This window comes from Geotrypetes seraphini, chromosome 6 (assembly GCF_902459505.1).
Source record: "Geotrypetes seraphini chromosome 6, aGeoSer1.1, whole genome shotgun sequence".
NCBI classification, from domain to species: Eukaryota; Metazoa; Chordata; class Amphibia; order Gymnophiona; family Dermophiidae; genus Geotrypetes; species Geotrypetes seraphini.
In genome coordinates, this window is record NC_047089.1 from 47,395,661 (window position 1) to 47,467,749 (window position 72,089).

The window sequence follows — 72,089 nt, forward strand, 5'->3', positions numbered from 1 at the left end:
TGCTACTCCTCTTCCTCCTCCTTGCATCCCCTTCAATTTGTCCCTCTGTTCCCTTGCCACCACCATATCCAACATTTCTCCCTCTCATCCTTCTCTTCCCCAGAAAATGGACATAGGAGTGGCAAAGATCAGTTGTCAAGTTGGCTTGTGGCATAGTTCAAGGTTAATATCAGGTCCAACATGCCTGGGCATGGGTCTCCTGCCTGGGCTGTATAGATGGAATTGAGTCCTTTGATCAAATGTGGGGGCTTGATTAGCTCTTAAATCACTTCCAGTGGCCTTGGAAGCTATTGTGTGGCCTACAGCTTTGTTTTTCTGGTGTGTGTATGTGGGTGGGGGTGGGGGTGGGGGGGGGAGGAAAGATCACCATTCTGGTGGTCCCTTTTCCCCATGGGAGTACCTGAGCAAGGATGTGCTCAAAGGAGGTCCTTTGAACAGGCCTCAGTTTTCTATTATTCATTCACTGCTTGTGATGAAATATGCCTTGTGGCAGGGTTTGGAGGAACTTGGTGATGCTATGATGGTTTCTCAGTTGAGTTGGTCGATCTCTTACATGACTTGTCAACCGGAGCTCTGAGCACAACACACATTTCAGTTATTTATGATATCCCCCATTTTGGGGATCTCTATTTAAATATTAAAATTTGTGGGCACTACAGTTTATTTAGCTTATTGTAAGGTGGTACAAATAATTTTTTTCCTTATTTGTAATAGTATTGAAATTGCCCCTACACATTATTTTGTGTAGTATCGCAATTTCACCTTATGTACAGAGAAAACAATTAATTAAAGCCATTTTTTCTAGGTAAACAGGCGGTCTGAAAACTGCTGTCACATAACATCTTAATACCACTCTTACTACCTATCCCTATGGATGCTTGGAAAGTCCTTCTAAGTACTGAGCATATGACTCTACAGTAGGAACCATCTGTGTATCAGCTTGGTTACCATCTGCCTCTGGAAGTCATTCTCTGGTGATATCCATATCAAACCTCAGGGTCACACAGTTCCTAGGAATAAGCCAACAGCCCAAATACAAATTAAAAATGCTGGGATCGCTGATTGACAAAAATATGAAGCTAATAAACTGAACAGTTTATTAACACACATTTGGAAACAATGTACAAGAAAAAAAGAGGATTTAATTCTGCAAACAACCAACAGGTAAATTAAGAAGAATTCACCCAGACATCACTATCTAGGTTTCATTCAACTGTGTTTAACCAATGCCTAGAATGTTTCAGGATAGACTGCCCTTATTTTGATCCACAGAGCTGCGATAGGGTCTTGGCACAAGTCTGCTTCCTCTATACACCCAAGTCAAGACTAGAGAGTTCTAGAGAATACTGGATTAGTCTGCTGTAGAGGTGGTACTGTACAACCAGTTTTAGCTCAGTACACTAGTTTACTGACCAATCTCAATTCAAAATTTTGCAGCCTTACAACTCCCAGATCATACCAAGGGATATGCTCTCAGTTAGTATTGCAAGGGTAAAAACCACCTACAGATTTGCCTAAGGGAAAGGAGTTAGGCTGCCACCTGCCAGCCATTTCAATGATTACAAGAAAAAGGATGACTGACTGGGGAAACAAAATTCTCGATGCACATAAAATCCTGTTTGACCACAATATGTAGAGAAAAAAAATGTGCATGTTTCTACTCATGGAAGAAGGAGTAGATATGTGTACAACTAAAATCTTTTGGCTCATATTCAGATTTTTTTCTAAAATTTTCCAAGACTTCTCAGAATTCTTATCAGTTTGTTTCACGTATTCATTGTTTTAAAATTGAAATGGCATGTTTTTTTAAACAATTCAGGCACCATGAGGGTAAAATAAAAATGTTTTCATTTTCAGATGTCATGTACCACTGCAATATATAATCAAGGATGCACACAGAGCACAGTTTTGGATCGTCACTGCTGAGTCTTATGTTCAGCTCTCAGTGGGCATTCTTTTTTTTTTTAATATCTTTATAGAAACATAGAATATGACGGCAGAAAAGGGCCGCGGCCCAACAAGTCTGCCCACTCAAGAACCCTTCCCTGGATTATCTGTCGTTTGAACATAACTCTGTAGTACTCCCACCTGTTTGTCCCATCGACTCTTGAAGTCGAGCATGCTACTGGCCTCGACCACCTGGCGGGGAAGATCATTCCATCGATCAATCACCCGTTCGGTGAAGAAGTTTTTCCTGGTGTCACCATGAAATCTTCCTCCCTTAAGTTTTAGTGGATGCCCTCTTGTTGCCGTGGGACCCTTTAGAAAAAAGATTTCCTCCTCCACTTTGATGTGACCCATGATGTATTTAAATGTTTTTATCATGTCCCCCCTTTCTCTGCGCTCCTCGAGAGAATATAAGCGCAGTCTGGTCAGGCGTTCTTCATAAGGGATGTCTTTAAGTCCTGAGACCATCCTAGTGGCCATTCTCTGGATCGACTCCATTCTCTTCACATCCTTTTGATAATGTGGCCTCCAAAATTGGATCTGTATAACGGTAGTATGACTTCCGGCTTTCGGCTGATAAAGCTCCTTCTGATGCAACCCAGCATTTGTCTGGCCTTTGCTGAAGCTTTCTGCACCTGATTGGCAGCTTTCATATCTTCCCGGATGAGAACTCCCAAGTCCCTTTCTGCAGTAGTTCTTGTTAAGTTTTCACCGTTCAAGGTGTATTTCTGCATGGATTTCCGCTTCCAAGATGCATTACTTTACATTTTTTGGCATTACAGTTTAGTTGCCAAGTACTGGACCATTTTTCCAATACAAGCAGGTCTTGCTCCATAGTGTTGGGCCTGGTGTTTTGTGAAGATTACAATTTGAGAGGTGTGATACTGCCCCGCCAAATTAACATAAACATTAATAGATCAATATAAAATTTGCCAGAACAACTGGTACTTTGACAATATTAGAAATCATCCTCTGTAGTGAATGCCGAATAATATCCTACTCACTCAATTTGATTCCAATTTAAGGGGTTCTTTTCTTAAGGCACGCTAAATACTAAGGCATCCATTATATTCTATGGGCTCCTTAGCATTTAGCACGCGCTAAATCCGTAAGCGCACTTTAATAAAAGGACCCCCTAAAATTCCTGTAATTGACTTTTCCCCCCCTCTTACTCAGTCACCTAAACCACTCATTCTTATACACCTCTCAACTCATGCTTGCTCAGGGCCCCTTTTACAAAGCCTTGATAGCAAGTCCCGGCATGGCAAATGTGACGAAGCCCATAGGAATTAAATGGGTTGTGTCATATTTGCCAAACCAGGAATCACTGCCATGGCTTTGTAAAAGGAGCCTTCAGTCTTGCAGAATATCCCCAGGCGTTCTTCTAATCACAGAAGCTGCTCGGGGACTAATCCTGTTTGTTGATTAAACTGTAAGCTCTACTGAGCAGGGACTATCTCTTGAATATTTTGATGTACAGCACTAACTACGTCTAGCAGCGCTATAGAAATGATTAGTAGTAGCAGTAGTAGAAAGTAGCACTGAGAAAGAAGAATGAAACGGTTAAGGACCAGGCTGCCAAATAAGTTATCTGAGAACTAAGGGCTAGATTCACTAAGCCCACCAATTATGTTTGCGATCATGTACCGACCTGATTTTCCTCCGACTTGATTCACTAACCTTGTGGCCAATCAACCTCCGATCCGTGCATGCCAATGAGGGGAATGACATGCAAAAGTAGAAAGGCAGCGATTCACTATACAATTTCAGTACCACCGACTGGGCTGGCCGATCAACAAAGAAGCGACTGCTGACTCTCCTGAGTATTCTCTCCTATGGTCCCCTGAAAATAGTAAGCAACTAGCTGAGGTACATCTCCTGCTCTCTGCCTTCCTGAGTCTCCTGCTCTCTACCACCCTTCCCCGCAGTGCGAGCCCGTGGTTTTAACCTGCGGGTTTAAAGCAGGGCTGCACTGCGGGAAAAGGCGGGAAAGAACATGAGAGTTAAGGCCGCACGGGCTCATGAAAAGGAGAAGAAGCAATTATCAGCCACCGGGGATTAATCGTAAAGTCTGAATGCCAAGCTGTATATGTTAAGAACATAAGAATTGCCGCTGCTGGGTCAGACCAGTGGTCCATCATGTCCAGCAGTCCGCTCACGCGGCGGCCCTCTGGTCAAAGACCAGTGCTCCAACCAAGACTAGCCCTACCAGCACACGCTCGTGCTCACCAGGAACTTGTCTAACATAGTCTTGAATCCTTGGAGGGTATTTTCTCCTATGACAGACTCTGGAAGAGCATTCCAGTTTTCTACAACTCTTTGAGTGAAGAAGAACTTCCTTATATTTGTACGAAATCTATCCTCTTCTAACTTTAGAGAGTGCCCTCTCGTTCTCCCTACCTTGGAGAGGGTGAACAACCTGTCCTTATCTACTAAGTCTATCCCCTTCAGTACCTTGAATGTTTTGATCATGTCCCCTCTCAATCTCCTCTGTTCGAGGAAAAAGAGGCCCAGTTTCTCTAATCTTTCACTGTACGGCAGTTCCTCCAACCCCTTAACCATCTTAGTCGCTCTTCTCTGGACCCTTTCGAGTAGTACCGTGTCCTCCTTCATGTACGGCGACCAGTGCTGGATGCAGAACTCCAGGTGAGGGCGCACCATGGCCTAGCATTTTGCTCACAATTACATCTGGGCGCTGACTGAGATCCTTCAGATGGCAGATCAAACCCTCCTGAGTCTAGGGCCGTAGGAGACGAGAGAGACCTTGCAGAGGAGCCTCAGCGCTTGCCTTGTGATGGATCTCACTAGCCCCATCAGTAGCATCAGCACCAGTAGCAGTTCCCCTTGTGAGTGGGATTCTCTTTACTTTCCTGTGTCCCAAGTTTCAAGTTTATTAATTTTTAATATACCGACCATCAACGGGTATCTAGCCGGTTTACAATAAAATGTTAAAATAGGGATAAAAGGTTATGCTTATAAAAGTAAAGTTTTGTTAGAGAGAAGGGAAGTGTAAATTAAGGACATCGACGGGACAAACTTGAGAGTGATGATTAGAGGAAGGAGAGGGGTAAAGTTACATTATTAGAAAAGGAGAAAAAAAAAGGGGGGGTTGAAAGGAAATGGAGGGAAAGGAATAAAACATTAGGGATAGGATTGCTTCTTAAAAGCGGTTGGTTGAGTGAGAAAGAGGTAATTCAAGAGCAGTTGAAAGCATCTTGAAATAGGAAAGTTTTTAAGCTAATCTTAAATTTATCGATTAGGTTTTCATGGCGGAGTTGAGATGGTAAGGCATTCCATAGAGTTGGGGCTACTACTGAAAATTTTGATTTCCTGGTATAGAAAAAATCCTTTATAGAAGGAATGGAGAGTAAGTTCTGGTCTGCTGATCTAAGCATCCGTATAGGGCGCAATGGAATGAGGAGCTTATCGAGGAAGGAAGGTTGATGGGAGATTTTGATTTTAAAGGTCAACATGATGGTTTTGTAAGTAACGCTGTGTGTGATGGGAAGCCAGTGTGCTTCTTTCAGGAGAGGAGTGACATGATCATATTTCCCTAACTTGTATATAAGTTTTATTGCCGTGTTTTGGGTTAACTGTAAACATCGGAATTCTTTTTGGAGAATTCCATTGTAAAGGGAACTGCAATAGTCAAGATGGGAGATAACTAAAGAGTGAACCAAGGTTGTGATTGCATCCGTGTCAAGAATGGAAGTAAGGGAACGAATGAGGCGAAGCTTGTAAAACCAGGTTTTTACCACTGAGCTGATTTGGTCGTGAAATGTAAGGTCTTTATCTATAATTATTCCTGAGCCCCACAAGCTGCTCCCCAGCTCCACTCCCTGCTTCAGTCACAGCCCTTCCTTTCCAGAGTACATCTGAACAAAAGTAAAAAGTTTCCAGCTCGTTTCCAGCTCTTCCTTGCGCGGAGAGCATGCGCAGACCATCTACAGGCAAAGAAGATGGTCTGCGCATGCGTCAGGATCGCTATGCAGTGATCCGTGTGGTCGGTGTGGGGCATGCCTCCAATTACCACGATTTGCATGAGGCCACATTGTGAATGGCCCGCCCGGCCATGGATCGGATTGGATAGCCCACGGATCGGATACATGAGATTAGTGAATCTATCCCTAAAAGTCTGCTGGGGATATGGGAGGGGGAGGGTGTGCTCTATCAGAGAGTCTGTGCTGGAGTCCTGGCTGCTGGACATGAGAAGAGAGCTTGAGAGTGTGATGGGCAGATAGAGAGAAAGAGCCTGATTCTATACACCAGGGGTGCCCACACTTTTTGGGCTTGTGAGCTACTTTTAAAATGACCAAGTCAAAATGATCTACCAACAATAAAATTTTAAAAACACACAAAGCATGCTGTACGCTGAGAAAATGTTAATTATCATAACTATTCCGGGGGGTTTTCAAAGAGGTCAAGGCAGATGACTCTATGCACTGTCACCTCAGTAACAACCATACAAAAATAGACAAATATACCCCCTCCCTTTTTACTAAACCACAATAGCAGTTTTTAGCGCAAGGAGCTGCACTGAATGCCCAGCTCTGCTCTCGATGCTCATAGGCTCCCTGCGCTAAAAACTGCTATTGCGGTTTAGTAAAAGGGGGCCATAGTGCAAAATATAGACAGCAGATATAAATTCAGACACATTTTGATCACTAAATTTAAAATAAAATAATTTTTCCTACCTTGTTGTCTGGTGATTTCATGAGCCTCTGGTTGCACTTTATTCTTCTGACTGTGCATCCAATCTTTCTTACCTTCTTTCAGCCTGTATGCTTACTCTCCTCCAGACCTCATTCCCTCCCCCAACTTTTTCTTCCTCTCTCCCTTCCCTTTCTTTCTCCTTGCCGCCCTTTCTTTTTTTCTCTCTTCATGCCCCCTTTCTTTTTTTCTGTTTCCCTTCTTTCCTTCTGTCTCCCTGCCCTCCCCCAAACCACTGCCGCTAGGCAGGGTCAGGGCACAGGGCAGGCAGGTAGGCCTAGTGACAGGCAGGCCCCATACCCCTCTCATACCCTAAACCATCCCCCATACCCCCCAGTACCTTAAATCATCCCCCTACCTACCCCCAGTACCTTTTTTAATCATACCCCCTGTAATTAAATTAAAATCCCTCTTTCCCTCCCTAGATGGCTATCCTGGTATTTTAAACATCCCCTCACCCCCCCCCCCCCCCCGGTACCTTGATGCAATCCTGGCGGTCCAGCGCTGCATCAGCAGCCTTCCCTGCTGGACAGCCGCCCAAGTCCCCATCTGCCGCGGCAGTAATAGGCAGGTGTGAGCCCCGAGCGTGCCTGCCTGGTCTCGTGCCGCCCGAATGTTGTCAGCTCTGCAGGCTTCCCCATCTGCGCCGGAAGTGAAATCCAGACGCGAGCCCCGAGCGCGTCTGCCTAGTCCCGCGCCACCGCTCAAATGGTGCCGTCAACTCCCGCGAGACTCGCGAGAACCAACAGCACCATTTGGGCGGCGGCACAGGACCAGGCAGGCGCGAGCCTCGAGCGCGGACCGGGGTAAGGAAGGGCAGGAGGACTCGGACCTGGCCGGCTGTGCACCCCTCCAAGCCGTGCACCCGGAGCGGACCGCTCCCCCTTAGTACGCCACCGACCTTCACCCCGCCCTGCCAACACTCTGATTGGCTGGCGTTCTTCAAGAGGCGGGCCAGTCAGGAGGGGAAAAAAAGAGAAGGGATGAAGGGAACCCACTCTGCGATCGACTGGGGTCGCCTGAGCGAGCGACCTGTCGATCACGATCGACGTATTGGGCACCCCTGCTATACACGGTGCCTAAAAGATAGGGACTGAGGAACATGGCACATAGCGCCTGTCAATCTTCAGCTAGGCACAATTTATAGAATTGCACCTACTGGCACCTAAATTGGACTTGGACACCCCCTATTTATGCCAGGGTTTTCTTGGCCTAAATACTGGTGCCAAAGTCCAGTTTATGTACCTAGAAGCAAACCATGCCCAAGATCTGCCCACGATCCACCTTTAACTACGCCCACTTTCTGGTAGGTGCCTACCACCCAATGAATTTTAATTTTTGTCAATTATGAGCTCATTATTGCTCATTAACAGTGTCAATTAAGTTAATTAAAAAACTAAGTTAGGCACCTAGATTAACTAGACATGCCAATTTGTTTATAAGTGCTTATTTGATTATTATTATTTGTATGTAAATTGTATTGCACTTTTTGTTGGCATTAAAAACTAGATAAAGTTAAAAAAAAAAACTACATGCCAATCTGGGTGCCTTACTTCAGATGCCATTTATAGAATCTGGGCCAATGTATATATTAGAGAACGGCATGGTGGCAGTTACCCGCGGCTAGCCTTGGGTAACCCGCCGAAACGGTGGGGAGGGAAAAGGGCACAGGGACAAAGCAATCCATCGCCCCATGGAGTGGTGAATGGTCTTGTCCCTGCAGTTAAGGGAGGGAAGGCGCGTGGTCACTGATCACGCGCGGCTCCCTACCTACAGCCAAATCTGTCTCCCTCCCTCCTTCCCCCTTACCCTCGTGGCGCTTTAGTAAAGAAACTTACTGAATCCGGCGAAGCCTGCCTGCCTGCAGTTGCGTGTGTGTGAGTGGAAGGCTCTCCTCTGATGCAACTTCTGGTTGCAGATTATCCTCAGGTGTTCTTCTAATCACAGAAGCTGCATGGGGACTTGAACTGTTTGTTGATTAGACTGTAAGCTCTACTGAGCAGGGACTATCTCTTGAATGTTTTAATGTACAGCACTAACTATGTCTAGCAGCGCTATAGAAATGATTAGTAGTAGCAGTAAAAAAATGTCCTAAACATTGGATGACCCGGTGGCCAAGATGTCTAAGTAGGCAATTTTCAGAAAAACAAAACCTATTTGGACATGGTACTGAGTTGCTGGTTTTGAAAATGATCATTTATTTGCCTCTGACTTTGAACATCTTACGGGAAACATCCAAAGTTGAATTTAGCCATCCTATTCAAAATGGCCCTCCATGTGTCTCATATCTTTTAGAAGAGTTTAATATATATATGAAGGTGCTTATTAATATTATAATAAATTATGTCTTCTATAAGTGGTCTGTGTAATTGAATATACCATGGTGTCACTCTGTCAAATTTGTCCAGAGAACAAATCAAATGAATGGAAGTGTTCTGTATAGTTTGTAATCTCTGCAATAAATGCATTGAAGAACAACCCCAAAATATTATATTGCAATAGTCTAATTTTGATAGCAGTAAAGGCTGAACAACCAATCTGAACTTTTCCTGATATAAATATGTTCAAAACGTCTCAAATTATGTAAAATCCCAAAACAATTCTTAACAAGGAAATTCACTTGGGATTCCATTGTTAAATGGAATCAAATGTAGTACCCAAAAATTTGAATGAAGATTCAACTTATATGTTAAATTATCTATGATTAAAGGATTCTCCAAGTCTTTCTTGTCCATAACTCCCTCAAAAAGGAACATGGTTTTATTCCTGTTTTGTTTTTGATGACTATTAATCATCCAACTAGTAATCAAGGAAATACACATACTTCTATTTAGGTTTCATCTCGGTAATATAGGCGGATATAGGAATGAGAGCAGTGATGTACAAGAAGAGACTGGAAGACCTATCTATATGTACCCTAGAGGAGAAGAGGGACAGGAGAGATATGAAACAGATGTTTAAATACATAAGAGATATTAATATAGAAAACAAATCTTTTCCAGAGAAGATAAAATGGTAAAACTAGAGGACATGAATTGAGGTTGTGGGGTGGTAGGAGTAATGTTAGGAAAATCTTTTCATGGAGAGGATGGTTGGTGCCTGGAATACCCTTCCAGGGGAGGTGGTGGAGACAAAAATGGTGGCAGAATTAAACCCCCCTTTTACTAAACCGCAATAGCAGTTTTTAGCGCAGGGAGCCACGCTGAATGCCCCACGCTACTCCCGACGATCATAGAGTTCTTATGAGCATCAGGAGCAGTGTAGGGCATTCAGCGCGGCTTCCTGAACTAAAAAACGCTATTGAGGTTTAGTAAAAAGGGGGGGGTGGGGAAGAGGTATGGGATAAGCACAGAGATGTACTACAAGGGAGTACTGAAAAGTTCTCAGCTCAACCAACCAACTTCCTACTTAATGAACATTGTTTTGCCACTGTAGCTGAAAAGAGAATTACCTTATATTCTTATAGTTTAGCTCTGGAACGGATAGCGTAGCTGGTTTTAAGAAAGGTTTGGACAAGTTCCTGGAGGAAAAGTCCATAGTCTGTTATTGAGAAAGACATGGGGGAAGCCACTGTTTGCCCTGTATTGGTAGCATGGAATATTGCTACACCTTGTGTTTTGGCCAGGTACTAGTGACTTGGATTGGCCACCATGAAACGGGCTTCTGGGCTTGATGGACCATTGGTCTGACCCAGTAAGGCTATTCTTATGTTCTTATTTCATTAAGTGCCAATTTGCAGAACATTGATTGAACCATATCCACGTCATTCTCTTCTTGGCTGGGCTGAGAACTTTTCAGCACCCCAAACAGTGTACTCTCTACAAATAGAGTGCACTCTTATGGAAGAATGCACACTATTTATGACACAGAATAAAATACAAATGTGGGGGTTTCCCCCCTGTCATTTCAGGCAAAAATGGCATGAAATAAAATGGATGACATTTTCCATGTTGTTTCAAATGAATGCACATCTCTACTTGTAGGCTGTTGAAATTGTCATTCAGAATTTTGGTTATTAATGGGAAGTTGTTTCTGAGTTTTTGCTTTTCCTTTGCACCTTAAACACACTTTATTGCATCAAATAACAATTAACATTCCTGTGAGGTGAAGGTAGCTATATGATGTGTTTACTGAGGCAGCCAGCTGTCGCCACTGGGTAAGCAATTTTTATCATAAGCGTTAAATTTAACATATATCAGTATTTATCAGCTGGGACTTTGTCAGTTTTATAAACGAAAACTGAGCAACAATAAATCACTGTGTGGCTAGGTGACATGGTCCATTTGTTGGCCTGTTTGCCCGCTCTCATGTAGTCATGCAGTTACAGTAGCTATACAACAATTTCTTCTCAGATTTTACCAAACTTAGCTGCAAATGTTTCTGGGGCCCTCAAGTTTGACTCACAGCTGCCCGTTTCATTTACTGAAAAAGAACAATTTTCAAGATTTAGGTCAGCTCCAGTCATGACCACATCAGTGCAGGATGGTACACCCTCAAAACCGCGAAGGACAACGGTGCTCTGACAATCCCGCGCTGACATTTGAGTGCAGGGCAAATGCGCACCACCACTTCCGCTGCTTTGAGGCCTTCCATTTTACACTCTGAGAGGGTGTGTGGGGGAGAATCCCCCGACTACACTAAGAACTCCTCGCACTCCCATTGGGGGGGGGGTAGGGGGAGGAACCCCCAGTACACTGAAAACTCCTGTTCTCTTTCCCGTTTTCGCTCTTCAGGAGTTTTCAGTGTAGTAGGGGTGTGTGTGTGTTTTCTCCCCTCCATACCCCCCCTCCCCCGACAGGAGCACAAGGACTTCAAAGTGTAGTGTGGGGTTCTCCCCCCACTCCCCTCCTTAGAGCACAAAAGGGAAGGCCTCAAAGCAGCGGAAGTGGCGGCGCCCATTTGTCCTGTGCTCAAATGTCGGCACGGGATTGTCAGCGCGCCGTTGTCCTCCGCGGTTTTGATGTGTCAACGTGCAGGACACAGACTGAACATTATCACCCATGGCTTTCATAACCAAAATATAGGAGAAGTGCATGAAAACAGAGCAGAAGACAAATGTAACTTGTGGATATATGGAAAAATAAGAAATCAAAACTAGAACTAAAATCTATCCAGTTTAAGTGCCCTGGATTGGTTCAGTGAATAACTTGGATCTATCGAACAACAACAAACTTTGCCTGAACCCATGCAAAACAGAGATTCTTTGGGTTCCTAACACATGTGGACAAATACCTGACTTGACAATATCTTTTGGGACGTATGAACTCCCCCTACAATCACAGGTCAGGAATCTTGGGATACTGTTAGACCAGGGGTGGGCAACTCCGGTCTTCAAGGGCCGTAATCCAGTTGAGTTTTCAGGATTTCCCTAATGAATATGCACGAGATCTATTTGCATGCACTGCTTTCAAGCATATTCATTGGAGAAATCCTGAAAACCCGACTGGATTCCGGAGTTGCCCACCCCTGTGCTAGTCTCATTGCTCACTCTGATCCCTCAAATTCAAACTACTTTAAAAAATTGTCTCTCTCATCTTCAGCAGCTACAAAATCTCTCTTCATATATTGAAAAGACAAGTCCAACCACAGCGGTCCATGCCATGATAACATCACGCCTACCGCATCTACTGCAATGCCCTGTATACTGGTCCAAACAGTCCAAAAAGAGTTTGCATCAGCTGCAACTAATTCAGAATGCTGCAGCGCGACTGATAGAAGGCTGCAAGAGGCATGACCACATAATGTCTTTCTTGCACAAACTGCACTGGCCATCAGTACCTTACAGAGCTAAATTTAAATCTCTATGTTTGATTTTCAAGATCCTCAGACAAAATGGGCCAGAATACATAAAGAACAAGCTAAACCTTTATATACCATTGAGACCTCTGAGGACTTCTCGTGGAGCATCACTATCTGTACCAGGGGTAGGGAACTCCGGTCCTCGAGAGACGTATTTCAGTCGGGTTTTCAGGATTTCCCCATTGAATATGCATGAGATCTATTTGCATGCACTGCTTTCAATGCACATTCATTGTGGAAATCCTGAAAACCCGACTGGAATACGGCTCTCGAGGACCGGAGTTCCCTACCCCTGATCTGTATCCTCATCAAAGAAATTGTACGATGTGATACTCACCAGCACGCTTTCTCAGGAGTAGCCCCCATGCTCTGGAATTTACTTCCAGAGGGGCTACGTCTAACTCCAGACTACCTCTACTTCAGGAAGCAGGTAAACGCCTGGCTCTTCACTCAAGCCTTTAATGCAGGGGTGTCCAATGTCGGTCCTCGAGGGCCGCAGTCCAGTTGGATTTTCTGGATTTCCCCAATGAATATACATGAGGTCTATTTGCATGCACTGCTTTCATTGTATGCTAATAGATCTCATGCATATTCATTGGGGAAATCCTGAAAACCCGACTGGAATACTGCTCTAGAGGACCGGAGTTCCCTACCCCTGATCTGTACCCTCATCAAAGAAATTGTACGATGTGATACTCACCAGCACGCTTTCTCAGGAGTAGCCCCCATGCTCTGGAATTTACTTCCAGAGGGGCTACGTCTAACTCCAGACTACCTCTACTTCAGGAAGCAGGTGGATGCCTGGCTCTTCACCCAAGCCTTTAATGCATAGGGTGATTGACTATACACTCATTCTGCACCAGGACTAGCTTGCCACACCCACTAAATCAGTTCCTTATACCTTGTTTAACTGTATAAACAACTTGCCTCAAGTTTAGCCTCCCATCTGTTTATCTCAGTGCAAGCTGTAGAACCATTTTATCCCCATCTAATATCTACATTTGACGCCCTCGTCTATAGGATAAGCTGTATTATAGAACAACATTAGTGTCATATCTATGTTATTTGAATGTTCTGATTTGTGCTTATTAGATGCTTCATAAGTAGTATGTCTCCCTTTTAGTATGTATTATATCTCTCTTATTTGAATTTCAGTGCTCTTAATAAGTATATGTTTGAAACTGTTTTATGGTAGTGCTATTATTTTCAGTTTATTGATTTTGACTTTACCTCATTCATTGTATTTGTTTACATTTGTTAATTTTACTACTGTTATGCAGTTAACATTAATTGTAAATTTTATGTTGAATTATATCTGCTATATATCACTTTGGGTGAATCTCTTCATAAAGGCAGTTAATAAATCTAAATAAATAAATACATATAGGGCTCCTTTTATCAAGCTGCGCTAACGGGGTTAATGCGTGCGACTTTTCATCACGCGTTGGCCTAAAAACTACTTCCTGCTCAAGAGGAGTCAGTAGTGGCTAGCACGGCCGGCGGTTTAATGCACGTTATTACGCGTGTTAAACTGCTAGCGCGGCTTGATAAAAGGAGCCCTTAATCCAATTTGGGTCCTGTTCTGGGTCACTTCTGGTTATCCAAAGCCATTCTTTTTGGCTGGAATGCATTTTGTATACCACCGTATAATTTTGAGAAAGGCAGTATAACCCTATTACATAAATAAATAAATATATACATACATAAAATTTAGATGCTGGTTTATTCATCCTTGCCAATAACATAGCCAGACCTGGCATTTTGGGTGAGCCTAGAGTCAACATGGGTCGGTACTATGTATTTTATTCTCTCTCCCTCCCTCAATCTGACACTTCTCTCTCCCAAATCCTTCCTCCAGCAGGTCCCTCCTCCAGCAGGTCCAGCATCTCTCTCCCCCTTCTTCTTCCCCCAATGGAACAAGCATTACTTGAGCAGTAGATAACAGACCTAGGGGGGGAGGGGGAGAGAAAAGGAGAGATGCCGAAATTTAATGCAGTATTTTACCAAGGGTGGCACCTAAGAAAAAAAAAGCATCACCTTAATGGCCACCAGAATTGGGTGGGCCTTAGTTGGGTGCAGCCAATTTAATTAGGCAGAAGCAGATAGACATGTAAATGCCAGAATTCTACCTAATTATCATTCTGCAAATACCTGCTTAAGTTATCTAGCATGTATTTGCAAGGGAGTGCATACAGTGGTAGAGCCAGTAGCATAGTAAGGGGGGAAGGGGCGGACCGCCTCGGGTGCCATCTTTGCAGGCGGCACCTTTCCTCATCTCCATCCTGCATACCTCTTTAAATGTTCTCTTGTGCGAGTAGCGTCTTCCTCAGCTCCCTTTTGATGTCACTTTGTAGTCATGGGACCCAGACATGACCTCAGAAGAGAGCCAAGGCCGGCAAGCAGCAGGTGGAAGATGCTCATTCCAGCAAATATTTCAAGAGGTAGGTTGGGGCAGGTGAGCACTCAAACGGTGGAGAAGAATGGGGAGCACACAGAGTGGTGATGTCGTGCGCCACTGCTCCAGGCTAGGGTTATCAGATTTTCCATTTGTAAAATCCAGACCCCCTAGACCTGCCCCCAGGCCTGCCCAGTCCCACCCATCCCCACCCCGTCCATCATGCCCCGGTTCTGCCCCCAAATCCACCCTAGCCCCACCCCCTGCTGCCTGCTCTCGTTGGGCAGGAGGGCATCCACGCATGTGCGAATGCCCTCCTGCCCGACGCAATGTGGAGGAAAGCTTTTCAAAACCCAGACAAAGTGCTGGGTTTTGAAAAGCCGTCCGGACCCCTGGGCATGTCCTCAAAAGGAGGACATGTCCGGGGAAATCCAGCCATCTGGTAACCCTACCCCGGCACAATCTCCCTCGCTACGCCACTGGGTAGAACATGGGTGGGGCTTACATGTATATAACTAAATTATAAAATACTATAATTTACTCAAGTCTTTGGTATTTAGGAGGGACATTATCATCTTGGCCCACTGTTATTTTACCACAAGTTGTGCTTTTTTACCGCATCCTCTGGCAATGAGTTCCAGAGCTTAACTACTGGTATTCATTGTGTGAAAAAATTATTTCCTGCAGACAAACGTGCAAGATGCAGGCTAGGTTTTTTGTATCAATTAATGATTGCGGTTAATGTTATCACCTTTACACAAACCTAGGGACCCGACACGGTCCGTGTTTCGGTTAACACACCTTCATCAGAGGTCCTAGGTTGGCATGGTATCTAATTAAACCACAAACAGAAAAAGAACAATAGCCTGTATGGATTGAAGGTAAACACTGATCCAAAATCTCTGTGTGTACTGGCTACGAAGTGAAAAAAACGCCGTGAGGAAGTAATGATTGAAATACCTAGAGTCATAAGCCACACAATTGCAGGATCACCAGTAAAGGTGATAACATTAACCGCAAACATTAATTGATATAATAAACATAGCCTGCATCTTGTACATTTGTCTGCAGTTCTTATTTGTTTTTCCTTGTGTTGCTTTTACTTTACTGCAGATTGTGTTGGATTTTTCTTAGGCTCTTCACAAAATTGTAATGTTCTCTCCCCCCCTGGACTCAACATCCAACCCCTCTATGCTACTCCTTCCTTTATTAAACTCTTGTAAACCGTGCCGAGCTCTATAATTATGGAGAGGATGCGGTATATAAACTTAAGGTTTAGTTTAGTTCTTTTGTTTTCTTCTCAAAAGTATTATCATGTGATTTCATGACGTGTACTCTAGTCTTTGCACGTTTTGAAAAAGTAAACAATTAATTAATTTATCCATTCTACTCCACTCAGGATTTTGTAAGGAAAGACTTTCATACAAAATTATACTTGCCTATGCATGTGTACTCTGTGTGGAAACACGTGTATTCTAAAATGTACAGACCTCCACGCCTTCCCGCCCAAACACGGTCCCCAGAACACCTAAGTGCAGCCCGTGTAAAGGAAACATGCTCTTATGAGCAGACATGTTTGTGCATGTACAGGTATAAGTGGCAAAAAGGTTTCCAAAGTGACCAGATAACCACTGCACACACAATGTAAAGACCCCCCCACACTCCTCCAGTAATCAATGACCCCCCTCACACTGCCACAAATAGCAGAATAAAAAAGTACGTACCTGTCTCCAGAACATCAGCACCTGCTATAGGAAAGCCTAGTAGAGCTGCATACAGGTGTCTTAAGTAGCCTGGATGGGCTAGTGAACCATAGAGAGGAGGACTCAGGCCCATAAGCCACTCTAACCACTACATTCATGGTGGAAAATCTGAGCCCCCCCCCCCCCCAAACCGCTGAAAACCCTACTGTACTGCCATATACGTGCTACCTGCAGCCACAAGGGCTATTGGGGTTGTAGACAGGTGAGTATAGTGGGTTTTGGGGAGGGGCTCACCATAACCTATAAGGAAGTTCTGGTGAGATGTTTATGTGACACCATTTTTGTGAAATTCACAGCAGTGCCTTGTAAGGTGCCCCACTACTCTGTTGCCATGTTTGGACGGCCAGTCCATTACAAGATTGGCCACTCCCACGTCTAAATGGTCTTGTCTGGGTGTTTGGGACTTGGATTCAATTTTTGTCGAAAATGTGGTATAAAGATGGACGTCCAGATAGAGGTTTTTTGAAAAACAAATATTCTAGACGTATTTTTTGAGAATGGGCATTTTCCCATTGCCTACTTTGGGTGTCTAGTGCCATGTGACCAAATTCGACTTAGACGTTTCTTTTGATTATGCCCCTCCACTGATCTCCAAATCACAATCCTGAAGAATAAAACAATGTCTGTTTGTAGGATATTCATAATTCTCCTCCAGATATCAGACCAAAATGTTTGGACAGAAATATATCATATAGGACAGTGTCTCACAAACATTTTTTAGCCGCAGCACACTAAACAAGATGAACAAGATGAAATCGATGGGATTAGGAGAGACTCTAACTGCATGGGTTAAAGATTGGCTTAATGGCAGACTTCAGAGGGTGGTAGTTAACGGTACCCGCTCTAAAATGTCGGAGGTGACTAGCGGAGTGCCACAGGGTTCGGTCCTGGGCCCACTCCTCTTCAACATATTCATTGGAGATCTGACTCAAGGGCTTCAAGGCAAAGTAACCTTATTCGCTGATGACGCCAAACTATGCAATATAGTAGACGGCCATAATCTACAAGATGCTATGGAGCAAGACCTGCGTACTTTAGAAAGTTGGTCCTTGATGTGGCAGCTGGGCTTTAACGCCAAGAAATGTAAGGTCATGCATCTCGGTAACGGAAATCCTTGCAGAACTTACACCCTGAATGGAGAAACTTTAACCAGGACTACGGCAGAACGAGACTTAGGAGTAATCATCAGTGCTGACATGAAAGCAGCCACTCAAGTGGAGAAGGCTTCATCTAAAGCACGGCAGATGATAGGTTGTATCAAGAGAAGCTTCGTCAACAGGAAACCTGAAGTCATGATGCCATTGTACAGAGCCATGGTGAGACCTCATCTGGAGTACTGTGTGCAATTCTGGAGGCCACATTACCGTAAGGATGTGCTCAGAATGGAGTCGGTTCAGCGGATGGCCACCAGGATGATCTCGGGGCTAAAGGGTCTCCCGTACGAGGAAAGACTGAGCAAATTGCAGCTCTACACTCTTGAAGAGCGTAGGGAGAGGGGAGACATGATTGAGACATTTAAGTACATCACGGGACGGGTCGAGGTGGAAGAGGATATCTTTCTTCTCAGGGGACTCTCGACCACAAGAGGACATCCGCTCAAACTCAGGGGAGGGAAGTTTCGTGGAGACGCAAGGAAGTACTTCTTCACGGAGAGAGTGATCGAGCATTGGAACAAGCTTCCAGTGCAGGTGGTCGAGGCACGCAGCATCCCAGACTTCAAGAACAAATGGGATACCCATGTGGGATCCCTACGGGGTCATGCCAAGGGATAGAGTCACTAGGACTTAAATGAGCGGGTCAGTAGAGTGACAGTATAATTACAATTATACTTAAGGGGTCAGAAGACTTAAGAGGGTGGGTAAATAGTGTGGGCAGACTTGATGGGCTATATGGCCCTTATCTGCCGTCATCTTTCTATGTTTCTATGTTTCTAAACTTGGGGCCAAATCTAGAGGTTCTCCAAGCATGTGCAGATATTGACTGCTGACATCAAACGCATGTGTGTAATGTCATCATGTTGATGTCCGCGAATGCTCAGAGGCCATCCAGATGGGGCCCTGATCTCAGGGGCTTTCCAAAATCCAGACAAACTGCCAGGTTTTGGAAATCTCTCTAGCTCAGTGCATGCACATAGATCTCATGCATATTCATTGGGGAAATCCTGAAAACCTGACTGGATTGCGGCCCTCAAGGAGGGACTTTGAGACCCATGCTCTATCTGGTAACCCTAAAATTCCAGTATGCTAGGGGGCAGAGAGGAGGAGAGGTGCTGGAGCTGGTGCTGGCAGTGACAGATGCATGCAAGACCTATCTCATGCAACACACCTGGAATCTCGCCGTGGCACGCTATTATGCCACAGCACACAGTTTGCTATACACTGATATAGGATAATGTACATGTCTCCTGCTTGTGTGACCAACACAAAGTGGTACAACTATTATTACACTTACCCACTTTCCTTGGGGTTATTGAAGCCCTGTGAGATAAGAAGAATAAGGCCAAGAGTCCAGAATTTAAAGGGAAGGGGGGTTAGACTTGATATACCACCTTCTGTGGTTACAGTCAGTGGCATAGCGAGGGTAAGAAGCGCCCGGGGCATTTTTTGGCTAAACAAAATAATCCAAACTAACACAAAATAAAGATAATTTACTTTACATAGTAACATATTAGATGACGGCAGATAAAGACCTGCACATTTCATTCAGTCTGCCCATAGTCACATCCATTATTAATATGTGATTAAACAGTCCAACAATGTTACTAACTAATAACATTTTATTCACTAGATTCAACTTTAAGATATCTTCCCCTCCCCCAATGAGATGCACAGCACCTGCACTCATATCACATGACATATCATAAGATAAAGGGAATGGAAGGTTAAGGATCTTCAAATTTAAGTTTCAAATTTCAAGTTTAATAAAAAATTTGATATTGCTTATCTTGGTTTACTAAGGGCTCCTTTTACCAAGCTGCGCTAGCGTTTTTAGCACATGCTAACCCCGTTCTACATAAAAAATACTAACACCAGCTCTATGGAGGTGTTAGCGTATAGCATGCGCGGCAATATAGCGCATGCTAAAACAGCTTAGTAAAAGGAGCCCTAAGTGAATTACAATAAAATAATGGGTACAGCTTGGAAAAGAGACGGCTGAGGGGAGATATGATTGAAGTTTACAAAATCCTGAGTGGTACAGAATGGGTACAAGTGGATCGATTTTTCACTTCGTCAAAAATTACCGAGACTAGGGGACACAACCAATAGGAGGAAATTCTTCTTTCACTCAGAGAATAGTTAAGCTCTGGAACGCTTTGCCAGAGGTTGTGGTAAGAATGGATAGCGTAGCTGGTTTTAAGAAAGGTTTGGACAAGTTCCTGGAGGAAAAGTCCATAGTCTGTTATTGAGAAAGACATTGGGGAAGCCACTGCTTACCCTGTATTGGTAGCATGGAATGTTGCTACTCCTTGGGTTTTTGCCAGGTACTAGTGACCTGGATTGGCCTCCGTGAGAACGGTCTACTGGGCTTGATGGACCATTGGTCTGACCCAGTAAGGCTATTCTTATGTTCTCTCCAAAAACTATGAGTCTCAGCTCCCAATGAAACAGATTGTCCAACCATTCATCTGAGTTCTCATAAATAATAATAATAAAAGAAAACCCCTAAAATGATATACCACATATACTGGACCCTACATCTGCTAATCTGAAGAGCACCATCAGGATTCCATCCATGACTGTCACATTCAAACTCTGCTCCTGTGAAATTTTCTCTTGCCTTGTTATACATGCTAATCACATTTTACAGGCATTAGTTTCAAAACTGTCAGAATGTCAGCCAAAAAACATCCAAAAATTATCTTTATTATGTTCTTCCCTTACCACATAGGATTTCTTGAGCAGCATCACAGCCTGAATTCAAAAAAGATAGTTGAAATAATTTCTCTGAGTACAGAAAAGGTAAAATGGGATGGAAAGGAAAAACTGAAAGGAAAAAGGAAGACAGCTGAGAAAGAGGGGGGGGGATCATAAAGAAGAACTTTGCGGAGGAAGAAAAAGAAAGGAGTCCTTTTACTCAGCTGTGCTAACAATTAGCCTTAGCACACCTTACACAAGTCTTCCCTGCACGTTAAGGGCTAGATTCACTAAGCAAACCAATCGTGTACCGCTCGGTTTGTGACCTCTTTGCAACCCAATTTCCCTCCAACCTGATTCACTAACCTGTGTTCTGACCATCCTCCGATCCGCGCATGCAAATGAGGGGAAACAGCATTCAAATGATGGCAGGCAGCGATTCACCAACCAAAACCCTGCAACACCGACTGGGCTGACCGATCACAAACAAGCAACTGCTGAGGACCAGTCACTCAGGTCCTTTCCGACTACCCTGCCTTCTGCCACCTTGCTCTCTGCCCTGTTTTTCTGCTCTCTGCCCCAGACTCCTGCTTTCAGCCCCGAACTCCTGCAGCCCGACTCTCCCACCTGCCCCGATCTCCCGCTGCCACGACTCTCCTGCCTGCCCTGAACTCCTGCAGCCTTGACTCTCCCATCTGCCCCGATCTCCTGCCTGCCCTGAACTCCTGCAGTTCTGACTCTCCCACCCTTCCCCGCAGTGCAAGCCCATGGTTTTAACCTGCGGGCTTAAAGCGGGTTAAAACCATGTGCTCCAAAAAAGTAAAAAAACAGTAAAAAAAAAAAAATTCTCTTCTGGGCTTGGAGGCCTAGCTCATGTGCAGACCATCTACAGATGGTCTGCGCATGCGTTGGGATCGCTATAGAGCGATCCAGGCAGGCAGTTGGAGGTGTGATTCCGATCGCCCTCATTTGCATGAGGGCAATTCGTGAATCAGCCCCCCTGGACACGGATCAGATTGGATCCAATCCATGCCCTTAGTGAATCTAGCCCTAAGTTCTTTTACAGCTTGTGGGCTCTTACCACCATCTATTTTGTAGGCAATAAGGAGTCACGCACGAATCACGGGCTAATCAGCACATGATAAAGCAGATGTGGTGCCTGATAAGCACAGAAATGCCCCCTCTTCGCCCCCAGACATGCCCTCTCTCTGTGAAAAAATGAAAAATTATTTTTCAGTGAGAAGCATAGATTGCAAATTCACTATGGGGTGTCTCAGCACCTCAAAAAGTCCATATACAGGAATCTGGAGAGAAACGATCAAAATCTAAATCCAATACCTCTCTCAGAATGAATTCAAAAAATTTTTCATAAGACACTGTTTCATTAAACATTTCATTTGCATCAAAACTGTCATTGTTACTTATATACTTCAAATTATGAGGGGAGAGCCTTAGATCCCCGTGCGTTACTAGTTGGTAGAACCGCACTGGAAAGGGAATAGTTCCTCACTGGCTCTGGATCCCCCTCCTACCCACTGAATGCTGTTCAAACCTAAAGCTTAAAAGAACAACAAATCAAACTACTTAGTTGCAGGTAGGGTAATTGGATGTGTTTTAAAGTGTTATTGCATCTCCGCCAGTCCTTGCCAGTCCTTGCCAACGTCAAGCTAGCTGTCGTTTCGCCCTCAAGCTGCGTCAGGGCTTCGGACCAATATCTGCAGAAATCAAAATAGAAAAGTGGCAGAGGACATATCCAAGTACTTAATTCCAAAGAGAAGGGGCAAGAATAATGAGAAGTTAAGAGGCACGGCAGAGAAAACATGAGAATGGAAGGGGGGGGGGGGTGTTGAGGATTGATGGGAGGGAAAGTAAGGAAGGACAGAAATGACTGATAAAGTAGCGTGGTTGCTATTATGCCTGCAGCAACAAGTTTTAGGGCTCTTTTTACGAAGGCGCGCTAGCGGTGTAATGCGTGTAATCGCATGCGCTAAACTGCCGGCCGCGCTAGCCGCTAACGCCTCCTCTTGAGCAGGCGGTAGATTTCCGGCTAGCGCAGGGGTTAGCGCGTGATTAAAAGTCGCGCGCGATAAAGCGACTTCGGAAAAGGAGCCCTTAGTTAGCACTTAGCCGCATTTTTTTCAAAAGCTCACCTACTCCCCGAAGAAAGTGTTGAAACGGATATCTCGTCGGAGAGGTGTTGCTGCTAAGCAAGCTAAGACCATGATCTATAAATTGGAGTGTATTTAGTAATTTTATTAACAAGGTGAATAAGGCATATATTAAGAAATTAAATTCACGAATCGAAAAAAATTAAGCACAAAGAAGAAAGGATAAATGAAATAAGGCAATAATAGCTAGACACTAATAACAACAGAAAAACTAACGGGACTAATGAGGAGTCCAGCCAGCTTGAGTCTGATGACCCAGCTGGCCTTCGGAAGACCCTGAGGTTAAACACTAGCAATTTTTCATGTCTCAACCCATTTATTTGCACTTTGGTGATATTCATATTGTGTGTTGCTATATCTTATAACTCCTCAAGTCCTTACTCCACCAGATCCACCCAAAAACATAAACTATCCTTCCCCTCTCTATACGGTATTCTCTATGCGGGTAAACTGGGAAAATCCCTCCTCTTCAAAATCACAGGGCTTTGGAACAATCTTACTGTCCCACTACGGAACCTGAGCTCCCCCCAATTATTCCGTAAGCACCTGAAAACTTGGCTTTTCACAAAAATGTAATGCTCTTTCCCCCTGTACGCAACCCCAACCCCTTATTCTCCTCTTCCTATATTTAAGTTCTTGTAAACCGAGCCGAGCTCTACATCTGTGGAGAAGATACGCTATATAAACTTAAGCTTTAGTTTAGTTTAAAGGTAATACATAGAAAGGAAAGGAAAGGAAAATAAGGCAACACTTACTTAGGGGCAGGGCAGGATTGACCAATAGGCCAAGTAGGCACGTGTCTAGGGCCCAAAATGGTCAGTGGGGCCCAATGAAGGAGGGCATCAACATTGTTTTTTCCAAACGGCGATGGGCCCCTCCAGCATCGATCGGCAACACGGGCCCCACCCCAATCAGCAATGCGGCCCCCCCCCATCGACGGAAAGTAAAACAAGCAAGCAACGCAGGTAAGAAAGGCAACGGGAACTGTAATTGTGCAAGCGGTGCTGCTTGCCCAAAGCTTCCCTCTGACGCAGCTTCCTGTTTCCGCCTGGGCGCATGGTGAGGTGGAGCGGGGCAGGGGGCCCAGTGTACTTGGGTGCCTAGGGGCCCTCGATGAATTAATCCTGCCCTGCTTAGGGGTATGGTTACTAAAGGGTGATGCGCCATTAACATGCACTAACAGGGTTACTGCATGAGCACATATAAGCGTCCTGTGGTAATATACCTGATAACACACATTAGGGTATTTTTCTGGAAGAAGGTGTGATATGGGCATGGCATGAGTGTGGAAACATAATCCTGATAGTGGGTCCTCGTTCAAGCATGTTCTTGGGAAACCAGCTCGGTCAATGCTGGATCACTAGGCACCTCCTACAAAGGAGTTATGAATTGCTCCCGTGTTAGGTTGCTGAGGACTTTAAAAACAAAAACAAAAAAAAAAACCTACAAAATGGGGAGGCTAGGGGAATGGGGACTTCTGTTTGGTAGTAGTGAGCTATCTTAAGGTGCATTGTCTGCTTAAACGGAGGCATCGGTGTCCTTTTGGTCCGGGGTGGCCCTTGGCAATGGGCTAGTCTTGGACTGGAGGCACAGAGTGGTTCTACATGTTTTGTATTATGTGTTCTGCTGTTTGCATTTATTGTGATTTTCAAGTTTGTATTTTAAGAACATAAGAACTGCCATCTCCGGATCAGACCTTCGGTCCATCAAGTCCGGCGATCCGCACACGCGGAGGGCCTGCCAGGTGTACACCTGGCGTAATTTATAGTCCACCATATCTTTATATGCCTCTCTTAAGGAGATATGCATCTAGTTTGCTCTTGAAGCCTAGGACGGTCGATTCCGCAATAATCTCCTCTGGGAGGGCATTCCAGGCGTCAACCATTCTCTGAGTGAAGCAGAACCTCCTGACATTAGTCCTGAACCTGTCCCCCCTTAGCTTCATTACATGTCCTCTAGTCCGTGTCAAATTGGACAATGTAAATAATCTTCTCTGCTCTATTTTGTCGATTCCTTTCAGTATTTTGAAGGTCTCAATCATATCCCCATATGATTGTGTTGTTCCTGTTCTCTTGATGGCTCCTTAATAAAAATGATATTTTTTAAAAAAAAGTTACAGTTGTTCTGCACTAATAAACAACCTACATAAAGCATCTCCTCAAAAAGAATAGCATTAGATTTGTGCTAAAATCCATGTTAACTGCAATTCCTAATGTCCTTTGCTAATTATACTCCTGAGTTAGTTCAACAAAAATGGGAGCCAGAGACCTTGTGTGGAAGGGCGGAATGTAACAAGGGGCTGGGGAGCTCCGTGTTGCGAATTGGTGGGGCGGTCGGGGGGGGGGGGCGGAAGAATCAGTGTTGTGGCTGATTGGCCTGTAAAAGGCAAAAAGCCGTTTTTAAATTTTATTGGTTGGGCTGGGGCGTGCACGAGGAGGCGAGGGGATAAAAGGGGGAGGGCTTGGAGGACTTAACTGTTCGGGTCTTCCAAGGCGGTTTTCCCTCCCACCCTCCCTTTGTTTTTTCTTGTTTTAGGGATAAGCTCGGGGGCGGATCTCCCGAGCTACTCGGTCATTGGGGCTCATCGGGTGATGAGCGGTGGGCCGGCGGGGTGCCGTGCCTGGTGGGTCAGGTGACCCGGATAAAGGGGCATGAGGGACATGCCACCCCTCTGACCCTTGTTGAAGTGGCAGGGTCGAGGGCACAGAATGTTTATATTTTTGGTAGCTCGGGGGAGCTCTTGGATTTATATTGATTAAAGTTGTGATAAAATGTTAACATGTTGATTTATGTCAATAAACTGAGCTGCGGCTAATTACCCAATAAATAGAGTTGTTGTATTTTTATTGAATAGTTAGGATGAGTATTTTGGGGACATGGAGCATGGGGTCACAGGGAACAAAGGAGCTCATCCAGATCCTGTTGTTAATGGTTTCACCTTTTTTTCTTTGATTTAGTTTTATTTCTATTTATTAGAAAAGAAAATGAGAGACCAGCCTCCTCTGCACATTCAGGGGTCAGTGCTTTAGATAACAAACTTCTGACTTTATCCCCTCCTTGGCAGGGGGTGAAGAACTTAGGTACACGACAGGAGAGGGGACTTGGGTGCGAGTGTTTGTGATGATCTTAAGGTGGCCAAACAGTTTGAAAAGGTGACGGCAAAAGCTAGAAAGATGCAGGGTGCATAGGAAGAGATATGGCCAGTAGGAAAAAGGAGGTATTGATGACCCTGTATAAGACTCTGGTGAGACCTCATTTAGAATATTGTGTATAAGTCTGCAGGCCGCACCTTCAAAAAGATATAAAAAGGATGGAGTCGGTCCAGAGGAAGACTGCTAAAATGGTGTGTGGTCTTCATTATAAGGTGTATGGGGACAGACTTACAGATCTCAAAATGTATGCTTTGGAGGAAAGGCGGGAGAGAGGAGATATGATAGAGACGTTTAAATACCTACGTGGCGTAAATGCGCACGAGTTGAGTCTCTTTCATTTGAAAGGAAGCTCTGGAATGAGGGGGCATAGGATGAAGTTAAGGGGTGATAGGCTCAGGAGTAATCTAAGGAAATACTTTATTACAGAAAGTGTGGTAGATGCGCGGAACAGTCTCCCGGAAGAAGTGGTGGAGACAGAGACTGTGTCTGAATTCAAGAAGGCGTGGGATAGGCATGTGGGATCTCTCAGAGAGAGAAAAAGATAATGGTTACTGCGGATGGACATATTAGATGGGCCATTTGGCTTTTATCTGCCATCATGTTTCTGTGTTACTCACATGTTAACAATACATGTTTTTAAAATTGTATTTATTTCTTTTGAATCTTTCCAGCAGTAGCTGAAGGCAAGTTACCTTCAGGTAGGGTTAGCATTTCCCTGTCCCTGAGGGACATACCATCTCTAGGAAGGCCTGCAAAAGCATATGAGCATGGCTAATGATAACATGGCGGTGGCCACGCTTTACGCTCAGGACAGCACTCCACCCTTCAGTGCTGGGGTTGGTTAGGTAGGGGGAGGGGCAGTGCCTTGTGCACATTAGCTGTTAAGTCGGTCTGATGTCTCAAGGAACTATTGGTGTCCTGAGCATATAGACGGCAGCAATGATACCGACCAATGGTTTAAAATCCTATGCTTTCTAGGACTCACCCTCTTTTCTGCCAACAGCCCTAAAAGGTTTCCCTCTTTCTATCCCTCTCTCTCTCTCTGCTTAAGTGGCACAATCTGTTGTTTATGGTTCTTGTTATGCTTGTTATGCTCAGTGGTAGTCAGTCTCTGTTAATATTAGCCCTGCTCACTCCAGTTGTTGTTCATTGCAATTTGGCACAGCTGCAGAAGCATCTGAGCCCAAATGAATATATGCTTAGTAACAGCATCCAGGAAAATGTTTTGGGCCACCGGAAGATAAGACTGAGGCAATGGTTCTGTATATCGTGCTTAGCTGGGGCATGGTGGGTCTGGGAATGTTGCTGCTCCTTGGGTTTGGGCCAGGTACTAGTGACCTGGATTGGCCAGCCACTGTGAGAATGGGCTACTGGGCTTGATGGACCATTGGTCTGACCCAGTAAGGCTATTCTTATGCTCTTAAATGTGCCAAATATAGGACAATCAAGCTATTGTAACGTCACTGATGAGGGTGGCTCGGAGGAACTGTGAAATGAGGCATTATGACATCACAATCTCAGCTCTGGAATGTTGCTCTCATTGGGGTTCCGGAATCTTGCTATTCTTTGAGATGCTGGAATGTTGCTACTCCTTGGGTTTTGGCCAGGAACTAGGGACCTGGATTGGCCACCGTGAGAACGGGCTACTGGGTTTGATAGACCATTGGTCTGATCCAGTAAGGCTATTCTTATGTTCTTACGTGAGCCAAGTATGGGACAATTAAGTCATTGTAACATTACTGATGAGATTGTCTCTGAGGCACTGTGAAATGAGGCATTATGACATCACAATCTCAGCTCTGGAATGTTGCTCTCATTGGGGTTCCGGAATCTTGCTATTCTTTGAGATGCTGGAATGTTGCTACTCCTTGGGTTTTGGTCAGGTACTAGGGACCTGGATTGGCCACCGTGAGAACGGGCTACTGGGCTTGATGGACCATTGGTCTGACCCAGTAAGGCTATTCTTATGCTCTTAAATGTGCCAAGTATAGGACAATCAAGCTATTGTAACACCACTGATGAGGCTGGCTCTGAGGCACTGTGAAATGAGGCATTATGACATCACAATCTCAGCTCTGGAATGTTGCTCTCATTGGGGTTCCGGAATCTTGCTATTCTTTGAGATGCTGGAATGTTGCTACTCCTTGGGTTTTGGCCAGGAACTAGGGCCCTGGATTGGCCACCGTGAGAACGGGTTACTGGGCTTGATGGACCATTGGTCTGACCCAGTAAGGCTATTCTTATGCTCTTAAATGTGCCAAATATAGGACAATCAAGCTATTGTAACGTCACTGATGAGGGTGGCTCGGAGGAACTTTGAAATGAGGCATTATGACATCACAATCTCAGCTCTGGAATGTTGCTCTCATTGGGGTTCCGGAATCTTGCTATTCTTTGAGATGCTGGAATGTTGCTACTCCTTGGGTTTTGGCCAGGAACTAGGGCCCTGGATTGGCCACCGTGAGAACGGGTTACTGGGCTTGATGGACCATTGGTCTGACCCAGTAAGGCTATTCTTATGTTCTTATGTTAAGACATGTGGCTGGGTAAGAAAGAAGCAGTACTTGGCCTAGCTGCATGAAAGCGCAAGGTATAAGGTGCACATGAACTACAGAAGAACTTCCTAGCTAGTCACAAGGCAGGGAGAGACTCCAGGTGGACTACTGGCTTGCACAGTCTCGAGTGCTTCCTTTTACAAAACCGTAGTATTGTTTTTAGTTCCAGCTGCGGAAGTAACAGCAGTGGTGTAGTAAAGGGAGCGGTCTGTCCCGGATGCCGTCTTGGTGAGGGTGTCCTCCTCTCTGCCCCTGCACACCTCCCCCCTTCTATGTGTTCTGCTTTATCGATAAGTGCAGTCTACCCTCTCTATGTCTATATTTTTTAAAAAGTGTGAATGCTATTTAGGAATGTTCTATATTTATCTGTTTTCGACCTCATTACTTCCAATGGAAGAGCCCAAGTCAAGAAAGCCAGGGATAATAATAATAATAATAATAACTTTATTTTTCTATACCGCCACAATCTTGCGACTTTTAGGCGTTTTACAATCAAGATGGCTGGACATTCAGCGGAATACAATAAGTAGATATTCAGAGGAAATACAATACAATAATCATGAGAGCACACACTGCCCTTAGCTGTGGAGAAGTGAAAGGAAAGCATAACAGCAGTAACTCAGAGGCGGGAAGGGGTAATACGTGGACCTGACGGACCTCGCAGATCTAAAACCGCACATCCTTAAAAGTCTGAGGTCTGTACCACTTGTAATTTCTGGCTCTGACAGACCTCTATGACAATTTAGCTCTGACGGATCCATCTCAGCCTAGGGAGGGAAAAGTATTAGGATCCGTCAGCGCTAAAATGTCACCAAGGTCTGTCAGAGACAGAGACTAGCGCTGGAGCGGCTCTAAAATGAATCCTCATATTGACAATATTTCTTGACTTGGGCTCTTCCATTGGAAGTAGTGGGGTCGAAACCAGAAACTACAAGTGGCGCGGACCTCAGATTTTTAAGGACGTGTGGTTTTAGATCCGCGATATCCGTCAGGTCCGTGTTTTACCCCTTCCCCCTCAGAGGCTAATGCATAACCACCTGTGGATAGCTGAGCATGTGGCTTCTACCCTGAGCTTCAAAACTGTGCCTTGCAGGATATGCACATTTAAACTGTGCAGAATTTACACATTAATCAGGAGAAGGCAGCCAAGCACATGAGCACAAAGGTTTTGTGGCCAGCACAGCCCAAACAAAAATGGAAATGTGGCCACTTCTACTCATGAATATTAGCTTCACAGAAATTTATTTGCACATAACACGTATGTGCAGAAGTACAGGCTCACACTTTCATTTTGGTTTGGACACCCAAGCAGGATCCGTTACCTCCCTTCGGTCATTTAAATTGCAGGCACTTCTTCCTGGTTGCAAAAGAAAAACAAAGCTGGCACTTAAATGGCAACAAGTGACATAAATCCTCTGCACTGATCCGTCTTTGCTTCCCTGGCAAAAAATTTCTAGCATTGCATATTCTTTTTTCTCAAAAGCCACCATTTCTCTTCATCGCAAGGGGGGAAATTTCATTTGGTTCATTACTGTAGTTTTGTTTAATGGAGTGTGCCGTCGTGTCTCCCGTGCCACTTAAGGGCAAATTCTATAAGAAGCGCCCAAAGTTAGGTGCCTACTTAGGCACTGTTCAGCGCGATTCAAGTAAAATTGGGTGCTGTTTAGTGAATCTCGCTGAGCGGCACCTATTTGGGCACCTATTTTGGAGGTGCCCAATAAATAGGCCAGCTCTAGGTACAACTTAAATGTAGGCGCCCATGCGAGCGCTTAAGCACGCTTAAGAGCAGTGATTCTGCAACAAGGCACTAGAGAGTTGCGCGGGGACAGAAATCCCACCCATCCCTGCCCGTCCCCGCCAGGATCCTCTCTGTCCCCACCCGTCCCTGTCAGGATCCTCTCCGTTCCCACCCGTCCCCGCCAGGATCCTCTCCGTTCCCACCCATTCCCACCCATCCTTGCCAGGATCCTCTCTGTTCCCACCCGTCCCCGCCAGGATCCTCTCTGTTCCCACCCGTCCCCGCCAGGATCCTCTCCGTCCCCACCCGTCCCCGCCAGGATCCTCTCCGTTCCCACCCGTCCCCGCCAGGATCCTCTCCGTTCCCACCCGTCCCCGCCAGGATCCTCTCCATCTCCACCCATCCCCGCAGGATCCTCTCCGTCCCCACCCGTCCCTGACAGGATCCTCTCCGTTCCCACCTGTGCCCGCCAGGATCCTCTCCGTTCCCACCCGTCCCCGCCAGGATCCTCTCTGTTCCCACCCGTCCCCACCAGGATCCTCTCCGTCCCCACCCGTCCCCGCCAGGATCCTCTCCGTTCCCACCCGTCCCCGCCAGGATCCTCTCCGTTCCCACCCGTCCCCGCCAGGATCCTCTCCGTTCCCACCCGTCCCCGCCAGGATCCTCTCCATCTCCACCCATCCCCGACAGGATCCTCTCCGTCCCCACCCATCCCCGACAGGATCCTCTCCGTTCCCACCCGTCCCCGCCAGGATCCTCTCCGTTCCCACCCGTCCCTGCCAGGATCCTCTCCGTCCCCACCCATCCCCAACAGGATCCTCTCTGTTCCCACCCGTCCCCGCCAGGATCCTCTCCATCCCCACCCGTCCCCACCAGGATCCTCTCCGTTCCCACCCGTCCCCGCCAGGATCCTCTCCGTCCCCACCTGTCCCCGCCAGGATCCTCTCCGTTCCCACCCGTCCCCGCCAGGATCCTCTCCGTCCCCACCCATCCCCGCCAGGATCCTCTCCGTCCCCACCCATGCCCGCCAGGATCCTCTCCGTCCCCACCCCTCCCCGCCAGGATCCTCTCCGTTCCCACCCGTGCCCGCCAGGATCCTCTCCGTCCCCACCCATCCCCGCCAGGATCCTCTCCGTTCCCACCCGTCCCCGCCAGGATCCTCTCCGTCCCCACCCGTCCCCGACAGGATCCTCTCCGTTCCCACCCGTCCCCGCCAGGATCCTCTCCGTCCCCACCCGTCCCCGCCAGGATCCTCTTCGTTCCCACCCGTCCCTGCCAGGATCCTCTCCGTCCCCACCCGTCCCCACCAGGATCCTCTTCGTTCCCACCCGTCCCCGCCAGGATCCTCTCCATCCCCACCCGTCCCCGACAGGATCCTCTCCGTTCCCACCCGTCCCCGCCAGGATCCTCTCCGTCCCCACCCGTCCCCGACAGGATCCTCTCCGTTCCCACCCGTCCCCGACAGGATCCTCTCCGTTCCCACCCGTCCCTGTCAGGATCCTCTCCGTCCCCACCCATCCCCGCAAGGAATTACCTCCATCCCTGCCCATCCCCATAAAAAACAGCAATTACTTCTGACAGAATCATCAATTCCACAGTGTCTTTTGTGTTTGCGCTGCTGTTTTCCTTGTGGAATCTCCCTTTTTTGTTTTCTTTTCAGGTAATTAACTTATAAACCCCCTCTTTTACTAAGGCTGACGTGTCCATTATATTATATGGACGAACCCTGCTTCCAAAGCCTTCCATCCATGTGGGAGTCCTGTTGGCTAGAGGGGGGTCCCCGTGGGAGTCCTGTGGGTTAGGGGGGGTTCCCACGGGACCCCCGCGGGACCCGCGGGATTCCCGCGATCCCCGTTCCCATGCAGACCTCTACAAGGCACCTAACAGGTTGCCACGCCCACGCCTAACATGCATAGTGCCTATTTTTTTGAAAGCCGCCTAAATTTTTAGAGGCACCTTGTTACAGAATCGTGCTTTCTTGATAGGCGCCTATGTTTCAATTAGCGCTGATTAAAAAGCCTAATTGAGCTTGTTATTCAATTTAGATAGGCGCCTATCTAATAATAATAATAATAATAATAACTTTATTCTTATATACCGCCAACAATCTTGTGACTTCTAGGTGTGTGCTTCCGAAATAGGTGCCTAACTTTAGGCGCTGGTTACATAATTCGGGCCTTAATACCCTCGGTTGAGCCTCTTGCTGAACTGGTGGCCAGTCTAGAAAATGACAAGGGGACACTTTTGTACGGGAACTCAATTTCCCCGTCCTGTCCCATTCTTGCAATCTCTGCCTTAACCACATAAGCCTCTGTTAAAGTGTTCGAGGCTTGTGCAAATAAGTACAGAGCTTGCAGGGACGGACGGAGATATTGAGATCCCGCGGGGACGGGACAAATTTGTCCCCGTGGATGCAGGTAAAACTTGTGGTTAGGCCCCAGGTAGCTTTCTGTACAATCTTTAATGCAATCCAATTCAACGAAGTTGTATTTATAAGAGAATGCAAATTTGTGGCCTGTGTGGCAGAATAGTGCACCAATCAAGTGGACCGCAGAACCGGATTTTGTCACAAAAACATTTGTGCCTGCCTACACTACACCACAGTGTGTTTGAGGTAATTTTGGTCTCAGAGGTTTTAGGAAAAAAAAAAAGTCTTCCGCTTATTTTTGTTTTGTTTTTATTTTCCAAAGTTTGAGCTTTGCCCTACAAAACTCTGTGCGCAGCGATCTTTGATCTGCAGGACTGAAGCTGTTACTAGTGATATAAATTACTTTGGCATCTGCAGAGCTTACTTTTATTAAATTTCTGCGTCTGAGATAAATCGATCCTACCATTATGAAGGTCAAACCTGTAAAAGAGCCTAATCTGAGCTGCTATCAGAGAGGCTGGTTGCCAGCATTTTTCCAGATGAAAATAAAAAAAAAAAAAGCGGTATTTATTTTTGTAAGTAAATCTTGCGCAAAGCTGGCGTAAATAAAGGACACCTATCTTTCTGCTTTAATTTGAAAAGTCCATTGCTAGATTGTGAGAAATGTTCGGCTATTTCTTTCATCTCCAAACTACATTGTTTTCTTGTACTGAAAAGCTGAAAACTTGGCTTTACATGAAAGATATTCAGAGATACACATTTTCAGAAGTACCGAAGCCTGCGGGCAGGCGGGTGTGTGGGAAGTACGTTATTTAAAACGAAGTAACAGGAAAGGGTTTATTTTCTCTTACAATAGCTATTTTATCGACGAGTTTTAGAATTTATGAATTTGCATAAAGTGTTTTGCATGCATTGGAATTAATGACAAGAAATTAATCAGTTAAAAACCTTAATAAAATAATATCTCTATTAACCAAGTGCAATTATGATATTAACAAATGATGATTATTTTCTTACAATATAGCTCTCTCCTTATTTCAAGTAACTATTAACCATGTTTAAACAAAACACTGCAGTCCAATTTTGCTGGGGTCGTAATCAGCTTAGCAGTTTCCTGAATTTAAGAAAATATGTTTCTTTCCTCAACCTTTACTCCAGGGGTGTCAAAGTCCCTCCTCGAGGACCGCAATCCAGTCGGGTTTTCAGGATTTCCTCAATGAATATGCATTGAAAGCAGTGCATGCAAATAGATCTCACATTCATTGGGGAAATCCTGAAAACCCGACTGGAATACGGCTCTCGAGGACTGGAGTTCCCTACCCCTGTTCTACCCAGAGATAATCAGGTATTATTCAAGATGCTGATCACCAGTGTCACGACTGTGCCTATGAAAGCAAAGATAATTAAACATCTGTATGTGCTCAAATCTTTTTTTTTTTTTTTTTTTCATAAACCTTCATTTAGCCGCGTCTACAACCACTAAAAAATAACTGTTTTCTTAATAAAGAGTCTCAACAAAAGTGGACTATTTTCAAGAACCTTATTTTGTTCCAGATTTTTATTTTCCGACAGGCACAAATTCAGTCAATGTACAAGGATTGAGCTCATAGTTAAGCAAAGGAAAATTTTCGGAGGAAAAAAAAATATTACTAGGATGCTGGAGGAAAATTATATCGTGCATGCATTTATATTTTAATCCAAAATAACGTTTCACTTGTCCCAGAAGTAAATAAAGGGTTTTGAAACTAAAAACTGACTTCACGTCTTTAAAGCTAATAATGAAAGCTGGAAAAAGCAAATATACTACTGGGATGTAGCTGCAAAGAACATAAAAGTTTTTTTTGTGATTTGTTTTTTTTGTGTTTTTTTTTTTTGCTAAACTCAGTCCCTTCTATGGATGTTGTTATGCAGTTAACACTCCCCTTATCGCCTGTGCATTTAGGCTGAATTAACTGCGATTTACAGAAAATTCACTTACCTTTAAAGGAAACTTTATTTTATGTGGAAATGCTTGTTAAGAAGGAACGATCGCATTAAATGGGACCTAATGGTGCTACCTGGAGATGAATGATTTGCTTTACTTTTTATTGCCAGCACTTTATTGGCCTCATCTCTTGATCTGGAAGCTCTTTTCCAGCAATAAACCATTTCTCTTCAACAGCACAATACCATTACCGTTAAAAGTTGTTTTTTGTTTTGTTTTTAAAATCTGTTTATTTTTTTAAAGAACAATATGTTTATTTTTGACCGTTTATCCGAACTTTTATACAATTTGGGAACGCGGAATAAAAATACAGGAAAGAAATACAGCAGAAATAGAAAGAAAATCGATTTCACTTTATTCCAAACCCGTGTTGCAGGGCCAAAGTTGTCAGCTTTTGTAACTTTATCTCAGCCTAAACTGGTTAAATGCATTTTTTTTTCTTGAGACCTGGGCCAAAACCTCAGATTTCGGGGGGAATTAATCAACATCTCCTACATTCAGGTATTCAAAATTTTAAGTCTGTGTCTAAACTTTTTATTTTAGTTCTTCTTGACATTATTATTATTATTATTTTTTATTCAAGTCTTATTATTTTTAGACATTCGCGTGGCCCTTCCTCTCAAAAGACCTGAAACAAAACCGAACTAACGCTGAAATCGTTTGTAAATGCTTTTCGTTGTTATTGAAAATAAACACATCAGGAGCTTTGCATACAGGAAAGTGTTGTTTTATTAACCGAAGTTTTATGCCTTAACGGGCCTCCCACATTCTGCGCCTATAGAACAAATCTTTAATTAAGCAAAGACTTTTTACTCCTTTTCGGTTATGAAATCGGTTTGGGTGCAAGCAACGATACAGCTCGCCTTTTTCGGGTAAGCTGACCAGTGAACTCTATCAGTAGTTACTGCTCATAAAATACTTTTGCACTATCCACACTATAATTAGTTTACGGCCCCTTTCTGTTTATTTATCCATAAGAGCTACTGTTAAATGAGTTGGGGAAGCAATTGCTTAATGGCTCTATCGAGTCAAATGCTCGGTTTCCTTTTTAAGAAAAAAAAAAAAAAAAAAAAAACCACCCCAGAAAAGCGAATGGATTCATTAGGTAAGCACATTTTAACGTTAATGGACTTGGGGGATTTTATGACCCTGCGATACCTTACATTTGAGATATGAAATGTAGCGCTGCAGAATACTTTCATCTCTGTCAAATTTACGGATAGTTGCGTTGTCCCACAACCAAGAAACTACTCCCAATGACTCCCCCCCCCCCACCACTTTTTTTTTTTAATTGAAAGTTTAATGATTAACAATATCAAGTGATACCGAGGAAAAAGGTTCACGTACAAAGTTATAAATTTATACAAACACAAAATAATCCTTTTTAAGCCCATAATATTGGGGAGACATGCTACTTTACAACCACGTTACATACAGGAAAACAAAGAAATTGGTTTTGATTCGTATGAATCCTAACCTTTCCCTATTATGGGGAACTCTAAACATCCTACCATTTTCTCAGCAATGAATCTGAAAGGCAAAAGAAAAAAAAAAGGAAAAGACACTTCTGTTCTCGAGCTAACAGAAATTATTGCAGTTGGATAGGATCCCAAAATACATATTCAATGTCTGGTATCTTGACAAGATATACCCCCACCATTTTTAAAACAGGTAGACCTTTTCGTGTTATTGCTAACTTGCTAAACTTAACATTAAAAAGGTCCCGAGTCGTTGGGGGGGGGAGGTTCCCCCCCCCTTTCAAATGGGCATCACAGCATACTCGTGGTTCTTGATTAAGTTTTTAATTATCGCAGTTTGCATCTTAGTTCTAGACGAGACTAGTGTAGATCTATGGATATTTATTTATAACCGATTTGGTGCAGCATCAAAACGCTAAATGGGAGTCAATGAAGCGTTTAAATGGATGTCGATTTCCAGACCTGCGCAATTAGCGCGAGGAGTGCAGAGTAAACACGGCGTGCGCGTGAGAAAGGCCGAGAGAAGCGAAGCAGCTAAGTGATCTTTGTCCCCCCTCCGGAGCTCTCCGCCTCCCCGTCACCAAGTCAACCAGCCCGCGCGTTATCTCCAAGGGTCAACATATTTCAACCAAGACACCAGAAAATACCCCTTTCAATAATCAGCGGGCTCCCCCTATCTAACCCTAAATTGATAGCATTGTGATCCCGGCCTGCTAATATCAAACAACGCAGCAGGTAAACAGGACAAGGGAGGTCAGACTCGGCCACATTCCCAGCCCTTGCCAGAAATCTCAAGCACAGATGGTAGTTTTCCCGGTGTGGGGAGGGGGGGGGGAACCCCTGTTCTGTTCTGTTCCGAAATACATGGAGAAATTAGAAAGGAAATAAATAAAGGTAGAATGGCCACAGATTCAGATATGATGACCATATATACAATAACTAAGTTGCTGAGCTGATAAACACATTATTTGGGTCCTAACCTGGAAGGAGGTGGATTATATCGTGTGTGTTTTTTTTGCTGTAAGCGTTTTAAAGTGGTTTTTTTTTTTTTAAATTGCTAATATACTATTATTGTAGAGAAACAGCGTCTGCTTCATTTGATGGCTGCTAATGTTGCTCCCCAGGGTCTTGGAATGTGATAAGAAAAGGCTTTTGTAAATCTTCGGCTGATACGAATTCACATAGCTAGATATCTTTCATAAGTAAAATGTTAAATTAAAAATTAAAGTTCCCTCTTTTTTTTTTTTCTTTTCTCCATGAAGTTTTTTTTTAAAAATAAAAAAAGTTGAGTTTATTTTCTACGGCTGTCACTAACCGGGATTATTCTATATTTTTTTTTCCAATTTCAAAACGGTAAATCATATACAGAGCACAGCTTGGTAATATATTGCTTTGAGATACAGGAGTAAATAGCGCTGAGCCAGCCTTTAGCAGAACAAACAAACTTGCCAAGTTTCCATCCTGTGCTGCTGAGGGCTGGGAGCAGAGAAAGGAGCCCAGGAGCACGTGACGCCCGTCCCAGCCAATCCGAGAGCGGCTCGGGCTGAAAAGCAGCGGGCAGGCAGGTAACGCGGAGCCCGTCCGGGTCCAGATGGCTCTGCACGCGGGGCACTGAGTCGAGCGCGCGCTGCCATCTCCCCGGCCCCCCCCTCCCCTCCTCAGCGGCCATGGAGCCCGAAGAGCACTATTACACGGCCGCCCAGCTGTACAAGGAGCCGTGCGCCTTCCAAAGAGCTCCGGGCCCGGATTACAGCCCCAGCCCCCCGGCCTGCCTCTACATGGGACGCCAGCAGCCGGCCTCTTACTCCGGCCCCCTGGGGTCCCTCGACCCGGGCAGCCCCCCCGATATCTCCCCCTATGAAGTGCCCCCTATCGCCGAGGATCCCGGGGTGCCCAGTCTGCACCATCACCTCCACCACCACCATCCCCAGCAGCAGCAGCTCCCCCAGCAACAGGTGCTACCCTTCCCGGATGGAGGGGAGTCCGGGATCCTGGAGGAACGCAGCAGCATCCAATTGCCTTTCCCATGGATGAAAGCCACCAAATCCCATGCCTGGAAAGGCCAGTGGGCAGGTAAGAGCAGCCTCCTGAGCTAAAAGCCTGACTCCCTTTCACAGCTCTTAGGCTGCTGAGCTTTTCAGGTCTGCACTGACTGGGTAGCAACAGAGGGCTTAAGAGATGCCATGGACAAACCCAATTCAATTCATACAACCTTTCCACCGAATGCCGCTTCTTCAACTGCAAATGCTTCTCTGAGAAAAAGAAGCGACTTCCTATTTCGTTTTATTTCTTTAAAAACACAGCCCTGTAATTAACCATTTAACGCCATGCTTTGTTCCGTGAAAAGGAAAAAGTCATTATGTCATGATTTCTTTATGTAATGGAGATGCCATACTCTAAAATCATAATAATGCCATTCTCTCTTCTATTGCTCCTGTGCTATCTCAGGTATCACAAATAGTTACAATATGGCTGAAGTATTTCCTTATTAATATACAATATATATATATATATATTTGGATATCTAACCTGATTAACACCTTATTTTGTTTCTGCAGAACTTTTGTGTGTAGCAGTCACCTGCTACCGTATGGATTCAGAGAAACTAGATTGGTAATTTTTTAATTAGGATTCAGAACCAGGTACTGACAGAACAAGGCACATAGACTGGTGGATGATAGGTAACCATGAAGGAACATGCTATTCTTTACCTTCAGTTGGTTTGTTGACATAGCCCAAGGATGCTCTTAGATTTGCTTCAAGGCACTTTTTCAGACCTTCTTACCTTCCATTTAATTCATTTTCTATCCCGTTCTCCCTCAGAATGGATTACAGGTTAAACATACATAATATAAGTAAATGTGGAGTCAAAGTCTGTAGCTAAAGGGAAAAAATGGGCTAATTTGGAGATTCACAGTGCCTGGTAAGAGGGGACCAAATTTGATCATACTGCATCAATCACTTTTTGAACAAAAAAAAACCCCCATACATAATATATAGACAGAACGGTTCACAGTTCATCCTAATTTGACATACACGGAGGATCTCATTCAACGTACATGTAGTATAAATTTCTTTTTCTTTAAATCATACGGGCATTATGCGGGGGATTGGGTGAAGAGGTAAGTTTTTATTGCTTTCCTGAAGTTCAGAAGAGGGATCTGATCCGTTGGGGCAGTTGATTCCAGGAGCTTGGTATGACATGGGAGTAGGATCGTCGTCTGGCATTTTGGGAGTTGGAGGACACGACCAGGGGGTATTTTGAGACGCGTTTCCTCTGGGAGTGGAGCGGCCTGTTCGGGATGTAAGAGGGAAGCTTTAAAAGCTTTAAAGTGGCTTTATGCCATACCATTATTATATTTTCTGTAACCAATGATGGCCATGGAGAGATTTAAATTTAGCAGAGTCAATTGGATCACTATGTCTGAGTTATTTCGCATCTCTTATGGATAACGCTAGTAATGAAAAGCACTGGATCTTGTACAATAATGCTAATAAATGCAAAGCTTTACCTGCTCATAAACAAACCATAGAATTAGCAAGAACAAGTCCATGCGGACCTACCATGTTTCACCTAATTTTATCCAGTTAATGTGAATGTGGAACATAAGCAATATTATGGCACGTTATGGGCCTTCTTGTTCAGCAAAATCAGATGTCATTTTGTTGTTGCCACAAATATTCTGGGGAAAATAACCGAGATTATAAAATGAGATATAAAGAGCAAGGAGAATAGAAAATCTTATTATTAAATAATAGTTTGATAGATTTTTTTTATTCAGGGAGCTTGCGCATTTCCACAAAAGAAATATTTGCGTGACTTCTATGTCATTTGCTGTGGCAAAAAGCAAAAGCGTAACACTAGTGACCATCTCAGAATACGCTGTAATAGTTTGTAAAAACAGTGCAAAACAATTAAACAAATCATCGGTCGGGGGGGGGGCAAAGGATTAAATTTATATGAGGGTGCTTTGAAAACTTTGGTTTAAAAAAAAAAAGCAGATAAAACAATATAGTCTCCATTGAGGGCTCCTTTTACAAAGGCGCACCAGGGCTTTAATGCGCGGAATAGCGCGTGCTAAATTGCTGCGCACACTAGCCGCTGCCGCCTCCTTTTCAGCAGGTGGTAGATTTTCAGCTAGCGCGCGCTAATCCACTGCGTGGGTTAAAAACGCTAACGCACCTTTGTAAAAGGAGCCCTTAGTCCAGCGAGTTTCTAGATTGGGTTTTTTTTGTATAAGCTATTTTTACTATGATATGAAAAAACTGGAAACTTTCTGGACTAAGTGTATCGCCCTCGATGGCGACTACGTTGTTTTACTTGCTTTTTTACCAGACTTTTCAAAGCACCTTTGTATTATTGATACAACTTGATACATTTCTCTTTTTTTTAATAGGAATTACGTGGCAGTAATGGCAGCTTACCTCAAAACACTTTTGTTCTCCTGGCATGAACGGATATTTTAATTCTACGGTCTAAATAAGAGACCATTTTATAGGTTGTAAAGTTTATTTGATTAGATCAGAGCAGTGGAATTAAAGTGAGGAGCATAGGACAAACTTTTCACAATGATTGGGGGGTGCTGAACCCATTATAAATTACCCATGCTTGGACAAAGTGAAGGCATTTGCTCAATACTGGGATGCTCGAGCACCCACAGAACTGACTCCTATGACTAGGAAAATATTACTCATGAAAAGCCACGATCTGGAAAGCGAGCTCTGGGATAAGGGACCTTTAGAAAAGTTGGCAGTATATTATGACATCATATTGGAACCCTAAATATAATTGATAAAACACATATCTTTAGCCAAACATGCAATTTGTAATAGTATTACCATGTAACCTGCATGCCGCCTCCCAATTCTTCCACCGTACGTAATAATAACATTCGGGATTAGCCCAAAAGAAGCCTTCAGCCATTCAAATGTAGCCCTACCGAGAGTTCAACATGGAGCAGTGTGTTACTATGTTATCGTATCCTGCACCTTACACTTTTTTTTTGTCACACCCACAGGATAAACATCCCACTAATCATTTTGTTCAAACAGACTTTTGAAAATTTATATTTCAGTAATATGAGGATATTCTCTGGCCTCTAACCTAATGCTCAGAGCTAGAATTCTTAGCAGAGATTTCTTGTCCTTTGCATTAGCTAGCACTTTCTTGGACAGAAACACATTTCACTCTAAACATTTATATCAAGATAAAATAACACTGCTTCTGTGTAATCTAAATATATTACAAGAAGAACATTTTTGCCTTCCATTTTCTGTTTCACACACATCTGCTGTAGTTATTGGCAGTAGCCCACTTGTTTTTCTTCTGAAGTCTATTTGTCGTTGCATTGAAGTTTTGAAGCCAAAAAAAAAGTTTTCCCATTATTTTATTTTTTATTTTTTTTTACATATCATGATGCGTTATGATGGGGTCTTGTTTTTATCTCTGGCCGCTGTGGTAAAAGCTCCAACGCTCATAGAATTCCTTTGAGTGCCAGAGCTTTTACTGCAGGAGCCGGTGATTAATCCCCCCCCCCCAATGTGGTTTGACAAAAGGGGGCCTTAATTTATCCTCAATTGACGGCCCTTTTTATAAAGCTGTGCTAGAGGTTTTTAGCACGGGCTGGCACAGTAAATGCTCCAACGCTCATAGAATTTTTATAAGTGTTGAAGCACTTACCTCACTGGTCCATGCTAAAAACCTCTAGCGCAGATTTATAAAAGGGGAGGGAGGGTATTTTTATATTGATAATGATATGCATTACAGATCGTAACATGGTGTCAGTTGTTCCTAAATTGTGAATCTTGAACCCAAAAAGGGGGCATAAAATTAGTAGATGTGATGAAACTACTGTAAAGCTAGAATGCTCAAGGTAACTGAGCCCCTCCTATCCCTAACGTGGCTGGCTAAGGATGGGGGGGGGAGGGGGGGAGGTCCCAGGTTTCCTTTTAATGATGTCTTCAGCACAGGAGAAGGCCTCCTCGGAAGACTCAGCTCCACAATCATACAATGGTGGTGCCCTTCCAAAGCCCAGAACCCAAAGCAGGTACCCATCTCAGCCACTCCTTCTAAAGGCCCTGGATGGGGTTAAAAGAACCAGTGCTGGCAGTGGAAATCGGTACACAGTCATAGCTTTACTCCATCCTCTTACAACTGCTGGGCTTCCTTTTGAAACATTACAAAGGTGTAGAGCAGTGGTCTCAGACTCACGGCCCTCCAGGTACTATTTTGAGGCCCTCAGTATGTTTATCGTAATCACAAAAGGAAAACAAAACAGTTTCTTGATTAAATGTCTCTTTAGCTATAAATTGCAATATTATTATTAAGACTTAACCAAAAGGAAAGATTTATAAACTATAAAGAGTTTTACCTCATGCAGAATTGTCATTTTCTTTAATAAGACATTAACTATTTTTTTTTTTGAGGCCCTCCATTTTTTTCTGGTCCAAGGCAGTGTAACCCAACCTGATCCCTCCCTACCCTGTTACCTTTCTGTATCAGCTCCTCCTTCTGTCTCTGGTAGATCCAACCTGACTTAACCACTCTTCATCTCCCCATCTTCAAAAACTTTCTCCAATGTCTAGAGCACCTCTCAACCAAACTCTATCCCCTCCCCACTACTTAAAAAAAACAACAACTCTGGTATCTAAAGGACCTCCCCCTTTGTATTACCCCCTTCCCTCCTTCTGATTTTAAACCTTTTCCTGGTATCGAGTGGCACCTCATCCTACCACTCTCCCAATCTAACTTGACTATACACAAAAGTCCCTGGTGTCTACTGGCACCCGCCCCTTTCTGTCCCAACCCCTGAAAAATAGGACTTTACCAAACAGTCTCTGGTCCTATGGGGATACCCCCAGACCCTGTAATGTAAACGAAGCAGGACTGATGCCCACTCAGTCTTGCCTCTGGTGCCATCATCTTCAAAATGGCGGTGCCCTTCCCCGCACTGTGTGAGGTCAGTCTACCATATAAAGAAATGCACAATGTGAGGCTGGGCACTGCCATTTTGAAGAAGATGGTGCTGGAGGTAGGAGCAAGTGGACATGGAGGAAGCCACTGCTTGCCCTGTATCGGTAGCATGGAATATTGCTACTCCTTGGGGTTTGGACAGGTACTGGTGACCTGGATTGGCAATTGTGAGAATGGGCTTCTGGGCTCGATGGAGCATTGGTCTGACCCAGTAAGGCTATTCTTATGACATAGCACCTGCTTCATTTTAGGTACAGGGTTGGGGGGCCTGGGTGAGGGGTCAGAGGACTCACTAGACACCAGGGATTATTTAGAGGGGGAGGGGGTCAGATTGGGGCGGGAGGTTATGTTGGGGTGGTGCCTTTAAACACCAGGGGCATTTTTTATAAAGTCAAGTTGGGTCTGAGGGGTGGAAGGGAGGGGTGCCACTAGATACCAGGGATGTTTTTCAGGGGTCAGGGCAGTAGAGGATATTGGGTTACAGGGTGGTTTGTCAGAGCATAGGTTGGGAGAGGGGAAGGAGTGATGCAAAATGCTGCAGTATGAATTTTTTGTTTACAGCTTCTTGTGTTTGTTTATTTTTAATCCACCCTTCCTGTCAATCACTGCTCGGTCACTTATAGGAAGGTGGCATTTAGCAAAGAGCTGCGGTTTTGCTGCCGCAGTAATTTGCATGCTCATTGCTTAAAGCATGCAGCAGTATTTGGGGATTGCTAATTTTTGGGGTAGAGTTATGTGCTGAGCCAGTTCTACCACAAGGCTTTCTGTATCGACCCTTCTCTCTTGGTAGCTGAACAAATATGATAATGATATCTCTTTAGCAATGCAGCACCAGAGAAGATAGGAAGTTATTCTCACCCAGGCTGCTATTTACACTTCCGCCAAAACTCTTCTTCCATTAACTATCAATAGGTCACGGGGGCAGAAAGAATAGCAGGTCAAGAGTAGATTCTTTACTGTCCCTCCATGGCAACACTTCTGTATGGCATTCCTCCTCATGCAGAATATTACAGCTGATTTAGCTTCTCACAATAACGCTGATACTAGTTTAAGGCTGATACTAATTTGATTTGATTGAATTTTAAGTTCAAATTACTAGTAAAAACAAAGTGATTTTCTGCATGAGTGTGTCTGTGTGGTTGAGATGGTTAGCAGCCCCTTCTCAAAGGCTAGTGCATTTGGTACTGGGCTTTTTCAGAATCCTCACAGGCAAAGTGAGAAGGTTAGATCACATGAGATTCCAGTACAGTCAGAGATCAGTGAAAGAGTTGGTCTTGGCTCTAAGTACAAAAAAATGAGCTGAACAGAATTAATCAATGCATTAAAAATAGGAAACAATTCTTGCCAAAATTAAATCAACTATTTTCAAGCATTTCTGTGACTCTGGTTTATCTCCGTGACTGCATGTTCCTGTTTGTTTGGGTGTTTTTTGATCATTTGCATCTGAGTTCCTTTATTGCAACCACATTCATTTTTCTCTTTTCAAACTCTTCTCTTTCTCTCCCCCCCCCCCCCCCCCCGTTTTACAAAACTGCAAAAGAGGTTTTTACCGCTGACTGTCATGCTGAATGCTCTGCGCTGCTCCCGACGCTCATAGAATTCCTATGAGCGTCGGGAGCAGCGTAGAGCATTCAGCGTGCTGGCCTGCGCTAAAAAATACTTTTGCGGTATTGTAAAACGGGGTGTGCGACTATTATTTTTTTACACACTCACCTTAGTCATTTACTTTTTCTAATCTCTTACCATACCAAACAAAATACCCCACAAAATTTCAACAAGGATTCAATACAGTTTACAATAAGATTATTGAATAATAAATATGAACAGCGATTTACAGGTTTATCAAGAGAAGAGACATGTCTTTAGCATTTTCCTGAAGTGGTAATGTGAGTTCGATTGACACAGGTACTATGATAGACTAGTCCAAACTTTGGGGCCGTGGAATTCAGCTTTTTCGGTGAACATGTGAAGGGAGAGGGAAGATCAGCTTAAAACATATTCCTAATCACAAGCCATTTTCTCCCCTTTACTCTTTCCCCCATGCATCTTCTTTTCTTTCTTTCTCTCTTCACCTGCTATTTATTTTTTTGTCTTCTCCTCCCCTCCCCCTTTCTCCCTTTCCAATCCATTCTTTCCTATTTCCCTCCTCTCATTCCTTATCTTTTCCATTGATCCTTCACACTACTTGTCATTGGACTGCAGAATTTCTCTTGGCTTCCAATGTCAAAAACCTAGTAGAATGAGATGGGGGTCTGAATTTTCAGATGTGCTCCTCTGCCTACTGATGAATGGCATAGTAAGGGGTGGGTGGGGGGCAGTCCGCCCTGGTGCCATCTTGGTGGGGGCGCTGGCACCTCTCCACCCCCCACACCATGCTCACGCCCTCTCCATACCTCTTTAAATCTTCACCTGCAAGAACAACGTCTCTGGTCTGCTGCTCACACTGGCCTGGCTCCCCTCTGAAATCACTTCCTGGTTGCGGGGCCAGGAAGTTAAGTCAGAGGGAAAGCCAACGCCGGTGTGAGCAGCAGGCTGGAGAAGATGCTCCCGCTGGCAAAGATTTAAAGAGGTATGGGGAAAGGGGTGTGTGAGTGGTGTGTGGGGAGTGCAAGGGGGGGCAGAGAGGAGGGTATGGGGGATATAACCACTCTGGGCACCTCCTAAACTTGCTACACCACTGCTCCTGATAGTTGGTTAGGTCCTGGCTTCCTTACTAAGTGGATTTCAATGCTTGTCCAAAGTCAGGGGAGGAACAGCTCTGGCTTGGTCTACTTTCAGCTTTTTTTTGTACATGGCAGAATAAAAGCATGCTCAAATGTCCAAGCCACTTCAGCATTTCTGACAAATCGCTATTTTGAGCCAATCAGGGCCTTCAGCTCCTCCCACTGCATCCCAAGATGCATTGGGAAGGGAAAGCTCCGTCATTTGCAGCACATGGCCCTGTAAGCAGTGAGCTTCCCTCCTGCTGTTTTCTCATCCAAAAGTCTGGGGTCCGGGGATGTGGGAGGGGATACCAGGAATGGTGGGGGATGTTGGGGGGGGGGGGGGCAAAGATGACAGGGGATGTAGGGGGAGGTTTGGGATATCAGGGGGATGTCAGGGGAGGTCAAGGGATGTCAGGGGGAGGGGTGTAGAGCTCAACTGATCCTGGTAGGGGAAATCCCCCATCAGCTGAGCCACCAGGAATCCCCGAAATCGGCTCAGCTGAATGGGATTCCTTTTGCTGCGATCAGACAAGGTAGTTGGTGGGTACATTTACAAAACTTGCTTTTGTACATTTTTCAGGTGGATGTTTTTATTTTTGAAAATAGGCAAAAAAGATAGACATCATAAGGTGCCATAACTTATACCTAGCTCATTTTCAAAAATAAAGGATAGATGTTTGGCAAGTTTGAAAATAGACATTTTTCCTACTGGGTCTTGCATAAAACGTCCAACCTCAGACTTAGGCATACTTTTGATTATGTCCCTCCATGTGTTACAATAAATGAAGCTACAGTCTTAATTTCAATAAATTGAGTGCTTCTGTTTTGTTTTACTTTCTTTACAAGTTTACTCTTAAATAATAGGCTAGTTGTCTAAATGGTTTGGGCTCAACCACATGCAATATAACAAGTGTGGGAATGCTGTGCTAAGTTTAGATAGTCATGGTTGAGAATAGATAGGTGAGAAGGTAGCTCTATTATTGAAAGTAGAGAATGACATGGGGAAACATTTTTCCCCATTCCCTCGTGAATTCAATTTCCCCGTCCCATCCCTGCGAGGCTTGTGCAGATAAGGACAGAGCTTGCAGGAACGGGACAGGAACAAGAAAAAAACTCTCCGGGATGGGAGGGGAAAATGAGTTCCCGCGGGGACGGGGAAAAATTTTTCCCAATGCCATTCTCTAATTGGAAAGGGAAGGGGATTCCATGGGTCAAGCATTTAGAAAACATATGGTGAAATCTACTCTACTCTACATCAGCCTCCCACCCTTCCACTATAACCTGTTTCCATCATATAAGCCCAATCCATAACAGCCTTACTAACTCGCCCTTTACTGTAGCCACCCACCTAGTGAAACCCCCACACTTTCACACTGAAACCCTCACTTCAGTGTCCGGCGGTGGCTAAGAAATCAAATAGAATGTTAGGAATTATCAGGAAAGGAATGGAAAACAAAGATGAAAATGTAATAATGCCTTTGTATTGCTCTATGGTATGGCTGCAACTTGAATACTATGTATAGTTCTAGTCGCCATATCTCAAAAAATCTAAAGCAGAATTAGAAAAGATACAGAGAAGGGTTATGAAAATGATAAAAGGTTTGGGATGGCTTCCCTATAAGGAAAGGCTAAAGTAGCTAAGGCTCTTCAGCTTGGAGAAGAGATGGCTCAGGGGTGATATGACAGAGGTCTACAAAATACTGAGTGGAGTGGAAAGGTATTGTGGAAGTCCTCAGCTTTTAGGGTTAAAGAGGCTGTGACTGAGGATAAATCTAATTTGGCATAGTCCCTAAAGGCAAACATTAATAGATGATAAACTTTTTTGATTGATGCCAGCTGGTATTGGATAGTGACCAGAGAATGATCAGTCCAGGGCATTGTGATTACAGCTGGAATGGAGAAGCAAAAGCTTTGTGAACCGGGGATGACAATCATGTCTAATGAATGGCCTCCTATGTGAATCAGGGAATTTATTAAGGGAGTTAAATTTAATTCTGTGAAAAATTCTGGATTTCTGCTGTATAGGAGTTGTCCCTATCATCAAAATGGATATTGAAATCATCTAAGATCACAAAGTTTGAACTGGAGGAGGCAAAATCAAGCAAAATGGACTGTAATAAAGTAAAGTTGTCTCTATTAATTGGGGGAGGGGCAGAAAAGAAGAAGATCTGTCTGCGGGGAACTGTTAAGTTCAAGTTCAAGTTTATTCGTACTTAATGGATCGCTTATTTAGTTTGCTAAGCGATGTACAACGTAATAACAATATACAAATAACATATAAGTGCTGACATACAGAATGGAATCGACAATGTGAGTTAAAACTGACGAGAATCGTGTGGGAAAAAGGGAGGAAGTTACAATCTTTGAATAGAAGAGGAAGAAAAACATAAGAACATAAGAAGTTGCCTCCGCTGAGGCAGACCAGAGGTCCATCTCGCCCAGCGGTCCGCTCTCGTGGCGGCCCATCAGGCCCACTGCCTGAACAGTGGTCTCTGACTAATTTTACAAATTACCTCTAATCCTTTCCCTCTAACCTTACCTCTACTCTTATCTGTACCCCTCAATCCCTTTGTCCTCCAGGTACCTGTCCAGACCCTCCTTGAAGCCCTGTAGTGTACTTCTGCCTATCACATCCTCTGGTAGCGCGTTCCATGTATCCACCACCCTCTGGGTGAAAAAGAACTTCCTGGCATTTGTTCTAAACCTATCCCCTCTCAATTTCTCTGAGTGCTCCCTTGTACTTGTGGTTCCCCATAATTTGAAAAATCTGTCCCTGTCCACTTTTTCTATGCCCTTCATGATCTTGAAGTTTCTATCATGTCTCCTCTGAGTCGTCGCTTTTCCAGCGAGAAAAGCCCCAGCTTTTTCAGTCTATCAGTGTATGAGAGGTCCCCCATACCCTTTATTAGCTTAGTTGCTCTTCTCTGGACTCTCTCAAGTACCGCCATGTCCTTCTTGAGGTACGGCAACCAGTACTGGACACAGTACTCCAGGTGTGGGTGCACCAATGCACGATACAGTGGCAGGATGACTTCCTTCGTCCTGGTCGTGATACCTTTCTTAATGATACCCAACATTCTGTTCGCTTTCTTTGAGGCTGTGGCGCACTGCGCTGACGTCTTCAATGTTGTGTCTACCATCACTCCCAGGTCTCTGGGAACACAAGGGAGGGTAAATTTAGCTTCATAAATAGCAATTATTAAATGAAAAGCAAAGAATCATATGCATCCTTGAAAAGATATGTTTTTAAGTTTTTTTTAAATAAAGATAAGTCTTTTAATTCTCAAATGTATTGATGCAGGAGGTTCCATGATTGGGGGCCACAACAGAAAACATGTCGTGCCGCCTGATACCTATAACTTTCACAGAGGGAATGGAAAGGAGATTATGGGAAGTCGAACGGAGAGATCATGAAGAATTGTATGGTATTAATAACCTAGTAATGAATTGAGGTTCATTGTAACTCAAAGTTTTAAATACTAAGAATAGTATTTTAAAAGTGATGCGGTGACTTACCGGAAGCCAATGGGATTTAATCAACAAGGGGGTAACATGATCATATTTCTTCGCATTATGGATCAGTTTAACTGCCGTATTTTGGATTAGTTGAAGCCTTCTTTTTTCTTTTTGTGTGACGTTAAGGAGGAGGGAGTTACAATAATCGACTTTGGATATTTCCAAAGAGTGTATTAGAATATTAATGGATTTAGGCTCTAGAAATTTAGCAAGTGAACGAATTAAACGTAGTTTAAAAAAACATGATTTGACAATATTACTAATATGGTTGTTGTAGGTAAGTTTTATGTTGAGCCAGTTTTTTAAAATTTCCAGTTTATTGTTGATAGATGTAATGTCTTCCTTATTTTCAGGATCTAATGGATGAAGAAGTTGAATGTCATCAGCGTATGCGAAAGGAGTGAAACCTAGTGATTGAGCTATGTTTAAAAGTGGGGAGAGGAATATATTAAAAAGAAGGGGAGATAGTATAGAGCCCTGGAGAATACCATAGTTTAGGAAATAAACATTGGACTTATTGTCATTGAAGATGACAACCGATGAGCGATTTGAAAAAAATGAAACAAACCAAGTTAAAACTTGGTCTTTAATACCAACTGATTCTAGGCGATTGATTAATAGTTCATGATCAATTGTGTCAAAGGCAGCGTTTAGATCCAGAGAAATTAAAATTACAGATTTGTGATGATCTAGGTCAGTGATTCCCAACCCTGTCCTGGAGGAACACCAGGCCAATCGGGTTTTCAGGCTAGCCTTAATGAATATGCATGAGAGAGATTTGCATATGATGGAAGTGATAGGCATGTAAATTTGCTTCATGCATATTCATTAGGGCTAGCCTGAAAACCCAATTGGCCTGGTGTTCCTCCAGGACAGGGTTGGGAACCACTGATCTAGGTAATAATGAATATTATTTGTCAGGCCTATCATAGAATACTCCGTATTATGAAATTTCCGAAAACCGGTTTGGTGGGGATGGAGAACATTGGTGGATTCGACAAAATCAGAGACTTGCTCAAACACAAGTCTCTCGGTTAGTTTGGCCAAGAAGGGGATATTTGCGATTGGACGGTAATTAGAAATTTCATCTGGAGAAATTTTATAATCTTTCAAAATAGGAATAATGATGGATTTTTTCCAAGAATGGGGGAAGGAAGCAGTGAGAAGGCTGTTTTGAACTAAGGAATGGATAAATGTTCCTAAACAAGAAAAAAAATTTTTAAGATAAAATGGTGGAATGATTTCTTCTCGTGTGTTTTTTAAGTTAATTCTTTGAAAAAGAAGTTCTATATCATTTATGGTAGGTATTTTAAATTTAGAGCATGAAGGGGAGAGCGTTCCAGATCTACTATTAAAGAATCTTTATAGATTATAGCCAAGCCACCACCTCTCTTGCCATAGTGATGGCTGAAACTGAACGAGAAGTTAATTGGATAAACGTGCCAAGTCTCTCTTATAAATAGTATATTGAGTTTGTATTGGGTTATTATATCTTTTAAGAAGTGATGTTTAATTTTGATAGAACTTGAGTTGATTAGTCCAATATTAAGGCATTTAAATCGGGGAAATATTGAAAGAGGACCGGACAGGATCGAAATCTCTTGTGGGTTGACTGAGGTGAATTTTGACTAGTATCTGTCAGCTGGAATCCCTTTGTTCTCATTGTTTTTGGCAGGGTATAGATCTATGTTATCTTCTGGATCATGTGTGAATGATTTCCTCACGGCTCTGATTTTTTCTTGAAAGTAATGTGCCAAATTGTCTGCGTCAGGTTGTTGTGAGGTTGGACCCTCTACTATATCTTAGGTGGAGATCAGTGAGTTGTAAATGCTAAAGAGACATTTGGAGGAATTTTTAGATTGGGCAATCAGGTTATCATAGTATGATTTTTTTTTTTTCTTGCTTTGGTTTGTTTGTATTGTTTTATTTCCTTCCTCCAGTTAATGTAGTATTTTAGTTTTTGTTCTTTTCTCCAGATCCTTTCCAGTCTCCTTTCCTCATGGCATTTAGGTGTCCTGAGAACTATGGGTTGTTTTGCCATTTCAGTTTTCTGGTTTTTATCGGTACAATTCTATCTAGAACTATGTTTGCTAGATTTTGCCAGGCTGTAATGCCTTTGTCTAAGTCTTTGTTCATTGGATCTAGTTTTTCAGTAATTTCCTTCCAGAATTCCTCTGTGGAAATTTTACCACATTTTCAAATGTATTTTCTTTCTTTTGTCTTTAATGTTGTTCCAGATATTTTTAGATAAAAGCTCAGGAGATGATGATCTGACCAGATAACTGGCTCCCACTCTACATGGTCAATTGGCTCGTGATTTGGTCTGTTTGTTGAGTGTGAGATGAAATCTAGACTGTGTCCACCTTTGTGAGTAGGGATCTATGGGGGAGTGGTGAGTTCTAGTTGTTCCATTAAGCTTTGGATGGTACATATTTTTTGATCATCCTGTACTTCTAAATCAGTGTCTTGCAAACTTTTATGGCCAGTGGCACACTAAAACCAGTGCCCCGGCCGGAAGGCACCCGGAAGTTGACATGATGATGGCACACGCATGTGTGATGACATTGTGTCAACGTCTGTGCATGCGTGGAGGCCCGTCTGGCCATGACCCCGCCATTACAGGGATCCGGGAGGTGCAGGGAGGAGAGAAGAGATGCTGGCAAGGAGGAGAGTCAGCTGCGCCGGCTGACTTCCTACAGGACGTGCCTCTCACAGAACAGGAGATGAAGCGGGTTAACTGACACTCAAATCCCTGAAGAAGCTTGATTGCAAAACAGGGAGCCCTGTTGGATATTGTGGAAGTATTATGCCAGCGGTGATGACTGTTTAGCTGCTGTGCTGTATGCCTATGCTCCACTGTGCGGGTTTTTCCTGCTTTCATGTCTCAGCACTATGTCAAAGAACATTTGGAATACCACATTTTCAGATAAGTGATGATATTGAAAGACTGTGTTACTTGATAATATAATTCCACTTACCTTGGAGTTTTTGACCGAGGATGTGTCTACTGGTCTCAAAGTGGTGATTTTGAGATTAGCTTGTCTATGTGGGAAGTTTTTTGGAACCCCTATTAGACACTGAGGTCTTTTCTCCTTTTTTTCTGTATATTATAGGTAGTGCTGAATAACATTGGATGTTGTTTTTGGATATATAGAAACATAGAAACATGACGACAGATAAAGGCCAAATGGCCCATCCAGTCTGCCCATCTGCAGTAACCATGATTTCTTTCTCTCTCCGAGAGATCCCACGTGCCTATCCCAGGCCCTATTGAATTCAGACACAGTCTCTGTCTCCACCACCTCTTCCGGGAGACTGTTCCACGCATCTACCACCCTTTCTGTAAAAAAGTATTTCCTCAGATTACTCCGAAGCCCATCACCTCTGATTTTATTTATTTATTTTAATATTTATATACCACTTATGGCCTAAATGGTTTACATTCTGATACTCAACCATTTTTCCTTATCTGTACTGAAGGATCTCACACTCTAATGTACCTGGGGCAATGGGGGATCAAGTGACTTGCCCAGAGTCACAAGGAGCAGCATGGGATTTTGAACTCACAACCTCAGGTTGCTGAGACTGTAGCTCTAACCACAGTGCAACACACAGATTGTAACTGACACCTGGTGCAGTGTAACCCCCCCCCCCCATATGCTGCTTTTTACTGTAAGTGGAAATGTCTCTATACTTTTATTCCATGTTCATGCCATATAGGGAATCTCTGTGTTCGTCCCCTGGATTTTTGAAATTCATGACTTCCCATGCAAGAGCATTCCAGGCATCCACCACCCTCTTCATGAGAGTTCTTCAAAAAGTTTCCGCACTTTCGTATTTTCACAGGAAATGGTTGGGGCAAAAGTGGAAATAGGGCATGTCATAGAATGTCATGTGACTAGTCGGGCAAAACAGGGTGATTATGTGGAAAAGGGATGTAATTTGATTTTGAGATATTTAATAGTGTTTAAAAAAAAATAAAAGTGCAGAAACCTTTTGAAGATCCCACAAGCTTCCAGTGCAGGTGATCGAGGCAGACAGCGTGCCAGACTTTAAGAATAAATGGGATACCCATGTGGGATCCCTACGAGGGTCAAGATAAGGAAATTGGGTTATTAGGGCATAGACAGGGGTTGGGTAAGCAGAGTGGGCAGACTTGATGGGCTGTAGCCCTTTTCTGCCGTCATCTTCTATGTTTCTATGTATTTCCTGACATTGCTTTTCAATTTCCCTCCTTGCAAATGCATATTGGTGGGCTTTGCCAAAGCTGCACATGCTAAATGCTGAGCTGCCCATAGGAATAGAAGAGGCAGCTCAGCATTTAGCGTGTGCTTCTTTGTAGCGTAGCTTCGTAAAAACCCACCATTACTGGAATGTCCTCTATAACTTGATTTGCATGCCTGTCACTTCCATTATATGCAAATCTTCTTCCAGGACAAGGTTGCATGCTACAAAAGGGAAATGTAGGAGATACATTTCATAAAAATAAAAGCAGGGGGGATGGGAAGAACGAAAGGGAGAGGGGAATTATCTGAAATGTGCTCGTTGTCTGAGTCTCATGTGCGTTTAGTCCTGTCAGAGAGTGAATATCACTTACCCAGATAGTCACCCCCCTCCTTCTTAGTAGGGGAATTCTTACTGAGTTGCTAAGAGAGAGAGATAAGAAACACACACCAGGCACACACAACTAGAATCATATCATATACAGTAACTGAAGCTTCAGGGAGATTTCAATGTGATGCTTGAAAGCAGCGAAAACCAAAAAAAACCCTCTGTGGAGTGACGATGTTCCTAAATGGACTTTATTTGAAAGTGTCAAAGTTCCAAAGGTACACTGAAATCATCCATATAAAATAATTTCATCCACATAAAAATAAATCATCCACATAAGAGCCTTAAAGGACCTAGTCCGCTAGGGATACAGGAGCCAACATGGTCTACGTTTCGACAAAATGTCTTCTTCAGGGGTCCCTGGGGGTCCTATAAAAGTGAGTACGTGGGAAACAATTGTGTGTCTCACTTCCGGTTCACCACACAATTGTTTCCCACGTACTCACCTTTATAGGACCCCCAGGGACCCCTGAAGAAGACTTTTTGTCAAAACGCGGACCGTGTTGGGTCCTGTATCCCTAGCGGACTAGGTCCTTTAAGGCTCTTATGTGGATGATTTATTTTTATGTGGATGAAATTATTTTATATGGATGATTTCAGTGTACCTTTGGAACTTTGACACTTTAAAATAAAGTCCATTTAGGAACATCGTCACTCCACAGAGGTTTTTTTGTTTTTGTTTTCTCTGGATTTTCTTCTTTGTGGATATTTTGGGGTCAATTCCTTTTGTTTTATGCTTGAAAGCAGCACCATCAAGAAAAGACCCCGAAGTATACAGCACTGACTCCTTTTATTGAAAAGATATTGGAGGCAGAATAACAAGCAAAGGTCAAATTATTGGTAATGATTACATATGTCACAAGATGCAAGCTATAGGACATATGATCAATGGACAAAAGATACATCATACACGTCATAAATCATAAGTTCATAACATCATAAGAAAACCCTTTATGTTCTAGCAAGGATGTTTTCTAGGGCAGAGTGCAAGCTTTCTACCATTGCAACTCTATTTTAATTATTTATTTATCATATTTTCCAAAAACATATCAAGTATCCACTTGTACAGAAAGATGAAGTTAAGTAAAGAAACAAGCAAACATTACAAATTGTAATAATATAAATAACCATACTATAGAATTTAAAGCTTAACTTCAGCTCAAGTCCTCGATACTAGGATCCAAGAAGTATATTCAGCGAGCAATTAATAAAAACACATTAAAGAGAAAGAAGAAAACAGGAAATTCAATAAAATGAAGGAAATGTCCAAATTAAATAAAAAGCACCCATGTTGTCCCTGCTTTCAGGCGGGCAGCCGACAAAAAGGTTGTAAGTTGGGTAGGGTCAAAGATACTGTATCACACATTTACACGGGTGACGAAGAAAAAAAGTTGTCCCAAAAGCAGTAACTCCCGGTTTTAAGATCAAACATTCACGACAACATTTTTGTGTGTCTCGTGCCAGGTCTGGAAACATTTGTATTTTATATCCAAGAAATTCTTATAGCTTATTTTTGAAGAAAAGTCTAAGCAACCAATTTTTATCTGGTGCTAAGGCTACTGTAAGGAGAAGTGTTGCCGGTGTAGCCATTTCCCTGTCCGACCGTTCCAATATCATTGTAATATTTAATGGCTGCTGATCATCTTGTGATTTTTGTAATTTTTGTTGTTCTTCTTTTCGTATAGGCAAATAGAAAACCTGGGTAAATGGTGGCAACAATTTTTCTGAAATTTCTAAGACTCTAGGAAAGTTAATCTGAGGTTATTACGAGAAAAATTTTCTGAAGACTCCAATTTCCTTCTCAAATTTATATTATCTCTTGATTAATGAGAGATAAAGCAAGTCTTAGCTGATATATCAGAGCAATATTCTTTATACCTATATTTCATTATATAGATTTTCAGTTGGGGGGGAGGGGGCAATCCTCACATGCCTCTTTCAGGGTCTACCTCCTTAGCTATAAATCTCATAAATATCTTTAAAAAGAAAGAATTTGAGACTGGATTTGAACTCGCTAGGGTTATTCTCCTGTCTCAAGCCCAAAGGAAGGGCATTCCACAAAGTAGGCGCAACCACTGAATAAATAGTCTTGCGTGGGGTATCATAAAATAATTGTCGAACCAAGGGGACTGCCAGAAGATGCTGCAGTGATGAACGAAGGGAACGTGATGATTCGTATGGGATCAACAGCCTATCGATAAATAAAGGGGTGTGATTGGTTTGGACTGTGAAAACGCAGAAAATAATTTTGAATGTAATTCTGTGGGTAATGGGTAACCAGTGTGCTTTAATTTAAAATCCTTATATTCCAAGTAGAACTTTGCATTCATTGCAGGAACATAAATTAGCAGTGCCACATCAAGCGTGAGTGTTATATCATTGAATTCATAATAATGCTTTTTTTTTGGGGGGGGGGAGGGGGAGGATGGCACCACTCTGTTGGAATGTTTAGAAATTTAAGGCTTCAGTAAAAACTCCCCCCCCCATCCATTTTGCACAGTTGCGCAGCCGCATTACCAGCCCTGAAGTCCGTAGGGATTCCCCCCCTGTGGAAGAAACTCTGATGCTCATAGGAATTCTATGAGCTTCGAAGCTTTTACTGCCAAGGCCGGTGATAAAAAACCCTAACACGGCATGATAAAAGGGGGCCTTAAAGGGCTTTGGGGCTTTTGTTGCGCGGCTTTGTAAACAGCGGGGCTTGGTTTTTTAAGTAAGTCTTTCCTGATGGGAGAATTGTAGTAGTTTTGTGCTATAGGAACTTTGCAAATGTAATTTTTAAAACTGTTTTATTGTTCATTAACCCCCCATTTTACTAAACTGCGATAACGGTTATTAGCGCAGGGAGCCGCACTGAATGCTCCGCACTGCTCCCGACATAGAATTCCTATGAGTGTCAGGAGCAGCGCGGAGCATTCAGTGAGGCTCCCTGTATTAATAACCGCTAATGCAGTTTAGTAAAAAGAAGGGGAGGGGTAAGGTAGTGTGTATGCAAATGTGAGCATCACGATTTTAGGCAGCAGTTAGGTGTCCTACCGCTGTCTAACAAGCCAATCGGGACACATGTTTTTAAAAAAAAGGCTCCCGAGGCAGGCCACCTACATTGGAAGTGCCTCTGGGAGCCTAGGGAGGCACACAAGCCTCCTAAGCTTGCCTAAGGCTAGGCACGAATGTGATTTGACCCATATATTGCCGTAGGCGGACATACGCGGCCGTACGCATCTCCGTAGGCCTGTCCCCCTGAACGAATGCAGCAGGAGGGATGCCCAGTCCTTCCTGCCTAGAACACTCTCCACCTCCCTCGAATGAAAGCAGCAGGAGGGATGCCCAATTCCTCCTATCGGAACCTCCCTTGTAGATCACCAGCAGAAGGGTGTCCAATCCCTCCTGCTGGAAACTCCCCATCCCCCGTACATAGCGCGGCCCCCCCCCCCCCCATCTGTAACATGGACATCAGTTAGAGAATCGGGTTTACTTTAGGCGGCCTTAGGCCCGATTCTATATAGGACGCCTGTCGGCTTCTGAGACAGGTCGTCCTATACAAAATCCGGGCCTTAAGGTATAGCAACAGCTTCCTTCTCATGAGAGGTCATTTTCTTGCTACAGCCCTCCTATCTGAGGTTCATACTGCAATACTGACCTGAACACATTAAAACAAACAAAAAAAAAGAAGTAAAAATCGGCTTAGGGCAGTCCCTTGAACGGGGCCCTGGATGTCATCATCTGCACATATGCTCACAGATGTCAATTTATATACTGCTGGACTGGTTAGCTATTTTATAAAAATAACCCCCCCCCCCCAAAAAAAAAAAAAAAAAAAAACCAAAACAAAACAACCCACAAAATCTTTTTGATTTTCCACATAGATGCCTTTTTATAAAATTAGTCCGTTTTCTTCAAGGTAAGGATGTCAAGTCACTTAATCTGCCCACTGGGACAGATAGGGAAATACTTGAGTACCTGATTTGTAACCCATTCCGAGCTCCTTGGAGAGGATGGGGCTAAAAAAAAATCAAATAAATAAATAAAAATAAATAAACTTTAGTGCTAAAGTTTTATTTCAGGAATCAGAAGTAAAACAATGGGCTGTGTTTGATTATCAGGAGATACATCCAGACATTGTTACTGTGGCAGATAATAATTACCAGAGTCTGTTTATCCTGCCATTTTTTGTATTCTTCATGGCGATTCAGCATCAAAAATTAAAAGCAAGACGGAAAAGAATAAAAATCTACCTTACTGTTATCATATCAGTCCCTTTGGTAGAAAAAAGGGAAGTAAGAAAGAATTTTGCACTGAAAACATGTTGAAGCATACAATTAAAATGAAGAAACTCCATGAAGACATTTTTGAATTGGTTAGTCCTAAAAAATAAAAATTACCATAAATAATTAAATAAATATATTGTAGCTCGCTCTGAAATATTTTCTGTAGAAAGGCTTTTCTGTGCTTTACTATAATTTTCAGATAAATTTTGTGCACGTGGAATATGTTATCTGGATATTTTTCTTAGGCAATGCCGAGCTCACCTTGTAGCATATTAACCCTTTACTGTGTTTTATCTCTTTAGGTGCCTCCTACCTAGTAGAGCACGAAGAGAACAAGAGGACACGGACAGCCTACACTCGAGCTCAACTGCTGGAGTTAGAGAAAGAATTTCTGTTCAATAAATACATCTCCAGACCCAGGCGAGTAGAGCTGGCAGTCATGCTCAACTTGACCGAGAGACACATAAAGATCTGGTTTCAGAATCGGAGAATGAAGTGGAAAAAGGAGGAGGATAAGAAGAGAGGACGGGCCAGTGATCCCGAGCAGGACTCTGCCGTGTCCTCTGGGGAGGTGGGGAAGGAGGAGCTGCTGCTGAATGCTGCCGAAACCCCCATCTCAAGGGACCTGTTGCTGTCGCCTCCCTTAACCTCCTCCCCTCCCCCTCAGCTCAATGTTCTGGCCGGAACCGTGCCCATGAGACAGCCAGAAAAACGATAAGGAAGCAACCAGCCTATGCTCGCTGCCTGACCTTCAAGTATTAAAGGACAGATCACCAGAGAGGGAACCAAACGGGAAACCCGAATTAGCACCTTCGGCCCTCGGCTGATTTTCATTTGAGTTGTATTTCACATCTAAACTTATTTTTAATTGCATAATGTGGTTATGCAGGAGCTGATGAAGTACTGTACCAAAATATTTTGTGTTGTTCACATTGATATGTAATAATTGTGCCGAGTGTTATCTTTTTAATTTTAATATAATGGCAGGACAATACGCTGCTTTACAAACTCCTTGTGGGGACTCCTTAAACACAACTGGAAGTGTAAGATGAATCGCATGATGTATAGAGCCCCGATCGTTTTCTAACCTTTGAAAGATCTTTGAACTCTCAATTCACAACCTATTTTCCTCATGACAATGACATCTTCAAATCCTATCTTTATCTTCTGAGCTTCAGTGACCTTTCTGATCTAGTGACATATTCCTCTCCTTTTCCTGTTATGTTTCCCCTGAAGTAAATTCATGTAGCAATGCTTATTTTAATGGGCACACTTTAATTCATTCCTCTGCTTCACTAATTTTAAATGGAAAAGAGAAATAAAGAGTTTGTATGAGATGATGAAACTAACGAGATAGGTGTTCTGAGGTGCACAAAAAACTGATTCCCAAGATCCTTTGCCTCGGAGCAGATCCCAGTGAGCCTGGAGAAGTCAAATTAGGCCACTCACCTTTTTTCAACCTGATGAAAAAAAGGAGGAAGGAGGGGGTTAAATTTTGGAGGTTGTGCAATTTTATCCCCTCCTTTACAAAGCCGCGCTAGTGTTTTTTAGCGCCAGCTGCGGTGGTAAGAACTTCGACACTATGGGCTCCTTTTACTAAGGTATGCTAGCGTTTTTAGCGCACGCAGGGAATTACTGCACGCTACACCGTGCTCAATGCTGGTGTTAAGGTCTAGCGCGCGCGGCAATGTAACACGTGCTATTCTGCGTGTTAAAGCCCTAGCGCACTTTCGTAAAAGGAGCCCTATGAGTGTCGCAGTTCTTACCTCCACGGCTGGTGCTAAAAATGCTAGTGCGGCTTTGTAAAGGAGGGGGTTACAGAATTAAGCCCATATAACTAACTGGAAAAACAAAAATGTTGTAAATGGGTAAATATACCAGTGTCCATCTCGGTGACAGGTCAAAAGCGCTCCGGGACAAAGGCGCGAGCAGACAATTGAGCGCAGCGCAGAGGCACGCACCGAAGAAAATTACTGTTTTTAGGGCTCCGACGAGGGTGTGTGTGGGGGGGAACCCCCCCACTTTACTTAATACAGATCGTGCCGCGTTGTGGGGGGCTTGGGGGGTTGTAACCTCCCAAATTTTACTGAAAACTTCACTTTTTCCCTGTTTTTAGGGGAAAAGTTAAGTTTACAGTAAAACGTGGGGGGTTACAACCCCCCAAACCCCCCCCAACGCCGGCGCGATTTGTATTAAGTAAACTGGGGGTGTTCCCCAACAAAACCCCCCGTCGGAGCCCCTAAAAACAGTAATTTTCTTCGGCGTGCACCTCCGTCTTGCGCTCAGTTGTCGGCTCGCACCTTTGTCTTCCGCGTTGTTGTCTATGAACCGTCCATCTCCTCTCCCAGCCCTGCCCAACTTATATAGGTCCCCTTTTATTAAACAGATATAGCATTTTTTAGCACAGGGAGCCACGCTGAATGCCCTGCGCTGCTCCCGACTCTCAGAGGAACTCTATGAGCGTTGGGAGCAGCACGAGGCATTCAGCACTGCTCCCTGCGCTAAAAACCGCTTTCACGGTCTAATAAAAGGAGACCATAGTATACATGTATATTTGCATCTTCAGAACATCTTGTTTAATAGTTTTTGCTTCTGCCATTCAAGTTTTAATCTATTTTATTTTTAAACCTAACAAATTAGACAAAAATAGGTTCAAATAGAATCGGATCAAACATATGTATGCTCTTTAAAAGCATATTTTTTCTGATGCAGTAATTTATATATATTTTCTAAAAAGATGGGCATAATTTAATCAATAAACAGGAATGCAAAAATATGCAAAAACATTATTCTGCTCTATATTTTGTTAGCGCAAAGGTTCAGACAATTATTTCATAAAGTAAAATATTGCAGTTCAGTTTGTGATGGTGCGGTGGGTTAAACGGTAAGCCCGCGGCATCCCTTAGAACACTCAGAGCACAATTTCCAAACTAGTCCTGCTCCGATGCCATTACAAATCAAACCTAATTTGTTATTTTCACTTTGGGCTCCTTTCACGAAGATGCGCTAGCGTTTTTAGAGCGCTCACTGGATTAGCGCGCGCTACAGCGCACGCTAGACAAAAATCTACCGCTTGCTCAAAAGGAGGCGGTAGCAGATAGCGCACGCAGCAATTTAATGTGCGCTATTCCGCACGTTAAGACCCTAGTGCACCTTTGTAAAAGGAGCCCTTTGTCTGGAGAAAATCAACTGAGAAGATAGTTATCAAGATGTTTTGCAGCAATAACTCCCTTTATTGGCCCATTAATGAGTGCTACAAGGCCTCTAGCACAGGTTTCAGTGCTATAAGCAGTAGAGAATGACACAGGGACAGATTTTCCCCCGTCCCCGTGGGAACCCATTTTACCCGTTCCATCCCGACGAGTTCTTTTCCCTGTTCGAGGCTTGTGCAGTTAAGGCAGAGCTTGTAGGAATGGGACAGTGACAAAACTCGCGGGGACAGAATGGGGAAAAATTTGTCCCCCGACATGTTTCGCTTAGGTGAATTGAAAGATCGATGACTTACGAATTCATACGCTAGCCGGTATTAACAAGCCATTTTTAAGTGGCAGCTGTGACAGGCAGGAGTGAGTGGACGTCATTCCTGCTCGTACTCCACTGGACTCCCAGGATTGGGCAGGTAGGTCTAGGGGCGTCCTGGGACGGGGGCTCTATTGATGTTCTGGGGGGGGGTTGTTGATGTTTTGGGAGTGAGAGGGAGGAAGGGGGTATCGGAAGGAGGGTTGTTGAGACGTATGCAAATGCTAGCCAGTATTCAGTAGCAGCGCCCACAAAGCTAAGCAGGCATATTTCAGATTGATTTTTGTGCAGTCCAATATGTCCACTTAGCTATTCAGAGATAAGCAAATGAATACTGATATCCATATAACTGCCAACTCCTCTCCACGTCTTCCTTTTAACACCCCTGTACAGCTCAGTTCCAAAATGGCTAGTTACATAGAAACATAGAAAAATGACGGCAGAAAAGGGCCAAAGCCCATCAAGTCTGCCCACTCTAGTGACCCTTCGCCTTGAATTTGTTCACCATTAGAGATCCCACGTAAATATCCCATTTATTTTTAAAATCTGCCACGCTGTTGGCCTCAACCACCTGCAGTGGGAGTTCGTTCCAATGATCAACCACCCTCTCGGTGAAGAAATACTTTCTGAAGTCACCATGAAATTTTCCTCCCCTAATTTTCAGCGGATGCCCTCTGGTGGACGAAGGTCCTATAAGACGGAAGATATCCTCTTCCACCTCGATACGGCCCGTGATATATTTAAATGTCTCAATCATGTCCCCTCTCTCTCTTCGTTCCTCAAGTGAGTACAGCTGCAATTTATTCAGCCTTATTTCATACGGGAGATCCTTGAGCCCCGAGACCATCCTGGTGGCCATCCGCTGAACTGACTCTATTCTCAGCACATCTTTCCGGTAATGTGGTCTCCAGAATTGAACACAATATTCCAAATGAGGTCTCACCATGGATCTGTACAGTGGCATTATGACTTCTGGCATCCTGCTGATAAAACCTCTACGGATGCAACCCAGTTAGCGCTGGTACTTAGCAGCCCTGCCTAGTCAAGGCCCAAGTGTCTTAAGCAGAGATCGTTTTGAATGTCAATCATTCCATTCCATAGGCATTCAAGCAGATTGCAGTTGCAAAACAATAAACCACTTAAAAATACAAGATACAGGCCTGGATGAATGTAAATGCTCAAGATTAGGCATTGTTGATACACAATAGGTGCTGGTACTATTTACTTGGAGCAGTTGTGTAGATCAGTGGTTCCCAACCCTGTCCTGGAGGAACACCAGGCCAATTGGGTTATCAGGCTAGCCCTAATGAATATGCATGAAGCAAATTTGCATGCCTATCACTTCCATCATATGCAAATCTCTCTCATGCATATTCATTAGGGCTAGAATGAAAACCCGATTGGCCTGGTGTTCCTCCAGGACAGGGTTGGGAATCACTGGTGTAGATGCTCTGATTTTTTTAGAAACAGGTAAGGAAAGCCTAAGGACTCCTTTTACTAAACCGCGTTAGGGTTTTAACACGCAGAATAGCACGCGCTAAATTGCCACGCGTGCTAGATGCTAACGCCAACATTGAGCTGGTGTTAGTTCTAGCCACGTAGTGTGGGTTTAGCGTGCGCTAAAAACGCTAACGCAGCTTAGTAAAAGGAGCCCTAAATCTCCTTACCTTCAGGGCTGAGGTCAACATCTGTGCTAAAAATAGCACAACATTGGCCCTAACTCTTTGCAATTTGCACCTCCATTTTGCAGATCATAATTAATATTGTGTATTTTTTTATTACTTTTTTTTTTTTTTTGCAAGCATCGAGGTTGTGCTGCGCTCCTTCAGACTATTTACTAAGGCATTTTCCCATTCTCTGTCTATGGGGAAAGTGCTTAATTAACACAGTGCCAAATTAAAGTCCACATTTATAAGTGAGTCCTAAGAAACCCATATACAGAAGTCTGACGTGAACTCCGTTTCAGAGCAAACCTCACACTTTGAAAAAAGTTCTATAGCAGAGGGAGGTTTGTAAGCCCTTGTGGCCAAATTTGTCCCTGATTTTCATCAAATACAAATTTGGATTACAAGGAGATCTATGAAGGCAGAATTTCTTAAAGAGCCTGACAGTTTGATCTTCCCTGCTTTTAATAATACTAAAATCAAACTCCATTGCACTAGCAAAACATGTAATTAGAATCCAATCTACGAGGAGCCATTGAAAAGTTCTCAGCCCAACCAAGAAGAGAATAATGTGGAGCCATGAAACTTACATATTATTACACACTTTTCTTGACATTTTTCATTTCATTTCATATCATATCATTGAAATGGAAAGTGTCAAGAAAAGTGTAGAATAGCTGGTAAGTTTCATGGCTCCACATTAGAGAGTTGCACAGGGACAGAAATCCCACCTGTCCCCGCCAGAATTCTGCTCGTCCCCATGAGGAATCCCCTCCATCCCCTCTCCCTAAAAATTGCCTGTCCCCATAAAAAGCAGCAATTACTTCTGACAGTTTTGATTTTAGTTTTGATTGAGTTTTATAGAAAATTCAAAACAGTCAGACATCTGCCAGAACAGGCATAAAACCTATACCCTTTCTCCCTCCCTCTCCCTAGTCGGGTGGGGTTGGCATAGCAGCCAAATGCTATCCCAAAGAAGCAGATTTAAGCCAGAATTTGATGAACAGAAAGAAGATGCCGGTGCAGCAATTCTCTCCCCCCTCTGCTCTTTTTTTTAAAGTTACATATTTAATGTTGGTACCTGCTGGGCTGAAGCAGTTTAATGCAGGGTAGTCTGGCTCTGGGACGGCACAGTTATGTTGCCCAGTCTCTCCTGTGCTCCTCTGCACAACTGCAGTGAGTGGTGGCAGACTTGAGCCAACGAGATTCTTGAGGGGAGGTCTCACGTCAAGGCTCACTACTGGGAGAGCTCTGCACATCCACCAATCTGGGAGCACTTCTACAAGGAAATGCTCATAATTGACCATCAAGCTCCAGCTCTGTTTCCCTGATTAGTGGATGTACAGAGCTCTCCCATGTGAGTGGCAATCAGCAGCTGGTGCACTGAGGGATCAAAGAACATTGGGGAACATTAGAGGGAACATTGGAACAAAGGTAGGCTAGCATTTCCGTGAGAACCCCAGAGAACAAGTGTCCATCCCCAAGGGAGTCCCGTGGACCTTGGGAGGATCCCCGCGGGAGTCCCGTGGACCTAAGGGGGGATCCTGCGGGAGTCCCCTGGACCTAGGGGGATCCCTGACCTAGGGGGATCCCTGCGGGAGTCTTATGGACTTAGGGCGGATCCCCGCAGGGTTCCTGTGGGACCCGCGGGATTCCCGTAATCCCCATTCCCGTGCAGACCTCTACTCCACATCATTCTCTTCTTGGTTGAGCTGAGAACTTTTCAGCTGCCCCTCGTAATTATATAAATATACAAAGTATTATGTAGAGAAATAAAAAAGCATAAAGGAAATAAGGTGAAACCTTTTTTACACCCTCCCCCCTTTTACAAAACCATAGCGCCAGCCACGGTGGTAACAGCTCCAATATTCATAGTAATTCTATGAGTGTCTGAGCTGTTACCACTTTGGCCAGCGCTAAAAACCATGCTATGGTTTTGTAAAAGAGGGGTTATTGGATTAACTTAATGCATTTTTCAATTATCTTATGAAGCATAAGATCAGAAATCACACCATTTTACTTATCTATCTATCTATGAAATTAAATAAATTCTAAAGCATGTGTGTTATCACCTTTATGGCAATGCAAACCTTAGTGTGAGTGACAAATAATCCTGATTCAGAAAACATGGCCTCACTGTCACTTGCTAGCCATCCTTTCCATACACATCATGCATGGCAATGGAACTTGCAACGGGCAATTTGTAAATTATATAGTTTGAGTGTGCAACACATAGTTCAAATACAACCCCCCCTGCTCATGTGCCCCTCCCTTCACATTACATTCTATATCTGCTGTCTATCCTATTCAAAGAGACCGACAAAAAAGGCAAGAATGGTCAAGGGTTCCAAGAGTGGTAGCAGAAAAGCGCACACCCCAACAGTTAAATGAACCACAAATAAAGATTAAAACACTATAAGAAATTTTGTGAAGTTTAGGAACCCTCAGTGTGAGGGGTCAGCGACGGGAGCACTTCTCCAACACTACACACAGCAAGGTGGCGCCTATAAGACCACCACCTACACACCATCATAGGGAACCTAAGTGTGTTTTTAAATCAAAATAACGCTACCACCAAAAATAGTGTGAAATAAACACAGGTGAAAACAATTACAGCTACTGCTCTGGGAACCCCCCCAGCCAACTCTCAAAAATTGAAAACAGCAAACTTAGCTTCAATAAATCTTCATCCGATGTCCGGGGGAAGCAGGATCGGGCAGATGGAACGCCACAGAACTAGGTTCCTAAACTTCACAAAATTTCTTAGTGTTTTAATCTTTATTTGTGGTTCATTTAACTGTTTGGGGTGTGCGCTTTTCTGCTACCACTCTTGGAACCCTTGACCGTTCTTGCCTTTTTTGTCGGTCTCTTTGTAAGGAACTTTGGCAATTTTGTTTTTGGAGACTGCTGTTTTGTCTATCCTATTCAAGCAGTGCTGTACAGCTATATACCAAAAGACAGAAAAATGCTCTGCTCAAAAATCAGTTCTTTCAATGGGTTCAATTCACCTAAATATGGGACATAAGATATTTACCCAGTGTGCTGATTTAAAAAAAGGATATCCTCTGTTTAAAAAGCCTCACAGATGGGTAGCATATCTTCTTATGTACAGCAGTGTGTGTGTCCAATAGCACAATAAGAATGATGAGTATTTAGTAGCACTGGGTCACTCTTCAATGACGGCTCTTGACAAAGTATTCAAAGGCAAAGAAATAACACTCCAAATGAAGATCAGACTTGTCCACACACTTGTTTCCTCAGTGGTCAATTATGGATGCAAACGCTGGACACTATGAGGCTCATAATCAAAACCTAAACGCGTCTAAAAACCCGCACAAGTCAGCACTTGGGCGACCTAAAGGACAGGTCATCCAAGTGCTGATAAACCAACTTTCTGGACGTGCTGCAGGACTTTTTAATGGCTCTGAAGGCCATAGATATTTGGAAGAGTGGTTAGGGCAGTATGTGGCCGGGATTGGAGAAGACCTAGACATAGCCATCCTGCAAGAATAATTGAATGTTTTGCTAGAGATCCTGGATGAAACTTCAATGTTGTGAGTTAGACAATGTAAAAACAGGTATAAGTGCCAAAAAGGTATCCAAAATGAACAGAGAATCACTACAGAGACAAAGGAAAGATGCACACACACTACCCCCAGTGTTCACTGACTCCTTCACACCCCCACAAAGATCAGAATAAAAAAGTACATACCTATCTCCAGATCATCAGCACCTAGTATAGGAAAGCCTAGTAGAGCTGTACTCAGGTGTCTTAAATAACCTGGGGTTGGGCTAGTGAACCAAAGAGAGGAGGACCCAGACCCATAAGCCACTCTAACTACTACATTTATGGTGGAACATGTGCGCCCCCCAAACCCTACTCTCATATAAGTGCCACCTGCAGCCATAAGGGCTATTGTAGACAGGTGGGTATAGTGGGTTTTGGGGGGCTCACCATAACCTATAAGAGAGTTCTGGTGAGATGTTTATGTGGAACCTTTTTATGAAGTTCACAGCAGTTCCTTGTAAGGTGCCCCACTGCTCTGTTGCCATGTTTGGGTGGCCAGTCCATTAGAAGATTGGCCTCTCCCACGTCCAAATGGGCGTTTGGGACTTGGACGAAATGTTGGTTGAAAATGTGGTATAAAGATAGATGTCCTGGCAGTCTGAACTGCCAGAAAAACTAGCAAATCAATTCTGGAAGAGATCAAACCGGCTATTTCACTCAAACCCCAAATAATGAAGTTATGACTCTCTTATTTTAGTCACACTGACAGAAGAGAAAGATCATTGGAGGAGGACATTATGTTTGGGAAAATCGAAGGAACCAGGCGATGAGGGCGACCTGAAATCAAATGGCTGGACGAGTTGAAAACAACCATGGGGATAGAAACATAGAAACATAGAAAAAGACGGCAGATAAGGGCCGCGGCCCATCTAGTCTGCCCACCCCAATGACCCTCCCCTATTTATCTCTGTGCAGAGATCCCACGTGACGATCCCATTTCTTCTTAAAATCAGGCACGCTGCTTGCCTCGATCACCTGAAGTGGAAGTCTATTCCAGCGATCAACCACTCTTTCGGTGAAAAAGTATTTCCTGGTGTCGCCGTGCAATTTCCCGCCCCTGATTTTCCATGGATGTCCTCTTGTCGCCGTCGGACCTTTGAAAAAGAAGATATCTTCTTCTACCTCGATACGGCCCGTGAGGTATTTGAACGTCTCGATCATGTCTCCCCTCTCTCTGCGTTCCTCGAGTGAGTATAGCCGTAATTTATCCAGCCGTTCCTCGTACGGGAGATCCTTGAGTCCCGAGACCATCCGGGTGGCCATTCGCTGGACTGACTCAAGCCTCAGTGCATCCTTGCGGTAATGAGGCCTCCAGAATTGTACACAGTATTCCAGATGAGGCCTCACCATGGATCTATACAATGGCATAATGACTTCAGGCTTGCGGCTGACGAAACTCCTACGTATACATCCTATGATCTGCCTAGCCTTAGATGAAGCCCGCTCCACTTGATTGGCAGCCTTCATGTCTTCACTGATGATTACCCCCAAGTCCCGTTCTGCAACAGTCCTTGCTAGGATCTCACCATTTAGGGTGTAAGTCTCGCATGGATTTTGACTGCCAAGGTGCATGACTTTGCATTTCTTGGCATTGAAGCTCAGTTGCCAGGTCCTAGACCATTGCTCCAATAGGAGTAGGTCGTGTTTCATATTGTCCGTTGTGTTCTTGCTTGTTATGTTACACAGTTTGGCGTCATCGGCGAATAACGTTATTTTACCGCGAAGCCCCTCAGTCAAGTCTCTTATAAAGATATTGAAAAGGATTGGGCCCAAGACCGAGCCCTGCGGCACTCCATTGATCACTGCCGTTGTTACAGAGGGGGTGCCGTTTACCACAACCCTCTGAAGCCTACCACCAAGCCAGTCCCCAACCCATTTAGTCAAAGTGTCACCTAATCCTATAGAACTCATTTTGCACAATAACCTGCGGTGGGGGACACTATCAAATGCTTTGCTGAAGTCCAAGTATACAATGTCCAAGGACTCTCCAACATCCAGGATGACCCTGGAGGACCCTACCAGACTAGCACAAAACCGATCTCTTTTTAGATCTGTAATTCAAGTCACCAGCAATAGTAGTTACCCCTTTGCTCCTTCAAGTCCTCGGCTGGCAGTTCTTTAAACTAGGCATGTCCAAGTTCTATCCTCAAGGGCTGCAAATAGGCTAGATTATCAAGATTCCCCTAATGAATATACAAGATTCCCCTAATGAATATACAATGATTTGCAAGCCCACTAAATCTATTGTATGCAGATCTCTTTCATGCATATTCTTTAGGGATATCCTGATAATTTTGTCTGCTTGCAGGCCTCAAGGACTGAACTTGGACCAGTGGCTTAGTTATGAGTGGGCCTGGGTGGGCCTGGAGCAGCACCACATGTCCTTCTCCTTCTTTCAACTCCGTGACCTCCTGCCATCTGTCCTCCTATCTCTGAACAAGCATTGGCAGCAAAAATGAATCACCAGGGACACCTGTAAAGTGCTCAGAGAGGGAAGGGGTTCAGTGATAGGAGGGCAGATGCCTGGAGGACACGGAGTTGAGAGAAGAGAGATGCTGAATAAGGGGTAGGTGTTAAAATCTGTAAATTTTTTTCCATTTCTCCAAGGGTGGGGGTTATTCTTATCCTTTTCTCCCTTCTTTCATTTCTACACTATTGTAAACCACATTGATATCTTCCCTTGAACTGCGGTAAATCAAGTAAAAATAAAACTTGGTAACTTGAAACTTGGAAGGGTCTGTTCAAATTAACTGTGGACCCATCCAAAATACTGGGTCTTGCTACACCACTGACTTAGCCAAGCCTGATTTTCCTTGTGATATGTTCATACTTAGACTCAATTAGACATCTTGCTTTTTTATTTTTTGGCTACCCACCTAGGAACTATTTGGCATTTTACCTTCATCCTGAATGTTCTAAAAGTTCAAGGTGAGCCTAAAAAAACTCCTTCTTCAGTCTGGCATTTAGTGGATAGATAGTTCAGCTGTGGTCCATGGATGATTGGATTTAGGCACCTATGTAGCTTGACTATGGCTCTGAAGGTAGAAAATCAACTGTGTCCTCTCTTTCTGTCCCTTTCCTGTGACCTCAGATTGGCGTTCCTGTTCCCTCTTTGACGCTGTAATATTTTGTCTTGTTTGTAAAGTGCTTCATTGTTATTATCATAAAAAAGGTAATAAACATGAATCTATTTGGAAGTACTGCATAATTTTGGAATGGCCTCTGTACATTGTAATTATTAGCCTTACTGAAGTGTGGATGAATCTGATTATCACTTGTTATTATATATACATTCCAAGAGGTTAAGGAGTGGCGTAGTGGTTAGAGCACTTGCCTCAGCACCCTGAGGTTGTGAGTTTGATTCCCAATGCAGCGCCTTGTGATTCTGGTCAAGTCATTTAACACTTCATTGCCCAATATATGTCACTTTGATTGTGTAAACCAGTGGTCTCAAACTCGGGGCCCGGGGGCCACATGCAGCCCGCCAGGTACTAGTTTGAGGCCCTTGGTATGTTTATCATAATCACTAAAGTAAAATAAGTTTCTTGATCATATGTCTTTAGCTATAAATGACAATATTATTATTAAGACTTAGCCGAAAAGAAAGATTTATAAACTATAAAGAGCTTTACCTCATGCAAAATTGTCATTTCTTTAATAAGACATTAACTATTTTTTCTGAGGCCCTGCAAAATGTGGCCCTGCAAAGGGTTTGAGTTTGAGACCACTGGTGTAAACCATACAGAAAAAGCAGTATATCAAGTGCCAGCTCTCATAACGTTGCATATAGAGAGGCTATAACAACAAGACTTAAGGGGGCTCATAATCCCCCCCCAAAAGTCCAAAAACCGGCCTAAGTCGGTACTTGGAAGATCAAAAAGATAGGCAGCCAAGTAACTGGTATCTAAAACCAGCTTATGCCTTTTCACTGCCTCTGTGCACCCAGAGTGAAAAGGGGCGTTTTTAAAGGAGTGGATAGGGTGGGATGTAGGCCGACCTAGACTTAGACATCTGGCAACCATAACCAAAAAAGTTTGACAGGTTGCCAGATGGAACTTACACATTATGACTTAGATGAAGTCAAAACTGGCATAAGTTTTGGATCAGGCCACTAAGACCAGGGGTGTCCAACCTGCGGCCCCGGTCGAGGGCGATGCAGTGTTTTTCTATGCTGCCCCTGGGTGTTTACCATCTTTCCGGCTCCCTCCTCTGTCTTGCTGCAGCGTTTGAGCGGCCCCAGAAAATTTTTTTTCAGCCAATGCAGCCCAGGGAAGCCAAAAGATTGGACACCCCTGACTTAGACTATAAGTGGTATATTGTGGCGTTGCCGGTGCCCATGTATATAGAAACATAGAAACATAGAAACATATGATTGGCTCCGGTCAGCGCTCAGAACAGCCTGCGTCTTACGTGCTTCCAGAGAAGGCTGGAAGTCCTGCTGGTTCCTCAGTTCAATAAAGAAGCAAGAACAGGTCAAAACAGTCAGTTTTAAGTGAAAATAAAGCCCCACTTTATTGTGGTTATCAATCCTGAACAGGGTTCAGTCCATTCTTTTCATAAACACAAGAAAACATGGAAAAATAAAACTGAGTTGTAAAAATAAACAACTCACACCTTTCTTGCAGGTATCACAGGTAAGTATAAGAGTTCAGTCCCAATAGTTCTGCCTTTGGAACACAGGCAGTAACAAGCTATAACACTTCTTTTAAATAAAGACAGTGCTGTGCCCAAGCCTAGATAGAAGCAGGCTTGGTCCCAACCAACTTAACAGTAGTTGGTGGGGGAGGGGAGTAGCCGAATCCACTAATTAAACTCTGTGTAAAACAGAATGCCACAAATGGCCCCACAATCCCAACCAAGGATATTATGTGGATCCTTCCCCAATAAACTACCATCCCAGGCACACAGTCAAAATTGAAGCTTTTCTTACTTCCAAAAAAAACCCATAAACCAAACAGTCCAGCAAAATAAACCTGGAAAAAAGGTTTCCAGTCTCAGGCACCTTGCAGTGAGCTCTGCACTGCTCACTTGCTTCCCACAGGTGCAAACAGGTTCTACTGAAAGAAGCCCAAAAGATTGCCAGCATAAGCACAATAAAAAGAAACCAGTAATAGTACTTAGCTTTCTTCCATGGAGTAAGCTTCTGTATTCATGACAGTTTCCATACAGTCCATGGGCTCTGGTTCAGCTAGCTGGTTGGCTTCAGAGACAGGGGCTGTATCCACCATCTCCACATCCTGTAAGTAGTGAGGTTCAGGATAGCAGTCCTGTAAACCTCCTTTCTGGGCTGACCCAGGGCAGACTGCCTGCTTCCTCCTCAGTGCAGCCTCAAGAGCATTGAGGCGACCACGCCCTGT

General features: G+C 43.8%; 1 protein-coding gene across 1 annotated transcript; it reads left to right on the top strand.

Annotated features, from left to right (window-relative positions):
- The first annotated feature begins 37,304 nt into the window (after positions 1-37,304).
- PDX1 (pancreatic and duodenal homeobox 1) lies at positions 37,305-59,251 on the top strand. The gene is made up of 2 exons (XM_033949839.1): positions 37,305-37,984; positions 58,284-59,251. The coding sequence occupies exons 1-2, from the start codon at positions 37,579-37,581 to the stop codon at positions 58,697-58,699; spliced, it is 822 nt and encodes a 273-aa protein (XP_033805730.1). The 5' UTR covers positions 37,305-37,578; the 3' UTR covers positions 58,700-59,251.
- The last annotated feature ends 12,838 nt before the right edge of the window (positions 59,252-72,089 follow it).

Bases quoted from the DNA above. Each gene is read 5' to 3' on its own strand.
- PDX1 (XM_033949839.1), top strand. From the start codon at position 37,579: ATGGAGCCCGAAGAGCACTATTACACGGCCGCCCAGCTGTACAAGGAG. The intron at 37,985-58,283 runs GTAAGAGCAGCC...TTATCTCTTTAG, and splicing joins CTGGAAAGGCCAGTGGGCAG to GTGCCTCCTACCTAGTAGAG.